At 37.4% G+C, this 72,089-nt stretch overlaps 2 protein-coding genes and 1 long non-coding RNA gene across 4 annotated transcripts; 2 read left to right on the top strand and 1 right to left on the bottom strand.

The window, feature by feature from the left end:
* Positions 1-37,170: 37,170 nt before the first annotated feature.
* On the top strand, positions 37,171-41,086 carry LOC104120933 (protein LIFEGUARD 4-like). Its single transcript, XM_009632804.4, has 5 exons — positions 37,171-37,312; positions 37,394-37,684; positions 38,319-38,432; positions 39,481-39,638; positions 40,667-41,086. Exons 2-5 carry the CDS (start codon positions 37,417-37,419, stop codon positions 40,862-40,864), a joined length of 738 nt encoding a protein of 245 aa, XP_009631099.1. The 5' UTR covers positions 37,171-37,312; positions 37,394-37,416; the 3' UTR covers positions 40,865-41,086.
* Positions 41,087-41,733: 647 nt separating this feature from the next.
* On the top strand, positions 41,734-44,783 carry LOC104120932 (uncharacterized). Its single transcript, XR_691764.3, has 2 exons — positions 41,734-42,014; positions 42,140-44,783. It is a non-coding gene; the product is annotated as an uncharacterized lncRNA (long non-coding RNA).
* A 13,830-nt stretch (positions 44,784-58,613) lies between these two features.
* Positions 58,614-62,924, bottom strand: LOC104101491 (VAN3-binding protein-like). 2 transcript variants are annotated; one of them, XM_009608945.4, is made up of 7 exons: positions 62,425-62,924; positions 61,567-61,677; positions 60,127-60,571; positions 59,721-59,936; positions 59,534-59,583; positions 59,264-59,321; positions 58,614-59,054 (listed from the first exon to the last, which is right to left on the bottom strand). In XM_009608945.4, the coding sequence occupies exons 1-7, from the start codon at positions 62,746-62,748 to the stop codon at positions 58,840-58,842; spliced, it is 1,419 nt and encodes a 472-aa protein (XP_009607240.1). In that variant the 5' UTR covers positions 62,749-62,924; the 3' UTR covers positions 58,614-58,839. The 2 variants fall into 2 exon arrangements, with proteins under 2 accessions (XP_009607240.1, XP_009607239.1); XM_009608944.4 differs by having other exon boundaries at positions 61,567-61,680; positions 62,425-62,884.
* Between the last annotated feature and the right edge of the window lie 9,165 nt (positions 62,925-72,089).

The following is a 72,089-nucleotide window of genomic DNA, read 5'->3' as shown; positions in this document are numbered from 1 at the left end:
CTTTCTACTCAAGGCTCTGCTACCACATTGGCCTTTTTCGGATGATACAAAATAGTGATATCATAATCGTTCAACAACCCAAACCATCCATGTTGCCTCAAATTTAAATCCTTATGTTTAAAGAAGTGCTTGTAACTCTGATGATCAGTGTAAACCTCACAAGACACGCCATATAAGTAATGCCTCCAAATCTTGAGTGCGTGCACAATAGCTGCCAACTCCAAATCATGGATCAAATTGTTCTTCTCACTTGGCTTCAACTAGCATGATGCATAGTAAATCACCCTACCATCCTGCATCAACACATAACCAAGACCAACACGTGAAACATCATAATAAACAATATACATCCTCGATCCTGAGGGCAATACCAAAACATGAGTCATAGTCAAAACAATCTGGAGCTTCTGAAAGTCCTCCTCACACTCGCCCAACCATCTGAATAAAGCACCCTTTTAATTCAATTTAGAAAACGGAGCTGGTATAGATGAAAATCCTCCTACAAAACCGATAATAGTAACCAACCAATCCTAAGAAATTCCTGATCTCCGTAGGGGTAGAAAGTCTGGGCCAACTCTGAACTGCCTCAATATTTTTTGGTTCCACCATGATTCCATCATTGGACACCATGTGGCCCAAAACAATGTCACTGAATACAACTAAAACTCACACTTGGAGAGTTTAGCATACAACTTCTTCGCCCTCAGTACTTAAAGTACCATCCTCAAATGCTGACCGTGCTCCTCCCTACTACAGGACTGTACCAAGATATCATCAATGAACACAATGACAAAAGAATGAAAATAAGGCTAGAACACACTGTTAATCAAATGCATGAAAGTCGTTGGGGTATTAGTCAAGTTAAAAGACATAAAAAAACTCATAATGCCGATAGCGAGTCCTGAAAGCCAGCTTAGGAATGTCTGAATCCCTTATCTTCAATTGATGATAACCCGATCTCAAGTCAATCTTTGAGAACACCCTATCACCCTGAAGTTGGTCAAACAAAATCATCAATGCAAGGCAGTGGATACTTGTTCTTGATGGTAACCTTATTCAACTACCTGTAGTCAATATACATTCTAATAGAACCATCCTTATGCTTTACAAATAATACAGGTGCGCCCAAGGTGACACACTCGTCCTAATGAAACCCTCAGCCAACAACTCCTACAACTATTCCTTCAATACCTTCAACTCCACTGGTGGCATGTGATATGGTGGAATAGCTATGGGTTGAGTGCCTCAGTCCAAATCAATGCCAAAATCAATATTCCTATTGGGTGGAATGCCCGGTAGGTCTATAGTAAATACATCTGAAAAATCTCTCACTACTGGAACTGACACACTAGTAGGAGTATTAACACTAACATCATTCAGGCCGGATATGACAAACACACATTCTCAATCATTTGTTGTGCCTTCAAGAAAAATCACTCTACCAGGAGTGTGACACATAGAAACCCTCCATTCTAACCTTGGCAACCCCGACATCGTCAACATCACAGTCTCAGCGTAATAATCAAGAATAACATGGTACAGAGATAGCCAATCCACACCCAAAATCACCTTACAATCGACCATATTGAGTAATAAAAGATCAACCCTAGTCTCATAACTCCCAATGGTAACCACACAAGACCGATACACACGATCTACTATAATAGAATCACCAACATGTATAGATACATGAACATGGTCTTGCCAGGAACAACCTTACATGTGGTCTTGCCAGGCACACTGAATTATTACATGTGATCATGACATCCAAAGGAACAAATTTTGGTCTTGCCAGGAATGCATAACAACGGGCACGTCCACCACCTAACTAATTTCCCCTTTTAAGATGAACAAGTTGAGTTCCACCCCTAGCTGGCTGTGCGAGTGGTGTAGCTGCTGGCGCTAGAACTATGAACTACGTGCCCTGATGTGGTACACTGCTCAAAAGCCTAGGGAAATCCCTCTTGAGATAGCTCAAGTCCCTACACTCAAAATAATCCCTCCTCTAGTGAGGCTGCTGACATAGTGACTGACCTTGAGAACCTGAATATCCGCCCGTAGAACTCTAAGCAGAAGGAGAATTATATGACCTCTATACTGGCAATGCATTGAAAGATAGCTGGCCAGGGTGGGCATTATATGAATTAGGGCTGACTGATGAATCGCGAGAAACGTGATGAGCTGCATGAGCGATCCTAAAAGGACAACCTCAAATGTGATGTGCCTGGCCTCCAGATGAGGCACCACTAAAACCAACCTAACCATGGGTCCTCTTAGCCTCCCGCTTCTCTCGCTCCTGTGTGTGAACACGCTCTATGTGCCAGGCAACCTTAACCGCTTGGTGAAAACTAGTATCAGTCTCTACCTCTCGGAATACCATATCGGATATCATATTTGAGGCCTCAATGAACCTTATGACTCTCTCTCTCTCTCTCTCTCTCTCTCTCTCTCTCTCTCTCTCTCTCTCTCTCTCAGTAGGGACCAAAAACACAGCATGACAAGTTAACTCGGTAAATCTCATCTCGTACTGGGTCATAGTCAAGCCCTCTTAGCATAGATGCGCAAACTCACTACGTAACTCATCTCCGTGAGATTATGGTATGAATTTCTCCAAGAAGAGAAGTGAAAACTGAGACCAAGTAAGTGGTTTTGCACCAGCTAACCTACTCAAACTCATAAGTCTGTCATCACTTGTATGCTGGTCCTGCCAACTGGAAAGTAGTAAAATGAACCCTATTTTAGTCCGCTAAACCTAATATGCATAGAATCCGATGGCATTGATCAAGAAAAACTTGTAAAGCCTCAGTAGGCTAGACACTGAAATGAGGAGCATGAAGTCTTTAGAATCGCTCTAGCCTTTTCTGCTCCTCAACAGTCAAGGATTATCTAATCTCGGGTTGAACTGCAATGACTAGCTACAAAGCCAAAACCCTCGGTGTCTGATAACCACGAGCCAGTTGCTCTGATGTATGTGCGGTGAAAAGTTCAATAAGAATATGAAACGTAATTAGAAAATGGATAAAGTATGATATAATCAATCAAGTCCATCGTAAAAATACAGTAAAACTGGAATTTAGATATGCTTTTCAGATAAAAAGATAGAATATAATATCAGTTTTCTAATTCTTTTCATAATCATGAAATGAGTCAGTCAACATTCATATATATTTAAGAATCGTTGCATAAGTCGAGGCTACCAACGCATGCTCATAATCTAATATCAAAACCTCACTGCAAAAAATCATATATCTGACACTAGCCAAGTGTCCCAACTAGCACCCATCTCGGTGTTTGCGCTCATAGGGCCTAACGTAATATGGATAATCACCCGACTCTGGAGGGACTGATCCATATCCAAGCACTGTTGCAACATGCAACCCGGTACACGAATAATAATATTGTTACAACGTGCAACGTGATCCACTCAAAATATCGTTGTCGCGTGCAACCCAATCTAACCACAATATTATGATAATAAATATCCGCTCATCATATCCTTGGTGAAAAACTCTTATCTTTCACAAGTCATATCAATTCATTAAGACTCGAACAATTTAACAATTGATCCTCCCGAGTCTGCACTTGTCCACATGTTGAAACAAATGTTTCATTCCACTAATGAACAACTGAAAGTTCCATTAACACATCCAAAACTTAAGATTGTATTGCACACCAAGGTGATAATCAACTATTTATATTCCCTTTGTATCTCAAGCAGCCCCCTCTCGTCATATTCGAACTCTCCAAATGTACGAAGTAATCACCGGAATGAAATGCACAGACTTAATCAAGTATCCACAGTGACCCAAATAGCATAAAACTTCTTCAAGGTCCGTGGAAACCCTACCACCATATCCCAAAATTATGTGCTCCCACTTCTACCACGGTATAGCCATCCTCCGAAGCAAACCACCTGGTCCCTATTGCTCATACCTGACTGGCTAATAATTCAAACACTGCGAGATATGTACAATGTCCTTCTTCATCCTTCACCCAATAATGCTACTTCAAATCACGATACATCTTCGTAACACCCGGACGAATAGAATTACACGAACTATGAGTCTCCTAAAATATCGGCTCTCTCAAACCGTCCACAATAGGAATACAAATACGACCCTGAAATCATAATACACCATCATCTCCATGACTGCCACCTTAGCACCACTCGCAAAACTATGTCCTTAAGGATAAGAAAATAAGGATATCATACTGACGAGCCCTAATGCTCTGAAATAAGGATGATCGTGCAACCACACAAGTAAGAACTCTACTAGGCTCATAAATATCAAATCTCACCACACCATTAGCAAGGCTCGAACATCCATAGACAAATGCCTCTCCTCCTCTAGAATAAATACCAAACTACCCATATTCTCTGCTACCTCAAATTCAAATCCTCCTACTTGAACAAATGTTAAAGACTTCGGCGATAAGTATAAACCTCTCATGACACACCATACGAATAATGCCTCCAAGTCTTAAGTACGTGCACGATAGCTACCAACTCCAAATCACGAACCAGATAATCCTTCTTATGAGGTGTCAAGAACCAAAATCCAGCTAGTCGTGATGGTACCTAACCCAACCCGTCATTTAAGCCAAATGATAGACAACACACCTCAAATAGGATAACCAGAATCAATAAATAAAATAACCAAGCTTTCTATACAAGATTCCAAGGATTGGTAGTACAAGTCATGATCTTCTAAGACTCAGAGTTTACAAAGTTGGTACGAAGTAAATACGTCATCGGTTCAAAATAAAGATAAATAGAAATCTAAAACTACCAAGAATAAGAGGCAGTTATAATCGAAATGCAAGTACATATTCAATGCTAGCTCCCTCCATACACAACAACATCAGCTCCAAAATCTACACGCAAGGTGCAAGAGTATAGTATGAGTACAACCGACCTCATGTACTGAATAAGTAACAAACCTAACCTTAGGTTGAAAGCAGTGACAAGCTCGAAAGAAGGTCAGTCTCCAAAAACAATAGCCAATATTAACTCACAATAATAAAATGGAGGCGGTAAAAGTATTAGCTCAAAAGATATTATGCTCAGCTTGTTCATAGTTACGGAAAAGTAGACATGCTTTTCAGGTATAACAGTCAAGTCCAGATATTACAACTGAAAATCAACTAAACATGAGTCTATCAATGGAACTGTATTCCAATTCACAACACCAGATAAGAATTTACGTTTAATAATTAGCATGAGGAAAATATCTCTATGCCTACATGTGAATGTACATGTCAAGTCGTCAAATACCATATACCGTCTAGCATGAGGAATATACATTTTTATGCCTACATGTCAAATCATGAATGTCACAGTACCATCTAGCATGAGGAAAAATGCATCTCCATGCCTACAAGCCAAAGATACATGTCAAATGAATGATGTCTCGGTAATATCCCCAGGTACTCTCACCCTCAACATACTCAAGTTGTTTGTCTCAAATGCCCACTTTGTCACACACACACAATCACTTAGCACTGTACGGGTGCTTGGCTCATAAGCCCCTCACCAAATCACGTGTATATATATACATATATATCAATATGCCTACGCTCACTGCTGATATCTCAGACTCCGGAGAGGCGGATCCTGCCCAAGTACTAATAAAAAGCCTATAAGTCCTGCTGTGGCATGCAGCCCAATCCACAATAATAAATAATAATAGTAAAGCCAATATGGCATGCTGCGGCGTGCAGCCCGATCCACAATAACACTCTCAACATGGCCCTTAGGCCCACCTCAATCATCAATTTCTCAAGTCTCAAGAGATCACGATCTCATATCACTCAGCCCAACAACTACACATAAGCAATAACAATGATAACATGTGATGTAACAATGAATGACAAACAGATACTGAGATATGATATGCAAATGAAGAACCATGACTGAGTGTAAAAATACAGTTAAAACAGGTAACTCAAAATAACAGAAATAGCCTTAATAGGTCTCAAACGAATAAGCACATAGCTTAAACACGATTTCTAGCATGAATCAATGCTCATTTACTCTAACAAGTAGGAATTACACATATATAAAAGATTAGCTAGCAGCACAGTACAAATATCAACCCGAATCATGATTACTACGGTGCACGCCCACACGCCCGTCACCTAGCATATGCGTCACCCCAACACAACACAAATAACATGTTTTTTGGGATAATTACACTCAATTCTAAGTTTAGAAATGTTACTTACCTCGAACAAGCCAAATCAGATACCGAGTAAACCAAACAATACTCTAGAAACACCATCCCATGAAAATCAACCTTCGAACAACTCAAAACTAGCCAAAAGCAACTCAAAAATATCAAATAATGCCAAAAGAAACAAACAAAATCGATAAAGGTTGAATCTTTAATCAAAGTCCAAAGTGAAACCCAGGCCCGCACTGCGGAACCCGACAAAATCAACAAATTCCGACAACCCATTTAATTATAAGTTTAACCATACTAATCTCACTCAAATTCGACTCCAAATCGATGTTCAAATCTCAAATATTCACTTATGAAAAATGTAGACCAACCCCGTCCCTCAATTTCTCTTCTAAAATCATCAATCACATGTTAAAATCGAAGATGAAATCATGGAATATAATCTAAACCGAGTAGAAAACACTTACCCCAATCCATGTGGTAAAAATCGCCCAAATCCGAGTTCCCCAACAAAATGTGATAAAATAACTCAAAGGTCCGAAATAGAGTACTTATAAGTCTGCTCGAGGGATACCCTTCGCGATCGCGGGAATTCGTTCACGGTCGCGAAGCACAAAAGTCATGGCTCTAAAAATTACCCTACGCGTTCGCGACATATACCACGCGAACTTGATGCACTGCTCATATAACACTACGCGAACGTGGCCTAGAACACGCGAACACGAAGAGAAAATCCTCCAGACCCATCTCTCAACTCAACTCTATGCGAACGCAATTTAACGGACACTAACGCGATGCTCATGCCTCACAAAGGTACGCAAATTGCACCTCAAATCAAACTTAATGAACCTTTTAACTTTCAACTTCCAACACTCGTGTCAAACCATATCAAATCAACTCGTAATGATCTCAAATTTTGCACACAAGTTCAAAATGACATAACGAACCTATTCCACCTCCTGGAAAAACAATCTGGACCTTATATCATTAAGATCAGCTCCTAGTCAAACTTATGAACTTTCCAAACCTTTAAATTTCCAACTTTCGCCAGATAGTGTTGAAACCTTCTAGAGACATCTAAATGCAAATCCGGGCATAGGCTCAAAGTCTAAAATCATCATCCGGGCCTAACAAAACCATCAAAACTCTTATTCGAGGTCAAATACACAAAATTCAAACTTGGTCAACTCTTCCAACTTAAGGCTTCTTAATTGAGAATCATTCTTCTAAATCAATCTCGAATCACCTGAAAACCAAAACCGACGATTAACATAAGACATACTACATCATATGAAGCTACTCAAGACTTCAAACAGCTGAATGGAACACAGATGCTCAAAATGACCAGTTGGGTCGTTACATTCTCCCCCACTTAAACATGTGTTCGTCCTCGAACGTGCCAAGAGTTATTCCAAAGCCATCAAATCATTGTGTAAACTCACCTTGCACATACCCTAGGGTGATACCACATCACCCCAATTCATATACGCCTGACAATGCAACATAACTGAAGATCCTCACATCAACCTTAGTCTATAAACCTTAGAACCCAATTTCCAACATCCGGAATTTATTACAAGACACAAATTTCGCATCTACACATTGTATAAGTCTGAACAAGTTGTATCAAGCCATAACCATAACCCAATATGTAATCACATGATATACCACAAAACGCGCATACTCGTAGCAATAATTTTGGATCACAGTGGCTGCTCAAAAACAAACCCAGTACCGGTAATAAACCTCATATCAAATAAAACCTCATTCAAAATCTTTGCACATTGCCGATGATGAAAGAAACACACAGAAACTCTTAACCACTCATCAGATCAACAAGTCATGGAGCTCCCTCTCGTCCGACAAGAGCCAAAGTAAAATTCTAAGCCGATTTCGGATATTATTCTTCCAAACATACCGTAATCAAATCTTGTAGCACCCATTCTAGGTCCAATTACCTCATCTCATCAAACACAGCTATTCTACTATAGTTCCGAACCAATACAACCTAAAGCCACAAATTGTGCAATCCGTGCACCAATAAGCAATAATTCAAATGTATTCAAACATGGAAAATGACTCAAACAAGAGAACCGTCCCGCAAGCTCAACAAGTACCACCACAAACGCAATGCTATGAACCCATCACACATAGTAGAACCAAGACACACGAATCTATCACAAAGGATCATATCCCAACATAACCCCGCTTCAATGCGTGACCCCATCTAAACACCGGTCCATATGAAATACTTCAATCCACAATGCTCAAAATTAGCAACCACACGCAATTCGACATCAAGTACACGAAGTGCATGACCATAACCATGGAGAAGCGAATAACACAATATACCACAACCCGAAAATACTATAACCAAGGCACAATTAATCATTCAACACCACAAGAGCCATCTCGCTCGAATTCCGCTACAAGGCCCAAACAGAACTATGCATATAACCAACAGATCACAACGCATCGTAGTATAGAAAAGTAACACATAGAACATATCATAATACAAACAAGCTCAACTCTAACCGAATAACACACCCCTCAACACTAGCACTGCTAAGTCAATAAATCCAACCCGGTGTAGAATACGCATCCGCATTGGGCATACCAATGAGCCTCCAAATCAACTTCAGTCATCCCCAAATGGGTAAATAACCCTCCAAAATGATGACTTAACTATAACACATAATACCATATGGCTAACGTTTGCCACATATTCACACTCCGCAACCACGAAACAATCTGCTTCTGAGAACTCCCATTTTCCATATCCATATAACACATGAATCACCATAGCTGATCCCAACTCCACCACCGAATGACTAACACAACTCTCATACGCAATCATCCCATGAGAAATACTTATATAATTCTCCCGTTCCACATAGAAAAATCTGAATATCAGTCGTCAATCAACCAGGTGGGTACCGCAATACCAATGAAGCATCCGAAGTGAGAGCATAGTGCGCCTTCTAAAATGCGCACCTCTCTCAGATAATACCAATTAGTAATAGCATTCATCTAAACATCTGAGATCATCCATATTGTCTAAAATTCATGGCATTCCGTCCAAAACTGAACCGCCACCTTGTACATGCAAATCTCAATCCCCCACAACGCACCGCATTTATCACGCCATCATATGAAAACATGAGACCCCCATTATTAACTCCAAGTCACAAGCAGAATACATACTCAATTAGCTAGAAACCTTCCACTTTATCCCATCCAGGAGAAAATCACAATATGCAACATACTCCTCATGCCGGTAGAAAATATCTATCTCAAGTCGTGGTAGGAATCATCGAGAACTCCTCGAAACCCATTAGCACAAGACCAACCCATCATACTGAATCCCTCTATCTCAACCAAGTCACACAAGTTTCCAAACCAAGAGTACCGCCACAAATCACCGGTAAAGTCTCACCACATCATAAGAACCCAAAGAACCGATAATTTCCATTACCATGTTGATCTGATCTACCACCAAGTTGTCCTATTTCTCCTAGTTCCTTCTGAATTGCCTTCAAGTTAATGTGTATCCTTTCCAGAACACCACGATCCTTACCCAAAGCTCACCACAAGAGATCCTAGCATGAAATCACGTCATCTTAAAGCACATAAGCCACTGTATTCTCTCTCGAGGACCCAAAATATTGCATTCGAGTTACCCACTCTGAAGAGACCTTATGTGAATCTAAAGTCATTTCCTTAATCTCTCTAATATTAAATATAGAATCCATAATGATTGAGAAATACTGCACGTATCGACACCATCTAATGCAAATCTCAAATCTTAGCCATATACAAATTCGGGAAATCCTCAAATGCCACATATGAATCTTGAATTCTTTAGAACCTTCTCCGGAGTTATCCACCCCATTCAAATCTCAAAAGCACCGCCGAAAATGAGCCGAACGACTTGTGCCCCATTAGCACACCAATGCCCAAGGAGTAATCCACATCTCTAAGCAACTGAGTGAATCCTTTTTCTTAGTATATTACATCCACAATGAACAGCAAACCTAAACCATTCCGAGACTTCCATATATCCATAAAGTGCAACACGTCATACATCCAGAAATTTCCTTGCTTAAGTCATCCTCAAAACCAACCTCTACAAGTCATAACCGGTCCACAAGTATGCCTTAGACCGAAACCAATATAACACCTAACCATGCAATTAAATCGCCGATAGCAGACTCTCCCACTTGGCTCAAATCCATAGAACAAAACATCCGATAACTCACAATACCCATACTCTATTAATGCCATAATCTCGCGCTGAAACTCAACTAAATTCTTCATAAGCTCATGCAAAACAACCCATAAAATACCTTAAATCATCTGCTAAGCTCGCATTCACCCTCGTGACAGTCAACTCAACTTTCTCAACTGATCCAACTCAATCACAACACATATAATCCACTGGTAGAAACATCTCTCCACACAACATCATGAGGATCACACATCCGTAGGCCACCCCGCAGGAGATAACCCATCTGCTTAGCCTCAAATTGGCATTTTGCTACGCCCTACCAAGGCCACGACCATCATGGAATCATTTAATCTTCTCGAGTCTAAACTCGTCAACAAGACATAAGAATCCACTTCATCCTATAACTAGACAACATGAAATATCCCTCAACATGATCATAACTCGAGATTATACAACACATCAAAACAGAAATCAAGCAACCAATAGTCATTTTTACATCCCAAGCAATCCTTCTCGTCACATCAAAGCCATTTGAACACATCCCATCATCACCTCATATTCATCATATAGCTATCCAACCACTAACCGAGCCATAAATCCCACTCTAGGGATACTACCAGACATATAAGCCTAAAAGCACATATTTGCACAACTAAAACCACCGAGCCCAAGCTACGGTCGAACCCTGACCTCAAGTCCTCCAGACTTGCCCATCACCAAAACACAAAAAATACATCTCGCACTCATTTATGGAATCGCAAGCCGACGATGCACAGATGATACCAAGTGCTCAGCATAACATATGAGTGAGTGGAAGGAATTCAAGAGATACGCTTCAAGCTGAATCAATGTCGCACGATAATAAAAGAAAGATGGGAAATTTAACCTAAATGCCATGTAGCCTCTCGAAGTTAGGTATGGACGTCATCATACCAATCCGCAAGACTCTCAACTTCCAACACCCGTTAGGTAAGCCAAATGATAGACAACATACATCAAATAGGACAACCGGAATCAATTAATAAAATAACTGAGCTTTTTAAACAAGATCCTAAGGATTGGTAGTACAAGTCATGAGCTTTTACGACTTAGAGTTTACAAAGCTAGTATAAAATAAATACATCATTGGTTCAAAATATACATAAACAGATTTATAAACCTAAAGCTACCAAGAATAAGATGCAATTATAACCGGAACGCAAATACATCTTCAATGCCATCTCCCTCCATACACAGCAACATCTACTCCAAAATCTGCACGCAACCGACCCATGTACTGAATAAGTAACAAACCTAACCTTAGGTTGAAAGCAATGACGAGATCAAAAAAAGGTCTGTCTCCAACACCAATAGCCAATATTAACTCATAATAATATAATGGAGGCAGTAAAAGTAATAGCTCAAAAGATATTATGCTTAGCTCGTTCATAGTTATGGAAAATTAGACATGCTTTCCAGGAATAACAGTCAAGTCGAGATATTACAACTGAAAATCAACTAAACATGAGTCTATAAATAGAACTATATTTCCAATTCACAACACCAGATAAGAATTTTTGCTTACCAATTAGCGTGAGGAAAATACGTCTCTATGCCTACATGTCAAGTCATCAATTACCATATACAGTCTAGCATGAGGAATATTCATCTATGTGCCTACATGTGAAATCATGAATGTCACAGTACCATCTAGAATGAGTAAAAATACATATCGATGCCTACAAGCCAAGTATACATGTCAAATGAATGATTTTACGGTGATATCCCCAAGTACTCTCACCCTCAATATACTCAAGATGTTTGTCTCAAATGCCCACTTCGTCTCACACACACCATCACTCAGCACTGTACGGGTGCCTGGATCATAAGCCTCTCACCAAAGCACATGTATATATATCAATGTTCATGCGCTCACTGCTGGTATGTCAGACTCCGGAGGGGCGGATCCTTCCCAAACGCTAATAAAAAGCCTATAAGGCTTGTTGCGGCATGCATCCCGATCTAAAATAATAAATAATAATAGTAAAGCCAATATGACCTGCTGCGGTATGCAACCAGATCCACAATAACACTCTAAAAACAGCCCTTAGGCCCACCTCAGTCATCAATTTCTCAAGTCTCAAGAGCTCACGATCTCATATCACTCAACCCAAAAACTACACATAAGGAACAACAATGAGACATGCGAGGTAACCATGAATGGCGATTAGAGACTGAGATATGATATGCAAATGAATAACCATGACTGGGTGTATAAATACAATTAAAACATGTAGCTCAAAACAACAGAAATAGCCTCAATAGGTCTCAATCGAATAAGCACATAGCCAAAACATGATTTCTATCATGAATCACAGCTCATTTACTCTAACAAGTAGGAATTGCACGGATAAAACAAGACTAGATAGTAGCACAGTACAAAAATCAACTCGAATCATGATTATCACGGTGCACGCCCACACGCTCGTCACCTAGCATGTGCGTCACCCCCATCACAACACAAATAACATGTTTTCCAAGGATAATTACCCTCAATTCTAAGTTTAGAAATGTTACTTACCTCGAACAAGCCAAATCAGATACCGAGCAAGCCAAACGACACTCTAGAAACGCCATCCCATGCAAATATATCTCTGAACGGCTCGAAACTAGCCAAAAGTAACTCACAAATATCAAATAATTCTAAAAAACAAACTCAATCGATAAAGGTTGAATCTTTAATCAAAGCCCAAGGTCAACTAAAAAGTCAAACATGGGCCCGCACCTCGGAACCCGAAAAAACTCACAAATTTGATAACCCATTCAATTACGAATCCAACCATATGAATTTCTATCAAATCTGACTTCGAATTGATGTTCAAATCTCAAATATTCACTTTAGAAAAATTTAGACAAAAATCCCTAATTTCTCTTCTAAAATTATCAATCAAATGCTAAAATTGAAGATGGAATCATGGAATATAATCAAAACCAAGTAGAAAACACTTACCCCAATCCATGTGGTGAAAATCGCCTCCAACATCGCCCAAATCCGAGCTCCCCAACTCAAAATGTGATAAAATAACTCAAGGGTCCGAAATGGGTACTTATACATCCGCTCCAGGAATATCCTTCGAGATCGCGGGAATTCCTTCGCAATCGCGAAGCACAAAAGTTACGGCTCCAAAACTTACCCTACACGCTCGTGACATATACCATGCGAACGCGATGCACCGCTCATATAACACTACGGAAACGTGAACTCGAACCATGCAAACGCGAAGAAAAACTCCTCCAACCCCAGCTCTCAGCTCAACTCTATGCGAACGCGATTTAACAGATGTGAAGCGATACTTAGGCCTCACAAAGGTACGTTAATGCGATTACACAATCGCGAACACGATGAAGGAAATACCCAGCTCCTATAATACACTATGCGATCGCGACCTAATTTTAGTGATCGCGATGAAGAACTGAAACACCAAAAATCAGCAGTGCCAAAGAACATGGAAATGATCCAAAACTCAACCGAGCCCCACGGAACTCGGTTCGAACATGCCAAAGAGTCTAAAAACATAACATGTACCTACTTGAGGCCGCAACTCTCACATCACAACATCAAATTTTTGAATCGCACCTCAAATCAAACTTTATGAACTTTTGAACTTTTAACTTCCAACACTCGTGCCGAACCATATCAAATCAACTCGGAATGACCTCAAATTTTGCACACAAGTTCTAAATGACATAACAAACCTATTCCAACTCTTGGAACAACAATATGAACCTGATATCATTAATATCAACTCTCAGTAAAACTTATGAACTTTCCAAACCTTCAAATTGCCAACTTTTGCCAAATAGTATCGAAACCTTCTAGAGACATCCAAATGCAAATCTGGGCATAAGCCCAAGTCCAAAATCACCATCCGGACCTAACGGAATCATCAAAACTCCGATCCGAGGTCAAATACATAATTGTCAAACTTCATCAACTCTTCCAACTTAAGCCTTCCTAGTTGAGAATCATTCTTCCAAATCAATCTCGAATCACCGCACCAAGACAAGTATTTGAAGCATCACAATACAATATGTATGGTCTTGAACATGTGGTAAAAACCAACACCGAGGCTACTATATATGGGATACCCCTCAACAAAGCGACAATAGTAGTATGCCCTCGTAACACAAGGGAAACTAATCCCACACCACATCTGCTACATCATTACCGCTCGCCAGTGCCCAACTGGTATCGAGTACTCAATATCACATACGAATGAATAGGAAGGAATTGAAGATATAGTCTTCAAGCTGAAATAAAGTCGTACCACAAGGAATCAATAAAGTGAAAAGTTCTTAAACCCCTATAACCTCTCGCCGATAGATATTGCCGTCTTTATATCGATCCACAAGAATTTACTAGGCCTGCTCATGACTTCTGAGACCTTAGAACCTAGAGCTCTTCTACCAACTTGTCATGACCCAAAATCCCATCACAGTTTGAGATGGCGCCTAACCCACTCGCTAGGCAAGCTATCACGACCCCAATTTCTCACCTTAGGATGTCGTGATGGCACCTAATCTCTAAGACTAGGTAAGCCTAACATTTAATAATAACTTAACATAAATAATTAACAAAAATAATCAATAAAAATACTAGATCAAAACTGATAAACTCATATAAACTTCCAAAATAGGATCTCAACAACACTTTTTCCAAAACTGGTGGAACTAAGTCATAAGCTCTACAGAATAATCTAGAATGTATACTACAACTCTCTGAATAAGAAAACAACAAAATGAAATGATATGGAAGGTGACTCTGAGGCTTGCAGACACCAAGCAGGTATACCTTGACATCTTCGGAAGGCAGCTAACAGTCAATCACTAATGTCCAGCACGGGCAGACGTACCTGGATCTGCACAAAAAGATATGCAGAAGCGTAGCATGACTACACCACAATGGTACGCAGTAAGTATCAAGCCTAACCTCGGTAGAGTAGTGACGAGGCCAGGTCAAGACACCAACTAGGACAAGATAAACGGAATAGAAATATAATAACTAGATGTAATGGAAAACGGAGAGATGAATAATAACGAGGAAGTCTAATAATGTATGGTAAATGACAAAATTGTAAGCATAAAGACAACGATAAAGAAGCAATGAATGAGAAACACAATTAATCAAATACGGAACAAACTGATAAAATAAGGAAGAATAAAAGAAACAAGAACAGTTCAACCAAAATCTCTTTCAACCATGAGATGCACAACAAGAATCACAACTGAGGTACCGCCTCATATTCATATTTCTCAAATTTCAATCACAGCCTTTTCTTAAACCGCCGCGTGAGCCTTACATTTAGATAGTTTTGAAAATATTTTTCCTGAAATAGCTACACGCACTTTAGCCCACCTTATGACGCTGCGTGGCTTCAAATAATTTCCTTACTAGAAACACGCACATAAATCCCACCTTATACCGCCGCATGCATATCAAACCTTATCCTTATATTGTCGCATGTGCATCAATATCACAACATAATAACAACTCGCACCACAAGTGCCCATATGCCAAAACTTGCCAAAATCAACAATATCAATGTTTCCACGATAATAGCACATGGCTCAACCACAATGTGTACAAGAATATCAACAATAACAATGAATGTGAATTGGTTCAATAAGAAAGATATCTCAATAATTAACAACTTCGCCTCAATGTGATAATGGCTTTCACAACTTCAATACCAATAACTCAACAAGAAGGTATTTCACGAAATAACAACTTCAATTACAAGTAATTCAACAATTAAAGATGTAACAAGCAAATAAGGAAGGCAATAACTTCAACTAGGCATATAAGAGCAAAACAACAAGTAAGAGGTAGAACAAGTGTTAACAAAGTCAAATAAGGCATGTAAGGATAGACTAACACATATAAGAATAGATTAACAATTAGAATTAAAACATGATATGAAAATTCAATTAAAGGCATGGAAAGAGTCTAAATAACCTAAACCGGTCAAATACCATATATAACCTGTGTACCCACTTGTCACCCTGTGTACACGACTTTCACATAACACAAATAGCATAATCAATCACAATTCATAAGCAGTTTTTCCCCCCACACAAAGTTACGCAAGATACTTACCTCAATTAGGCCAACTCAACCCTCAGAAATAGCTTTTCCCTTAAACTTTGCCTCCACACGGCTCAAATCTAACCAAAATTGACTTAATATCATCAAACAATGAAAGGAAAAACAATTACAATAGATAAAGCTATGATCTTTACACTTTTTTCAAAAAGTTAGCATAAGTTAACCCGGGACCCGCCCGGTCAAAATGCGAGTCCAAGGGTAGATTCTGACTACCCATAACCCAACGAGTCCATATATGTGATTATTTTCAAAATTCGAGTCCAAATCGACTCTCAAAACTCAAATTCTTATTTTTCAAAAATTTGACAAAATTTCCCAATTTTCCTCTTTGTTTCACATAAATTTGATGTTAAATCTAAGATAAAATCATGAAATATAGTTGGAAATTGATTAGAATCACTTACCCAATGTTTGTAGATGAAAAACCCCTCTCCAAATCATCTCCTACCGAGCCTAGGATTCTAAAATATGATAGAATGATATGAAATCCCGACTTTCTAACCTTTTGTTCAGTTGCATATGTCACAATTACGACACTGAGTTAGCAATTGCGAGCCCTCACAATTGCGAAGAAATTCTCGCAATTGCGGCACTGACAGGCTCAAGGGGAACATCGCAAATACGACATTGGGTTCTCAATTGCGAACCCTGTTCCCTTCGCAAATGTGACAGATACATCGCAAATAGGAAGTTTCCTACCCAGACCCATACCTCGTAAATGCGAACTAGGCATTGCGTTTGTGATATCTGACTCTCCCCAGCTTTGTTAGCAATTGCGAAGCTGGTGTTCGCAATTGCGATAATAGAGCACCAGCATACCAAATTTTCTGTTTCCAGTTCAAATCATTCTGAAACATGTCTAAAATTCATCCGAGCCCTCGGGGCTCCAAACCAAACATCCACACAAGCTTAAAAATATCATACAAAATCGCTCGCGTGATCAAAATACAAAAATAACATCTGGAACTACAAACCGGACACCAAAATGCATGAATTTCAAATTAAGTTTAAGAACTTCTAGAATTGCAACTAAGCGTCTGAATCCTATCAAATCAACTCCAAATAATGCCAAGTTTTGCTCACAAGTTCTAAATAACATAATGGACCTATTCAAAGTCCAAAAATCACATTCCAAACCCAATAGCCAAAAGTCAACCTATGGTCAAACTTCTAAACTTTAAATTGCCAATTTTCGGCAACACAACACAAATCAACCTACGGACTTTCGAATTCGATTCCTGGAATATGCCGAAGTCCAAAATCAGGATACGAAGCTATCAAAGCCATCAAAACACCGTTCCGGAATGAAACTTATCAGCCCCGTAAGTTAATAAACACACATGTGTGAAGCATAAAAAGGGGAAATGGGGCGCAATTACACAAAACGACCTATGGGGTCGTTACATTCTCTCCCTCTTAAAATAAATGTCCACCCTAGAACGTGCATAAGGACATACCTGAAGTGATGAAAAGGTGAGCATAACGACTCCGCATGTCGTGCTCGGTATCCCATGTCATCTCCTCAACCGGATGACCCCTTCATTGAACCTTCACTGAAGTAATGTTGTTTTATATCAACTTCTGGACCTGTCTGTCCAAGATAGCCCCCAGCTCCTCAATATAAGTCAAATCCTTGTCTAATTGGACTAAGCTGAAGTCTAAAACATTAGACGGATCACCATATTACTTCCGGAGCATAGAAAAATAGGACACTAGATGTACTGCAGATAAGTCAGGTCGCAATGCAAGCTTGTAGGCCACCTCACCAACCCTCTTAAGGATCTCAAAAGGTCCGATATACCTAGGGCTCAACTTTCCCTTCTTCCCGAACCTCATCACACCCTTCATGTATGAAACCTGGAGAACAACCCGCTCTCCAACCATGCATGCTACATCACGAACCTTCCGATCAGCATAACTCTTCTGTCTAGACTAGGTTGTATGAAGTCAATCCTGAATCGACTTGGCTTTCTCCAAAGCACCTCCCGGCTCGAACCAACCAACTGGAGAACGACATTGTATCCCATATAGGGCCTCATAAGGAGTCATCTGAATACTCGATTGGTAGTTGTTGTTGTAGACAAACTCCGCAAGTGGCAAGAACTGATCACAAGAACCTCTGAAATCCATAACACAGGCACAAAGCATATCGTCCAATATCTGAATAGTGCGCTCGGACTGCCCATCCGTCTGGGGTGGAATGTTGTGCTCAACTCAACTCGTGTGCTAGCTCACGCTGCACGGCTCTCTAGAAGTGCGATGTAAACTGCATGCCCCGGTCAAAGATAATGGATACCGGCACGCTATGAAGTCAGACAATCTTGCTGATATAGATCTGAGCTAGCTACTTAAAAGAATATGTAGTCACCACCAGAATGAAATGAGCCGACTTGGTCAACCTATCCATAATCACCCATACAACGTCAAATTTCTTCAAAGTCCGTGGGAGCCCAACAACAAAGTCTATGGTAACACGGTCCCACTTCCACTCGAGAATATCAAGTCTCTGAAGCAAGCCTCCTGGCCTCTGATGCTCATACTTTACTTGCTGACAATTTAGGCACCGAGCTACATACTCCACTATGTCTTTCTTCATTCTCCCCCACCAATATATTTTCCTCAAATCCTGATACATCTTACCGGCACCCGGATGAATGGAGTACTGCAAACTATGGGCCTCCTGAAGGATCAACTCACTCAACCCATCCATATTGGGCACACACAATCGGCCCTGCATCCGCAACACATAGTTTTCTCCAATAGAAACCTCCTTGGCATCGCCGTGCTGTATTGTGTCCTTTAGGACAAGCAAATGGTGGTCGTCATACTGATGCTCTCTGATGCGATCGTATAAACAAGACCGAGAAACCACGCAAGCTAAAACTCGACTGGGCTCTAAAACATCCAATCTAATAAAATGATTAGCCAATGCTTGAACATCTAGGTCTAGTGGCTTCTCTGTTGCCGGTAGATATGCCAAACTACCCATACTCTTTGCCTTTCGACTCAAGGCATCGGCCACCACATTGGCCTTCCCAGGATGATATAGAATAGTGATATCATAGTCTTTAAGAAACTCCAACCACCATCGCTGCCGCAAATTAAGATCCTTCTGCTTAAACAGATGCTGGAGACTCCGATGGTCAGTATAGACCTCACAAGGGATACCGTACAGATAATGCCTCCAAATCTTCAATGCGTGAATAACAGCTGCCAATTCCAAGTCGTGGACCGGATAATTCTTCTCTTGAACCTTCAACTGCCGAGACGCGTAGGCAATCACCATACCATCTTGCATAAACATCACGCCAATGCCAACACGTGATGCATCACAATATAGAGTGTAAGACCCCGAACCCATAGGCAACACCAACACTGGGCTATATTCAAAGCAATCTTGAGATTTTGAAAGCTCACCTTACACTCCTCGGACCATCTGGAAGGAGCACCTTTTTGGGTCAATCTAGTCGTAGGTGCCGCAATGGATAAGAAACCTTCTAAGAAACGGTGATAATATGAGGCCAAACCAAGGAAACTCCGGATCTCAGTAGCTGAAGACGATTTGGGCCAAATCTGAACTGCTTCAATCTTCTTCGGATTTACCATGATCCCCTCACTTGACACCACATAACCCAAAAACGCCACAGAATTTAGCCTGAATTCACATTTTGAGAATTTTGCATACAACTTTATCTCTCTCAAGGTCTAGAGTATGATCCTCAAATATTGTATCCTCCCGACTGCGGGAGTACACCAAGATGTCGTCATAAACACAATGACGAATGAGTCGAGATATGGCTGGAATACATTGTTCATCAGGTGCATAAATGTTGCTAGGGCATTGGTCAGCCCAAATGACATCACAAGGAACTCGTACTAACCATACCGAGTCCTAAAGGCACTCTTTGGAATATCTGAATCCTGAATCTTCAAGTGATGATACCCTAACCGCAAATCAATCTTTGAGAACACTTCGGCACCCTGTAGCTGGTCAAATAAATCATCAATGGGCGGCAATGGGTACCTGTTCTTCAGTGTAACCTTGTTCAACTGCCAATAATCAATACACATGCACATAGAACCATCTTTCTTCTTTAAAAACAACACCGGAGCACCCCAAGGCGACACACTAGGCCGAATAAAACCCTTATCCAGCAACTCTTGCAACTACTCATTTAACTCTTACCTATTCGCTGGGGCCATACGATAAGGTGGAACAAAAATTGGCTGAGTTCCCGACAACAAGTCAATACCAAAAACAATATCCCCACGGGCAGCATGCCTGGAAGACCCGCTGGAAATACATCTGGGAAGTCTCTCACTAACGGAACTGGATCAACGGTAGGAGTATCAACACTAACATCTCTCACAAAGGCTAGATAAGCATCACACCCCTTCTCAACCATCCACTGAGCCTTTAGAAATGACACAACCTTGCTAGGAACATAATCTATAGTACCCCTCCACTCCAACCATGGTAAACCTGGAGTAGTCTGTGGAGGTGCACCCCTCCTGAGTTTGGGGCGGTTCCTCACCATATGACGGGTATCACCACACTCAAAGAAAGCTCTCGGTGGGTGTGGCTGTTGGGATTGGCTCGGGCCTAGTCGGCTGGACTGACCGCTGAAGACACCCCGTATATGAGGTGCACTAGAAAATGGTTGAGCAAAGTGTGCAACCTGAGACCTCGGAATAGCTGTAGCACCAATAAAAGCTGAAAGTGTTGAATGAACTGGACGGCTGACATAGCCTCTACCATGATGGGATGTAGCTATAGCGTGGCCACAACTAAATCCTCCAGTACCTCTAGGCCTTTTAGCCTCCCTGTCCTCGCTCTCACGACCCCGCATATACTCCAATCTCCGTGCGATATCTACTACCTTCTTATATGGGATATCTGTCTCCAACTATTTAGCCATGCTGAATCTAATACCATAGTTGATCCTTTCGATGAATCGGCGGACTCGCTCTCTAACTTTAGAAACCATGACAGGTACATGTCTAAACAAATCACTGAATTGGGACGCATACTCTGACATTGTCATAGTACCCTGGCGCAGCTGCTTAAACTCCGCGCGCCATGATCCCGAAGGATCTGGGGAACAAACTCTCTCAAAAACATCTCTATAAACTGATTCCATGTAAGTGAAGCTACATCTATTGGGCTACCGCCACCACTAATATGCTGCTCTTGACAACAGGAATGTAGTAAAAGAAATTCCGTCCATCTTCATAATACCCATGGTATAGAGAATACTGTGGCACTTCTCTAGAAAACTTGGCGGATCCTCTGTGAAGCTAGGCCATTGTAAGTAGGAGGAGGATATTTCTTGAACTTCTCAAGTATAAGTTGTTCCTCTTCTGATGCCACTGCCCTAACCTCGGGCTGAACCAGAACAATAGGCTGCGCTGGTATAACCTCTAGGACCTAATCAACATGGACCCGCTGCTCTGGAGTACATGATGCAGGAGTCTGAGCTCCTCCCTCGTTTTGAGATGTGGCTGGTGCAATTGGAATCAACCCTGCTTGAGCTAGAGTACCGAACATGCTCAAGAACTGTGTTAGGCTCTCCTGAAGTGCAGGGGTGGCAACAGGCGCCTCGGGTGCCTGCCCCCCAACTGGAGCTACTGGTGGCTCCTTTGTCGCAGCTCAGGCAGGTGCTTTAGCTACACCATGTGCCCCTCCTCAGCCTCAGCCTCAGCCTCCGCCCCAGCCCCCACCCCAGCCTCTCGCTCCTCTAGTAGGGGGAGCGGGTGTCTGGTCACTGGATCCAGTAGTGCGTGTCCTCACCATCTGTGAGAGAATAGAAAGTCAAAGATTTAGATTTCAAAGTCAACCAATTCGTACGATAAGGAATCAAAGAAGTGGAAGTTTCCTAACAGTTCTGTAGCCTCTCGAAGATAAATATAGATGTCTCTGTACCGATCTGCAAGACTCTACTAAACCTGCTTATGACTCGTAACACCTACAAAGCTAGAGCTCCGATACCAACTTTTCACGACCCTAATTTCCCACCTTAGGATGTCGTGATGGCACCTAGTCCCTAAGACTAGGTAAGCCTAACATTTAATAATAACTTAACAAAAATACTAAAGCAAGACTGATAAACTCATATAAACTTCCAAAATAGGATCTCAACAACACTCTTCCCAAAACCGGTGGAACTGAGTCATAAGCTCTACAGAATAATCTAGAATGTCTACTACAACATTTCCTGAATAAGAAAACAACAAAATGAAATGATATGGAAGGTGACTACGAGGCTTGCGGACACCGAGAAGTTATACCTTGAAGTCTCTAGAGGCAGCTAACAGTCAATCACTACCGTCCAGCGCGGGCAGACATAACTGGATCTGCATAAAAAGATGTAAAGAAATATAGTATGAGTACACCACAACGGTACCCAGTAAGTATCAAGCCTAACCTCGGTAGAATAGTGACGGGGCTAGGTCAAGACAATTACTAGGACAAGATAAACGGAATCGAAATATAATAACTAGATGTAATGGAAAACTGAGAGATGAATAATAACGAAGCAGTCTAATAATGTAAGTGTCACGCCCCGACCATGAGGAGCACGATTGGCGCTAAACCGAGATACCCCGAACGAGCAAGCATGTACAATACCTTCTACCCAACTCGCCCATAAATAAAGAGAAGATACATTTATATCATTAATTAAACATTAAGAGGTCATGTCACGAGTTCATTTTCGTTAGTTACGTCATTAACAAGTTCCCAAAACAATGCACTATACATTCGTAGTTAAAGTGGGACAGATGATACAGTAACAACAAGTTTAGTTCAACCTTCCCAAAACAAGATACAACCCACACTATGTCTATGGAACCTTTAACAGAAATAAAAGAGTGCTACAACAGTGCCAGCAACAAGACCCCGGCTATACCTAAAACATTATGGACAAAGGACAAGATATACAGGACTCCGAAACGAAGTGGTGCTCACCAAGTCAGCGGAGGAGAGGGTGTGCTGCTATAACTGATCAATACCACCTGCTATGGAACCACCTGCATCAATTAAAGATGTGGCGCCCCTGGTAAAAGGGACGTTAGTACATATGGAGTAGTACTAGTATGTAAATCTAAACACCCTCTCAATAGAACGAGTAACAACAAACGGAGAAAGAAACAGGAAATCAATAAGAGAATCAAATAGTAACAAGGTCTCAAGTTAGGGGAAATGCAAATTTCAAGTAAGTTCCAGTCTTTTTAAGTTACGAGATCTTTAGCACCGATACACCACCGTATTTTAGCACGGAGTCCGATCTCAGCCCGACCTGGCTAAGCCGTCTCACCCGGAGACATCCACTCACAATACCACCATGTGCGCGGCATGGTGTCCAAATCTCTGCCCGATCGGCTAAGTTGTCTTTCCACAATGTCGTGTAGGTCGACATCACATCTCGCTAGCAATAATCTCATCCCATATAAAGGGGAAACAGCTCAACACATCAATCTCATCTCATATAAGGGGAAACAATCTCATCACATTAAAACGGGGATTTACCCCTCAATCACTCCTACACCGGTACGTGTAGTTTAAGGGTTAGTTTATTTCGACCTACCCTTCCTCGGTGGCTAATCGATACTCCTAAAGCATTTATAAAGGTTTACCACTTATTTCATAATCTTTTGCATATCATTCATTTCATTGGCACCAATGGCCAAGACGCAATATCATTCTTGGCACGTTGGTCGCACATCATATTTCTTGTTCTCTTCTTTCACTTTCAAATATCATCATGGATAATCAACAAGAATGCCTTTCAAATTAAAACTTTAAACACATATTTGAGCAATTTAGGGTCTTAGGAATATGTGATTTCTTACATAATTTGATATTGACACAAGGCTTATTTGGAATAATCAATTTATAATGAGCATCACGGGACTTACAAGGCCATTGTGGGGTTCAATTCTAAAAGAGGAGTATAGCCAACATACCTCTATTTGAGCTTTCCTTAATTCACTGCACAGTTCCGGAATCCTAGCAACTTTGATCTATTTAGAGACACAACAACATTGAACACGAATTAGAAAGGAGTTCATGATTCTAGCACATTTGAGCATTTTATCAAACATTAGGTGGCCATTATAATCTCAAGGTCCTCCTATGGTGGATTCCTCTATATCACTACCCAAAATCTACCCAATTGAGCTCAACATCTCCCCACAACCCTAGATAGTACATGCATGCATAATGAACAACTCCCACACCCAAGAACTGCTTGGCTTATTACCTATTTTCAGTCAAATTTCGAAATTGAAGGCTAGGGCTAGAACCTTACCTTTTGGTTGAAGACCTTGTGAGTTACCCTAGAGAATTCTTCAAGGCTTGAGCAAAGAGTGATGAACAAGTGACTTAGAAATTTCTTTTTCTCACTCTAGACCACATTTCTCTCTCTAAAATATAAGTTTGAACCTTCTAAAATGATCCCTAAGACTGTTTTATAAGAATGGGGTCGGGTTCAAAAAAAAAATAAAAAATGAAGCTCTAATGCAGATCTGTGGTCGCATATGCGACCGCATAACGCTTCTACGGTCCACAAAATAGATAGCATAATGGCCTTGCAGTACTGGACACTTCTTCCTCACTCTGTGACCGGTCTACGGTCCGCAGACCTATTCTGCGGTCGTATAATGCGCCGCAGAACTTCCCTCCGGAAATGTTTGTGCTGGGTCTGCGATGGGTTATGCGTCCGCATAATGGACCGCATAATGGTCCAAAAATTTGTCCAAGTTTCTGCTTCAATCTGCAGCAGATTTGTTCTGCGACCACAGAATGGACCATAGAAATGCCTTGCACTTCTAAAAATTTTCTTCAACTCTCCAACGCACTGTTCAACCCAAAAAATCCAAATCGCGGCGAGCAACCTCGCCGCGAAGAATCTCTACAATCATCAACACATAAGTCTACTTCGGCACCACGAAACCCCAGGGTTTAGGTAAACATTTATGGGGCCTTATAGTAAGGTAAATGAAAGAATTGTAAGCATAAAGACAACGATAAGGAAGCAATGAATGAGAACCACAATTAGTCAAATACGGAACAAACTTATAAAACAAGGAAGAATAAAAGCAACAAGAATAGCTCAACCAAAATCTCTTTCCAACATGAGATGCATATCAAGAATACTGAGGTACCGCCTCGTAATAACATTTCTCAAATCTCAATCACAATCTTTCCTTATACTGCCGCGTGAACCTTACATTTAGATAGTTTTGAAAATATATTTTTCCGAAATAGCTACACCCACTTTAGTCTACCTTATGACGCCACGTGGCTTCAAGTAATTTCCTTACTAGCAACACGCACATAAATCACACCTTATGCCGCCACATGCACATCAACCCCTATCCTTATAACATCACATGCGCATCAATATCACAATACAATAATAACTCGCACCACAAGTGCCCATATGCCATAACTTGCCAAAAATCAACAATATTAATGTTTCCTTAAACAATAGCCCATGGCTCAACCACAATGTGTACAAGAATATCAACAATAGTAATGCATGTGAATTGCTCAATAAAGAAGATATTTCAACAATTAACAACTTCGTGCCTCAATGTGGTAATGACTTTCACAACTTCAACACCAATAACTCAACAAGAAGGTATTTCACGAAATAACAACTTCAATTAGAAGTAATTCAACAATTAAAGATGTAACAAGCAACTAAGGAAGGCAATAACTTCAACTAGGCATATAAGAGCAAAACAACAAGTAAGAGGTAGAACAAGTGTTAACAAAGTCAAATAAGGCATGTAAGGATAGACTAACACATGTAAGAATAGATTAACAATGAGAATTAAAACATGATATGACAATTCAATTAAAGGCATGGAAAGAGTCTAAATAACCTAAATCGGTCAAATACCATATATAACTCGTGTACCCACTCATCACCTTGCGTACACGGCTCACATAACACAAATAGCATAATCAATCCCAATTCCTAAGGGGTAGTTCCCTCACACAAAGTTAGGTAAGATATTTACCTCAACTAGGCCAACTCAACCCTCGAAAATAGCTTTTTCCCTAAAATTCGCCTCCACACGGCTCAAATCTAACCAAAATTGACTTAATATTATCAAACAATGCAAGGAAAAATAATTACAATAGATAAAGCTATGATCTTTACACTTTTTCTAAAATGTCAACAAAAGTCAACTCGGGGCTTGCCCGATCAAGACCCGGGTCCAAGGGTAGATTCCGACTACTCATAACCCCACGAGTCCATATATGTGATTAGTTTCATAATCCGAGTCCAAATCGATTCTCAAAACACAAATTCTTTTTTTTTTCAAAAACTTGACAAAACTTCTCAATTTTTCACTTTGATTCACATAAATTTGATGTTAGAAATTGATTAGAATCACTTATCCAATGTTTGTCAAATCGCCTCCTACCGAGCCTAGGGTCCTAAAATATGAAAGAATGATATGAAATCCCAACTTTCAAACCTTTTGTTCAGTTGTAGATATCGCAATTGCGAAACTCGGTTTGCAATTGCAAACCCTCACAATTACGAAGAAATTCTCGCAATTGCGGCACTAACAGACTCAAGGAGAACTTCGCAAATGCGACATTGGGTTCGCAAACGCGACAAATACATCGCAAATGCAAAGTTTCCTGCCCAGACCCATACCTCGCAAATGCGAACTAGGCATCGCATTTGTAATTCCTGAACCTCCCCTGCCTTGTTCTCAATTGTGAAGCTGGTGCTCACAATTGCGATATCAGAGCACCAGCACACCACATTTTCTATTTTCAGTTCAAATCATTCTGAAACGTGTCAGAAACTCATCCGAGCCCTCGGAGCTCCAAACTAAAGATCCACATAAGTTGAAAAATATCATAGGAACTCACTCGCGTGATCAAAATACAAAATTAATATCTAGAACTAGGAATTGGACACCAAAATACATGAATTTCAAAGTAAAGTTCAAAAACTTCTAGAATTGCAACTAAGCGTCTGAATCAAATCAAATCAACTCCAAATTATACGAAATTTGCAGACAAGTTCTAAATAACATAATGGACCTATTCCAAGTCCCAAAATCATATTCCAAACCCGATAGCCAAAAGTCAACCTACGGTCAAACTTCTAAACGTCAAATTGCCAATTTTCGGCAAAACAACACAAATCAACCTATGGACTTTCGAATTTGATTCCGGACATACATCCAAATCCAAAATCACGATACGAAGCTATCGTAGTCATCAAAACACCATTACGGGGTCATTTTCATAAAAGTCAACCATTTGTCAACATAAATAACTTAGGCTTCTAAGCCAAGAATCAAAGGGTCTAAGTCAACTCGGAATCTTCCCGGAACGAAACTAATCAACCTCGTAAGTCATAAAATCATAAACACATATGTGTGAAGTATCAAAAAGGTAAATAGGGTGCAATTACACAAATTGACTGGTCGGATCATTACACAAGCCAACACCCAACAACAACAGTATCCAATTTTTAAGCCATTAATTGATTCACGATATAAATAGTAGCATGGAATAAGTATCAAATAAATATCATAAGTTCATAATCAATGACATGGTCTAAACACGATCACAATTGTCTAACAATGCCCAAAACCCAATGTCACTGAGTCTCAACAGAAAAATAAGATGCCCGAAAAGAAATTACATAGACAAAGATTGAAAAGTAGGGAAGGGAACTCCATGTACTGCAGACCAGATCAAGTAAAGCAGCTCACCACGAAGTCTTCAACAAAATACTACTACTCAACCCAATGGGTACTACTGATACCAGTCTCAGAACCTGCATAAAAATGTGCAAAAGTGTAGTATGAGAATAAAATTACAGTATGTAGCAAGTATCAAGTCTAGCCTCGAAGAAGTAGTGTCGAAGGTCGACGCTGACACTTACTAACAGTTCAATAAGCATATGAAACATAATTAGAACATGGATAAAGCATGATATCATCAATCAAGTCCATCTAGTAAATATACAGTAAATCTGGAATTTAGATATGCTTTTCAGATAAAGAGATAGAATATAATATCAGTTTTCCAATTCTTTTCATAATCATGATATGAGTCAATCAACATTCATATATATTTAAGAGTCATTGCATGAGTCGAGGCTACCAACACATGCTCAAAATCCATTACATAAACCTCACTACAAAAATTCATATATCTGACACTAGCCAAGTGTCCCAACTAGCACCCATCTGGGTGCTTGCGCTCACAGGGCCCACAGTAATATGGGTAATTACTTAACTTTGGAGAGACCGATCCATATCCAAGCACAGTTGCAGCATGCAACCTAATCTATGAATAATAATACCGTTACAACGTGCAACGTGATTCACTCAAAACACTAGTGTGACGTGCAGCCCAATCTTACCACAATATTATGATAATAAATATCCTCTCACCATGTCGTTGGTGCCAAAATTCTCATCTTTCAAAATATCCAACTCTCCAACTCATGCACATGTGTATAAAATAATATAATAAGAAAGCATCAGACATAACAATAAAGATGCGGATTAAAGCCCATATGGCTAAAGATGTCTATATTTAATCATGCAGTTCAATTCATCTCAATAATTCAATAAGCAATTTTAGCATTTAAAAGTCCTTTTCATAATATTCACATGAATAGATTAAGCCATGTAACTACCAAATCATGAATCAATAATACAAGTAAATGACTACGGCTTAACAAGAAAGTTCAACATGGCAAAATAATATTTATGCCCAATTCAACAAGTCATAACCTTAAGCATGCTTTGAAGCCACAATTACGAGTCATCATGTAGTCATAAAATCAATAAAACATGGATAAGAAGTTCACATAATCCAAACAAGGCAAACTTTATCAGATATGGTCATAACCTAGTTACGCATATATGCTCATCATCTTGCATATACGTGGCTCCTAAATCAAGAAACAAGTAGCAAATAAATCATCAATAGGGGGAATTTCCTCTTACAAGGATAGACAAGAGAGTTACCTCCACTTGGTAAGCTTCAATCAATCAACAATCGCCTTTCCTTTCAAATTGAACTCCAAACGACTTGAATCTAGTAAAAAACAACTCAATAACGTCAAACAAAGTTATAGGAATCAATTCCAAACAATAAATCTTCAATCTTTAATCAAATTCAAGAAGTCAACAAACGTCAACCTGGAGTCACATGGTCAAAACCCGAGTCAAGTGGTAGATCCTGACTACCCATAATCCAACGAGTTCAAATATGTGATTAGATTCCAAAACTAAGTTCAAATCAATCCTCAAATCCCCAAAATACACTCTCTTAAATTGTAGAGAAAATATCCCAAATTTCTTTTCAAACTTCCCTGATTTAAGTGTAGAATCCATGAGAAAATAATATACATAATCAAAATCAAGTAGAAATCACTTACCCTCAAAATAGTAGTGAAATTCCCTTCAAATATTGCCCCTTACCGAGCTCCTAAACCCAAAATAGTGAAAGAATAATAAAAACCCTCGAAATATTTAGTCTGTTAGGGCCTTCGCATCTGCGCCCAAAATGCTCGCATCTACGAAAATCACTTCTGTTGTCAACAACTTGCTTCTGTGAGCTCTCAGTATTTAATAATACCTCGCAGGTACGAAGAACCCATCGCAAAAACGCACTTGCGTCTGCGCAACATTATCGCATAAGCGATTGCTGTATCTGCACAGTAATATCGTAGGTGCAGACCTTCTGGTCCATCTTATTCATCGCTTTTGTGACCCCAAACCTCGCAAATGCGACTCCGCAGGTGCACGCACTTGGTCGCGGGTGTAATTGCACCAGAACCAGGCATGCCAACAACCCCCATATAGTTTGAAACCATCTCGAATCACACCCGATCCCCCGTACAATCATACCAACAAGTCCTAACATCTAATCCAAACTTACCCAAAGACTCAAAATAACACAGAAAATAGCAAAATCGAGAATTAGATATCAAATCCATGTCTTAGGTTTCAAACATTCTAACTTCACCGAACGCGTCCGAATCACACTTAGACTTTCCGGATTACAACTAAACTTTTCAAATAATTCATATTGAGCATTAGGAGTTATCCAAGGTCTTAAAACTGCAATCGGAATGCGATAACACCAAAATCAACTCTGGTCAAACTTAAGAACTCTCAAATTCTTCAAATCGCCAACTTTCGGGCAAATATAGCCAAATCCTTCTAGGAACTTCCAGTTCCAAATCCACGCATATGCCCAATTTTAAAATCACCATACAAATTTATTGAAATCATCAAATCCCGATTTCAATATGATTTACTCAAAAGTCAAACATTGGTCAACTCTTCTAACTTAAAGCTTCCATAATGAGAATTACTCTTCCAAACCAATCTTGAACTGTTGAACATCTCGAAAGTCAAAACCAACCATACATGCAAACCATAATGCATCATATAAAGATACTCAAGGTCTTAAACCATCGAATGAAATGCTAAAGTTTAATTGGAGAATAGAAATGGATTGTTCTACTGAAGAAGACTAGATTTTAGGATAAAAGCTATTTTAGTCTAATAAGTTTCTCATTTAACTTTTAAAAATGCAATTTTCTCACAAGTTCTTCAAACGGGAATTTATTCAAATTTAAATACCAACACAAAACTATCTTATTTGTGAAAATGACCCCTCTTCTAGGCCCTATTTGTCGGCCTATCCAGATAAGTGGGCTTCAATGCTTTTAGGCCTAATGGACTTACCCATGGCATCAGCCTATTTTTACATTTTACAACTATTTCATTCCAAAAAACTCGAACCAGTTTATATTGTAAAAACTGATAATCGCTAAATTATCGGTTTAGAAAAAGTTTAAGATTATATTTCGAAATGTGAACTGTGAACCAATTGCAATGATTTCACTTTGCGATATAGATAACACATTAAGTAAATTTATATTAATTTAAAATTCTAGAAGCTTTCTAGAGTAGAAAATGCATGGGACAAGACTCAAAAGGTTTCAACTTCTCCATTTCAATTTATGTGGAGGTGTTTGACTCGGAACAGAATTTAAAAAAAGAAATAAAAACTTTTAAAATTTATGATTTAAAACATCTCATTAAGTATCACGTCCCAATTTCATCAGATCATGATGACACCTAATCAAACTCGCTAGGCGAACCACCCAACACAAGTGTAACACACAACATGAGATAATCATATAGAAGTGAAAATGCGAAATTAAATAAAAATTATCCCAAGAACTATTGTCACAAGCCATAAGCAACTAAGAATAGGGATACAATGTGATATGAGAAATTATATCATCTGTTTGAATATATATATAACCAGAAACACAAGTTCCTAGGCTACCATGAATAAATGGAAGTTAATAAGTAGAATACTGCTATGTCTTTAATGCTTTCTCTCGAACTCCACAATCGCTCAGCTTCAAAATCTGCACACAAGGTGCAGAAGTGTAATGTGAATACAATCAACTCTATGAGCTCAATCACTATCAAGACTAACCTCAACGAAGTAGTGACGAGATTTTAGTAAAAAGACACTCACTTTATAAAATCTGTGCAGTTCATACGCATTTACAATAATAAAGAAATAACCAAGAAACTATACATATTAATAATAAGGTGCACAATCAAAGAGATGGATAATAAGCGTGCTCTTTAAGATAACAAGTTCAAAAGCTTGTACAGATGCATCAAATTCGCATATAAAAAAATATGTAACTAGTAAAGATTCAAACTTTCATCAATCTAACACCCTGCAAGTGACCAACAATCTGCTATTAAGTCCCATACCAGTGTAAAATGCATGAATATGCATATGTAGATGATACGCCTGAATATTTTTACTTGAATCTAGAATGCCTATACATGATAAAGACTCCAACTTTGGTACTAAAATCGATAAAAAATCATGTGTCCGATAAAAATTCATGTGTCCATTGTGTGCACACTACCAGTTAGATTCCGGTATTCACTGACTCTAGAAGGACGGATCCATATCCACACATAGCCAGTACGTAAATCCATACACCCGAATAAATATCTCAATACAGGAACGTGAATGCACATGCCCAATAAATGTCTCAATCAGAAGAGTGAATCCATACGCCTAAAATAGATACCTCAATACAGGAACATAAATCCACATAGCCAAACAGTCTAAGATGAATGATGAGAACTAGATCTATATGCTAACATGATGCATAAAAGGAGACAATATATGACTATGCAATTCTACCATGTAACACAAGTACATAAAATTTATAATGTTAAATAGCATGTGAACGAAACCTATAATATTATTCTAGCATGAATAGGATGCTCAAGTAGTCATACAATAACATGTCATGACATAAAATATCCTATCATGTTATACTAGTATAAGAGAGATGCCTATAACATGATACTAGCATGTGAAGATGTTCAGAAAGTCATGATACAAGCAAATCAAGTAAAGCATATGAAGTGAAGCATATATCAAATAAGGATAAACAACCTAACTCTATCCAAAGCATGGTACAACCTCGACATCCACATATACGCTCGTCACCTTGTGTATACTTCATCCCCGAATACATAGAATGTAGCACATAAGTCTATTTTAGGAGACATTCCCTCAAGTTGGGGTTTAAGCAAGATACTTACTTTCAGCCCGAGCTAGCTTTATTCTTTTAAATCTGCCTTTTCTAGCTTCAAATCCATGAAGTGAGCACAATCTAGCTCAAATAATGCTCAAAAAAGTCAAATAAAGCTATAGAAGTCAATTTCACATAATAAAACTTTGATCTTCAACATAATCTCAAAAGTCAACATAAAGTCAATTCATGCCCACATGGTCAAATTCTGAAATAAATGTTAGATTCCATTGATCCATAACCTTACAAGTCCAAATATATGATTAGTTTTCAAATCCGAATCCAAATCAGTGTTCAAAATCTTAAAATATATTTTCTTAACTTTCAAATCAAATACCTTCTTTTCCTCTTTTGAATCATTAATGCTAAGATAAAGATAATGATACATTCATGAGGTAATGATAGATTTGAGTGAGAAGCACTTATATCATTGTCTTAGGTGAAAATTTTCTCAATGCAAGCTTCCTATCTCCCAAAATAGCGAAATAAACTCTAAGTATGAAATTGAGCTATTTATACAAGTGATGAATGTGGTTGATGCTGCAAATTTTTTCTTTATTGTAGATTTTTGTTGGGTTTTGCCTTAAAACCTTCTCCGAACACCCTAAAACTCACTCAATCCCTCTAGAATCCTTCCAAACTATCCCGACAAATCCAAATATCTTATATGGACTTGTCCAAGGGTTCAAAACACATAAAAATATCACAACTAAGAATCAAGGAGCAAATCAAACTTAAGAACTTTAAAAAATCTTGAAGCTCTAACTTTCTCATAATAGTGCTAAATCACACTCGAGCCCCTCGAGTGCTAAACCGAACATAAATACAAGTCCAAAATTATCATACAAACATATAGGAACTTTTAAATCATGATTCTAAGTCCGTTTACCCAAAATATTGACTTTGGTCAACTCTCTTAACTTAAAGACTCTAGTTAGGAACTAAGGGGTCATTTGATATGTGGGATAAGAAATAATAATTTCGGGATTAGAAGTTATTTTCTCCTGTGTTTGGTTGAATTTTGAATCTGAATTAGCAACCGGGATTAATTAATCCCATAATTGAATAGTATTTTATCCCGCATTGAGGGTAGGATAATAATCTCAAGACTCTTTCCTCAAAGTCTTATGATCAATCTAAAGTTAAAATTAGAAATAAAAATTTATCTCAACTTATCTAGTATATACCAAACACATATTTATATTATACCCTATATATCAACAAATCAAATATTTTTCAATAAAAATATGTTCACTAAATAATTTCGTCATTATTTAATTCTCATATTATAATCCCATCATTATTATTCAATCGTTATAGTTCCGGGATAACTTGTTCACATACCAAACGTTCCCTAAGTGTTCTAAATCACTCTCGAATCTCTCGGGACCCGAACCACCTATACCGGCAAGTCATAAAATATCAAATGAAACTATGAGAAGTCTCAAATCACATAAGGGGTGCTAAAACTCAAAATGACCGGTTCGATCGTTACATTCAGGGTAAAGTAGAAAGTTTAAAGTTAAATTATTTTTAAATAAGAAAGTGTGATATTCTTTTAAACATAATAAAAAGAAAAGTATGACACGTAAATTGGACAGGTGGAGTATGATATTTCCAAGGTTCTAAAATATCTATAGTTGAATGAACTCTACTCGCTTTTTCATATATTCTGATGTATTAAGCTTCGTTACAAATATTAATAAAGTAATCATTTACTAAGACACCAAACAACCATTCAAAAACTCATCATTTATTCAATTTCGTAAGTAAGTCTTCAATTTCATTGCTGAGAAAATTCCTTTAATCGTAGCTGTAGCAACTGGGCAAAAGTAAAATAAATTTCACTAGTGTGAACACAGGAGGATAAGTTCCATGCTTCTATATGTCTTTATTAGAGGGAAGAAAGAAAGAAAATGGAGGGAACTTACTGTGAAAATAGCAATTGTTTCAAATTACTCGTTGTCAGTTTCACTTCTAAATAGATTATAGCTCAATTGGTTTTGCTGCTCTTTGTTGGATTATAAGGTTGAAGGTTCATTCCTAGCTCGCATCTTGTATTTTAAAGGATAAAAGTCTCAAAAAATTATTAAGCAGGTTGCATCAGCAACAATCGAACTCTGGACCTTTAAAAGAAAGCTGAAGTTTTTCACGAGCAGACGAGCTGAGGACTTCTGATTCAAGTAATGTCATTTTTGTTATTTGATCACGCCCAATATACTTCTGGTCCTAAAAAATATAAGTGGTCGCTGCAAATATAACTTTATAAGTTCAGGGTTCAATTCCACAAAGAATTAAGGTTTAGCTATAACTATATAATATCACTAAAAAAATAAGTTCAAACAATTTTCGAGTTATAAAGAATAAGATTTTTGTTTTAAACTACGTAACTAGAAAATACTAAAGCAATAAATTTATCAACTAAAGAGAAATATGTGAATTCAAGAGAAAAAAGCCTAGAATTGTGATTTTCACAATTATTGGGATGAAGGCTTAACGTGTTCACTGTAATCTCGCTGAATTATTCTCCACTGATCGTGAGTTCTCCTGTTACCGCAATTATATCTCGAACAAAATTAGTAATTTTCTAGAATTATTCTCTTGAACTAACCCTAGTTGGCAATTCAAACGACTTACAGAGATCGGGCCAAAACTTCGTTATCTCTAATCCCACTTTTAAATCCAAGTAATTAATCTCTTAACTTACTCAAAAGTGACAATGTTCAACAACAACCTAATCAAGTATTCTTTCTCAAGCGACACAAGATTTAATAGGCATAGTTAATTGATGGTCATTCAATTAACAACAAGCAAAACGTAATTGAACAATAGATTATAAAAATGGCTCAATTATAGATAAGCATGGTCAATAATTCACCCAATAAATGATTCCATCAAAATTCTAGAAGAAAGGTTTAGCTACTCATACTAATACTCAAAAACACATAAACTATTGTCAAACCAATATTCATAGCAACAAAGATAGAAAAATAGAGAAAAACTCTTTGATTCGTCGTGTATAAAAGACTTGAGGATCTTCCGAGCTCAAATCTGCTTCAACAATTACTCGCCTTCTAAGGTCAAGTATACGGCTGAAATAAGGGTTGAAAGTTTTTATATTACGTTCCTGAGCCACATGATAAAGTTGCCCCTCAAAATAAAACGCAGGCAAATTTGTATTGGCGCTATAACTGTGCTTCGCACATGATTTGGTGCAAATTCCATATTTTCCTTTGCTTTTCCTGTGCTATGCGAGGTTACTTCACAGCCTGTGCTTTTCCTGTGCTGTATATGGGCAGTTACTTCACCGCATGGTCACAATTTTCCTTTCATTTCTCTAGAATTTTTCTTTTAGCTTTATTATTGCTCAAATCTATTTTTCATTCTTGGCTTCCTACATAATAAATTTCGACCATTAAGCTTAATTGGTCATATTTCAACCTTCAAAACACCTAAAAACATACCCAAGTCGGAGTAAAACACATCAGATTACATGTAAATCTAGCATATTATCATTATTCGTATCTAATATTTCAATTTTCCTTTATATGATAAATAATTAGTAAAAAATGTCTAATGAAGCGGTGTCACACCCATTGTCTCAAGTTAAATCCTCTCGTGTGTATGACTAATATTAGACAACCTGTGTAAGAATTTCGGTAGACAACCTGTTTATAGACGACCTGTTTAGACAACCTTTTTATAGAGTACTACTAGATAATAAATTTCGGTATTTTAACAGGTACACAAAAAGTAAGAATTTGAACGTACTAGCTAGCTTTCATGCTACCGCAAACCGCAGAATGATCTCATGCATGCATGCCAAATTAATTCTCAACCTCTCATTTTCACTTATTGCCACAACTCGAGAAAAAAAAGAAGCCAAGAGTAATTTTCCTCCAACCAACTCATTCTTATTTCTCTTCTTCCTCCATATTCATCTAAACCAATCTCTTCATCACATTCAAATCCATTTGTTATCTGCGGCAAAACAATTCCAATTTCCCCATATCATTTCATCCCCTTTAATTTCCGGGGTTGATTTGATACCTGATAAAACACACTTCCCAAATAATTCCAGAGGCTAATTCATCATTCAAAGACGGTAAGTGCACATCATAATATATGTACGCATATTAAAAATCATTATCTACCTATGTTTAATTCAAGATTCGACTTTCATCAGATCATTCAGGAACACTTAACAAAATGTTCAAGAAGGGAGGAGTCGGTGGTGTGGACATTGAGTCCGGCTGCAATGGCGGAGCCGGCGGTGCCCAAATATACCCCGGAATGACAGAAGATCCAAAGATGAGATGGGCATTTATCAGAAAAGTTTACGCGATTGTGTGCACGCAGCTTCTCGTCACCGCCGTGATTGCCACCGCCATGTTTTTCACTCCGGCCGTCAAAGATTACATGCGCACCCCTTTTGGCTTCGCCACCTTGATTGTCCTTATTGTCATCGCTTTTATACGTAAAACCAATTCTTCTTACAAGTTTTCTTATTACGTTTTTTTTTTTTTTTGTTCTTTATGTAGTACTTCTAAGTAATTTATTTTTGGGGAGCCTTAAAAAATTAAAAAGATGCTTCATTCGTCACAATTCATTTGGCATTCTATTCTTTTTTGTTCGTTTAAAAGGTATTGGCACCCACAATGTTTAATTTACCATACTTTTATAGAAATAGACATGATTCATGATAAACCTTATTAGGATATATACTTTTGGTAGTATATTCTATGCATATTTAGCTTGTTTTTAAAAAAGATTCTTTCTTTGTTTTTTATTTTATGTTCAGTTAAATAGTGCCAAATAAATTGAGACAAATGCAGTTCAAAGTTTGTTGAGAACTTAATTATTCTTAATTTTTTTGGTTCTCAATTTAAGATTATTTTCCATTCTTTCTCCATCACTACAACAACAACAATATACTCAGTAATATCTCACACCGTGGTTCTTTCTCCATCACTGGGATATCTAATATGTATGTTATTCTTTTTCTTTTTCAGGGGTGGCTATTATATTGTTTAATGTCAATTCACAATTTTCATGAATTAATGAAAAGTGTGCTAATTGTTTTCTTTTTATCTTTGGTGTAAAATTGGCAGTTTGCTTCTTCATGGGTCGCTACGGAAGAAAACATCCATGGAACTATGTTCTTATGACAGTATTTACCCTGTGTCTGGCATTTGTTGTTGGAGCGGCCTGCGCATTTAAAAGAGGTAACCTTTCTTGAATTTAAGTTTTATGTACTAATGATATAAAAATTATTACATAATTAAATCAGAATAAATTAATTACAAAATTACATTCTATGATGAGCAGCAATCCGTAACACGATAATATAACAATTAACCTGCAAAGAACTAAATCGATATTCAGAAGCGAAAAAAAAAAAAAAAAGATAGTCAGAAGCAGATATAGAGTGCAAAAATTTCTTTTTTGTTAATTGATTATGGTAATCCAGTAGCTTTTTGTGCATATATATATAATTAACTAAATATTTATAATATTTGATTGTGAAGCCAACTATTATTGTATATTAATTTTAGGTTTTTATAGAAACCCAAGAATTTTAAAGCTTGAATCTGCATCTACCAATAGTCTAAAAGTCTTTATACTTTGTATGTAACTTAAAGCATTTCTTTGAGTATTGCACAGCATTGTTAATTGATTGTCGGTCGAAATGCAAAATGAGAGTTCCCCAATGAAACTACCCAGTATATCTCCTTTTGTTTTCAGAAAAAATAGACGTACACAAATTATTTCATTTAAAAATTTAAGGAGATTATACTTTGATCAAACAAGTCAAAAATAGAATCAAATTTGTACCCATTTGAGTTCATTATGTATGACATAATTTTGAAAATTCAAGTTTTTTCTTAGATCAAAAAGAAAAAAGATTGAATATTTTCTATTATCATAAGCTATATACGATCAATAGTACTCCTTATTTAATTTCTAAATAGGTAAATTTACAAAATAACAGTATAATTAAGATTAGATAATTTAATCTTGTATTCTGAACCCATCATTTATTTTGAAACGATCTATTGTATTTAAAGAAATTGAAAAATTAACCTAAATAGCTGCCCACCAACAGCTTAAACTAAAAATAGATGGAAAATGTATAGCATATGTATAATCAATATATAATGTGTATAACTATGTAAAATCAATGTATAGTTAGAAAAAATAAATAGTGAATTTGACCGGCTATTTGTGCGAATATCCCAAAAGTTCTAAATTTGATGTAACGTTTGTTTCCAGGGCCAACTATCTTGACGGCTGCTGGGCTGACAGTTCTTATAACTGTTAGCCTTACCCTCTACACATTTTGGGCTGCAAGAAGAGGCATGGACTTCAGCTTTCTTGGTCCTTTCTTGTTCTGTGCCTCCATAGTCCTCATTTTCTTTCTTCTAGCCCAGGTACGTGTATATTACCTTAATTATATACATATATCTATATATTTCTTCTTAGAATTCGAAAATATGTACATTTTCTTAGGGGTGTACAAACAAAACCGATAAACTGTACCAAACCGGTAATCCGAGTCAAACCGAGGAAAAAACCCAATTTTGGTTTGATTTGGTTTGGTATTGGAAAACTAACCCGACCATAATTGGTTTTGTTTGGTTTTAACTAAAAAAAATCAAACCGAAACCAAACCAACCCGATAGTACGTTTATATAATTTTTAAATATATTTTATACATATAAATATTTATTATAATTTAATTTATTAATATTTCTAAAACTCTTTTATAGTTTTATCTTTTAACGTATTATTTTCAAGTTTGGACTTAACATTCTTGAATGGTAAATAAAGTTTATAACCCAAAAATGTAGTAACTTAAATAAAGTTCAAATCAATACTAATGCTAACAAAAAATAAAATCATGAATTCAACATTAGGAATGATGATAGTGTTGGATATCTATTTTTTAGTTTTACATTGGTTTATAATGAAAATGCATAACTTAGTTTATCTTTTTCTGTAGTGCTTAATTATGTAATTAATACTAGTACTTATTAGCTATACTTATTTTAGCATGAACTATATATAGTATTTTTAGAATATGTTAATTTTTATTATAGCTTATTAATTAGCAATATTTGATTTATGCAATTTTATTATCGTTGTTATTGAATATTTTAGTATAATGCTATGACTTATCTCATATTATTGTGTTATTTTCTTGAAAAATACATTATATAGTTGTATCTTACTAGGACTAAAGAAATATTTAGAGGACAAGTTGCATATTTTTTGCTATGAAAATTTTACCGTAAAAAAAAACCGAAAACCCGAAAAAAACCGAAAAACCCAAGAAAAAACGAGATTGAAAAATGCGACTTTGTTGGTTTTGTTTGTTATTGAAAAATTCGAACCAACCCGACTTACGTACACCCTTACATTTTCTTTTCTCTAACGAGATGGTTTCACTGTGCAACAGTATATTCTTCATCTAGGACGTGAAGGACGGATGGTATATAGCTGTCTCGCGGCACTCCTATTCTCAGCTTATATCATATACGACACAAATAACTTAATCAGGAATTTCACCTACGATGAATATGTCATTGCAGCAATTTGCCTTTTTGGAGACATCGTCAACCTCTTCTTAGCTCTTCTTGGCGTCACTGGTGAATGATTCATAAAGAAACTCCACTTTGAGAGATGTATGTAATAATTTTGGTTGAATAGTTTTCATGTTTGTTAATTAGCAAGATGGAAATTTCCTATGCTCAGAGATTTATTATCTCATTCCTAGTCTTGAGAATATCATACATTAGTACTGCCCTTCATGTATGGTTTGTTTAATGTACAGTTGGGCGAAGAAATATATATTACACTGAGTCTTCACTTGGCTTGATTATCATTTTGTAGGATAATCACACTACTTAAAATATGTATGTAACTTTTTATTCTTAGTTGGATCGACCCTTTTCTTTTTCGTTCATTTAATTATCATTTTGTACAACTATTGTATTAATAATTTAGTCTTCGCAACAAAACAAGGAACACCAAGGGTAACTTGGAGGTAGGGAGGGATGTACATGGATCAGGTTGGTTCGGTTTTTATCAAAATCAAATCAAACCAACTATTTTGGTTTAGATTGGTTTGATTTTGTCAGGTTTTTGGATTTTTTGCTACATGAATATTATTTCAATTTTACTTTGTTAAAGTTATAGATAAAGTTTTGATAAGTGAATATATGTTTAGTAAAAATTAAAAAAATTACGAACATATGATATATTAAAATATTCTTATAGGAGAATTATTTTAGTAACACATGATAATTATTTTCTTAATTATATAACAATAATTTTTCGTTGATATACGTTTTTAAGATTAATCGAATTTAATAATTAAACATAAAAATTAATATGCACTTAAAAAAAAAAAAAACAAAGGTTTAACTTGTGACAGTTGTACTGCGGAGGTTACTCGAACCTTTACAAATTGCATCAAATTACGGATCTTAGTCAAACCCACACAGTAAAACCCCTACTATAACACCCACTAGCTAGTTCCATCCGCTAAAAGCGTATAACCCCGCCCAAAATATTTTATTTTCACAATTCTGTCGCGGGTCCTTTTCCCTCTTTACTTTTGCAGCCAAACCCTACTCTACAGTATCCTCAACCCAACCGTTCCCCCAATTCCTCAGTCGTAGCTTGTTGATTAATTCTCTTAGAGTTTTCTTGCGGACGGTGGTTCCTGAAATCAATGTCAGCCGTTGGTGTCGACGACATTGACGATTTCCTGAAGACTATCACCGTTTCTCGGTGCTCGGAAGGTTTGGACTCAACCGTTTCTCACCACCTCCATGGTTATCCATTGTTATTTTAATTTTAGTTTCTACTCATAATTTTATACTCAAAATGGTTAGAATATCGGATTCTGATATGAACTCAATTTTAGTGTCTCCACATACTTTTTGCAATGCGGCTTTCACAGAGGACAATACCCTGAAGGCTCCTGCACTAATTACGATTAGGTTTGTCCCATCATTATCTTTTTATTTCAATCCCTTTTTTTCATGTTTTCTCTTTAGCTTTAATCTCTCCAAATTTCATGGGGAAAAGCTAGGGATGTACATTTTCTCATTGTTCTGTTTGCTTACAACATAGATATTAAAATCTAGGGTATGGAATTTTCGTCTGAATAAAGTGTCTTGATTTATTAAATTCATCCTAGCCCCAATGATATCTGGCAGAAGGACAATTCTGGCTTGATAATTACTTGGCAATGGAAGCTTTGTACTTAAAAACTGTTCCCTAGTATCTCTTGAAGTGAACTAATAATCAGCCACTGCAACACTCTAATTAGTCTAGTTCATAGTATTTCCCATTCATTTGAACTATGATGAATATATCAGTTTCCCACATACTTAGATACTATTCAAGTTGTTGTTTAGTGTAGTAAACCTATGTGGAGATTCTTTCAACTTTTGTTACCTATCTTAACTAGTAGTTATCTACCCGGTCTTGCAGGGGATTTGCTATGCTAAACTTGCATATTTTTATCTTCAATATGGGCTATGTAAAGTTACTCCCCCCTCACTTGCATATTTTTATCTTCAATATGGGCTATGTAAAGTTACTCCCCCCTCTCTTGCATATTTTTATCTTCAATATGGGCTATGTAAAGTTACTCCCCCCTCACGGAGTCATACCTTGTGTCTGCTTTATTTCATCCTTCTAATATATGGTTTCATGATTATCTGAACCTAAGAGAAATGTATATTTCTTTTTCTTTACAATAGATAATAGCTTTGTATGACTCTTAGTTTATGCTTTAGTGGGCAGTTCATGAGATATTGCGTGGTTAGTGGTTATCTTGTCTCTCTTTCTTGGAAGCATGCTTTAGGATCCTGTCCAATAGAAGCTGGAGCATCAGCCCCTTGTATCTCTTGCTACATTCTTAACAGTCATTACACATTTTGTTCTTGTATGTTTTGAGTTATTTCTACATCCTTTAATATGCAATATGTAGTTTTATATATCACATTGCATGCTTTAACATGTATGTTTCTAATGCCAACTCTTTCATATAACATTTTGGATTTCTGAGTAGTTACTGCAGCTTGCACTAGAATAAGCTGGCATGATTCTTCTTTTTAGGTGCAGTTTCTTGATTGAATTTCTTCCTCATGCATCCATAATTGGCTTCATAACTGGAGGATGGAGCAACCATGCATATTAACGTTCAACAACTGAAGGGTTTACTTCTCTTGAATTGTTAATAAGAGCTAACTATCTTTCTCTTTGAACTCTAGTGGAATTAGACCTATGTGATAGGACTTTTTATCTTCACTTTCGTTCCGAGTGCAATGTGGAATGTATGAGTCAAATTACTTTCTTCTTCACTAAGTCTTTGTGGCCACTCGATTTGAAAATAGCAGTTGTATCATTGAGGAGAGGGTACAGAAAGGCCTTTTTTACCCTTTGTCTGAAGTATGTCTAGGCTTGATTTTATTACTCCAACTTTGTTGATTTTCTAGTTACCTGAACTTAACCATCCTTCAAGAATGGATAATATTGAGGAGAAGGGGGAGTCTTCCAAGATAAACAGGTAAAATTACTAACGATACATTGTTGTTCCACTTTAAATTATAACAGGATTGTAGAATATGGACAAAGACAATATGACTTCTACTGTTACTGCTGCGGATAAGGTTGGTCTTATTCATGGCTTCTGTATCTTTGACAAGGATAATTCAAATATTTTTGAGTTTCTCTATTCAAAAAAAAAAAAGATTCTTCTCAACATTCATTGTGCATAACATTTAGGGTAATTGAAAATTTAAAGCACTCTAATCAAGGATTAACTAGGACATGTAATTGTTACGGTTCACCGTCATGGTAGTGGATATCTTAGTTTGTTCTATATACTCATTTTATTTCATGTACTAAAAACTAACTCTTTGATCTGCTTACAGGGGGAGCAACCCATGTAGATATAGCTTGTGACTCTGAGCTGGTTAAGCTTGCCTTAGGCTTGACTAACCTTCCAGTAAATAATTTCTGTCGGAATTTGTTTGGTCTTTCCTTTAGCCTTGCATTATGCAGAATAACTTGAATGGACTCTTAACTTTAACATAAACAATTGATCTACTGTTTCAACCTTTATTTTGTGAAATTGTTCTTAGGCAACATTAAAATGATAGTACTACTTCTCACGTCCAAATTTTTGTGCAGGTTAAAATTGAAAACTATGACTCATTCTATGAGATGACATAGATCTTCTCTCTTGAGTAGGTATTCGCCTTCAACTATTACAGTATTTCGCGAAAAGTAGTTCTTTGCTCAGGAATTAGTACTTCGAAACATGTTATAACCAGATTCTAAACCTAACAAAGGAGACAGAGAGGATACTTCCACAGAGTTGAATGGCAAACTTGCTCTTCCCATATTTGCCAAATAATTCCTGTGAAACAGCTTGTAGCTTTCATTTTGTTTAACAATGCAGTAGCAACATTCTCTTATATTTCAATTATTTGTAATGTACCCCTTTGTATGAGCAGAATTGGTGTTTTGCATAATAAATTTTGAGTACCTTGCAAGAGTTAGTATTAATTAGTTTGATGAATTTTTGATGTTGCTATTATGGGTTATTTGTAGTGGAATAATGCTACAATCCACTATTTTTTTCTAAAAAAAATGAGATCATATTACGGGGGTTACAAGCCCCCCAAATATATATATATTTTTAAATCAGTAGGATCATATTGTGGGGGTTATAAACTGTCACTAGTTATCTTTGAAAATCGTCACAAATTTAAAATTTAATTTGTGGGGGTTGTCGTGGGGGTTTCAAAAAACTGTCACAATATTGCTCGTGGCAATCGTAACTGTGGCGTTTTTAAAAACTGCCATAATTCATTTTGTGGTGGTCAAAAATCGCCACAAATTATCAAAATAACCCCCACAAAATGAGCATTTTCTTGTAGTATGATACCAAAATAATGATATGTTCTATTTAAATTTAATAATATTATTTCAAATTTGCAAAAGATATATAAGAAATCTTGACATATGAATATAGAACAACAAATAGATGATCGATGCATTTCAATAATACTTGATAAGAAAGTGATACAACCCATTATTTAAAGTAAGTAAAAATGAATGCACTTCATAGTTATATTAAGTATTTTATTTCATGAGAAAATTCCAAATATTTCTAGATATTTTTTCTAAAGAAAATACTATATAAAATTTTAAAAGTATACATAAAAATTATATATTTATATGTCGGTTTGATTCGAGATTTTTTATTCAATATCAAATCAAATCAAACCAAACTTAATCGAATTTAATAATCGGATTAGTTTGATTTTTCAGTTTGGTGTGGTTTTCCATTTCGGTTTGAACACCCTACTTGAAGGTCTATTCTTGTTCAATAAAAGAAACCCGCGTTTGATCAATTCGAACTTGATTTTTTTATTTTTTATTTTCCTTTTTTTTCTTTTTCCTTTTTTCAATTCGAACTTGAATTCTATCAATTAATTTATGACACATTCTTCAACTCATTTTAATCCGACACATTGTTCTAACTCATTTTAATGTGAACAAACTTATGACGAATTTGAGCCATATGACTCATTGCATCAACCTATTTGACACTCAAGAGTGTTAATTGACTCGTAATAGTATAACGCTCCATCCACCTCAATTTGAGAGCTGGATTTATTTAATACATCATGCGAATCATTTTAATCCAAATAAACTTTGAACATAATGTTATTCCCGCCAATATTGTTGTATTTGTAAATAATAATTCTACAAAATATAAGTTAACGTAATGAAACAGTAATAAATTCGAGCCCACTGAATTCACAGTGTTTCCTTAAGGAATTTAATCCCTTCCTAGTACCCAAGGTAATTGATTATTTCCTCCCAGGATAGAACGAATAACACACTGGTGTAGCGGTACTCCAAACCCCAGTGTTTCAGCGAACACAAAGTTCGGTAGCAAATCACACTTACAGTTGCTTTGTTTGAAGTTAAAAACAATGCAGAACGAAAGAGTATAAACTCAGAAAATCATATGGAAATGCTGAGAGGAAGGAGTGCAATGTATAGCCAATTTGTTGAGCGAATTATGTGTTGTGTGTTGAGTGTCTTTCTTCAACATCTGCTGCACATATATATAGCAGCCAGTGTTGAAGAAGACCAAACGTCCACCCTCCATGGTGGAGCAAGCATTAGCTTGTTTGTGGAGCAAGCACATTCATGGTGGGAAGAGCATTATCCGTCTGCCAAATGGTCAATACACAGATTGAAAAATATCCGTTACAAATACGGATAATCTTACGTTAATATTTACTATTAACAAATAAATTTGGTCCAAAAAATTAATCAATCAATCGATCATTTGACCAAATCCAAATCCAAATCCGAAGCCGAAGCCGAAGCCGAAGCCATAGCCGTGCCGAGCGAGCGACGACGACGACGGCGCGAGGCTTGCTTTCTTCTTAACTCTTTAAGAGCTACAAGAAGAGCAATTATATATATACCCACCAAAAATCTTTTCCTCTTCCAATATGGGACAATGTCTCATTGTCAAGAGGGAAAAACTTAAAATTTTACTCAAAATTTTATTTTCCCTCCATTTTCCATTCACCCTCATTTTAAGACTATTTCATCTTAAAAAATAAAAAAAACTCAACAATCCCCCACATGAATGGGGAATGGCTATATCACGAAAGTATGCATGAAAAAACTGTGTGATTTACAAGCAAGGATTAATCGCATCTGGATAAGTAGGTTTCCCTTTGAACTTTCCGTAGTAAACTTATGTCGGATATACTCGGTCAATCGGTAGATTTGATATCTTTGAAACGTCGATCTTTGGTGTATACCTAGACAACCATAAGTCACACAATCAACCCTTAACCGTCTTTGGTTCTCATTGTTGTGTTCGTTTCATCCATGAACACCTCCTGGTTTCATAAGTGCGTAGAGAACTGGCCTTACAAAGTTCTCCTTGAAGTGGCTAACACTTCACACTTACATAGGTGATTCCTAAACGTGTCATCCTGTAGATACACTATTTGATATACCCCGTATCAAATTTAGAAATCATTAAAAAGCCTTAATGCTTTATCCTTGGTACTGAACATTGTCTCATCACGAGAACGGACTAAAATTTTATTTGACAATGTTGAACCGTCATTAATGACTTTGTTTGATCTCCTTGAACCTAGATCTTGGGATCTCCAGTCTTCTAGGTAGAGTTACCGCCACAATGACTTGTTCTCGGCCATAGCCCCATTCCACTTGATGATTTCTCAGCTGCCTCTCTAGTTAGGCCTTTTGTAAGTGGATCCGACACATTATCACTTGAATTTACATAGTCAATCGTGATAATTCCTCTAGAGAGTAATTGCCTAACGGTTTTATGTCTTCGTCGTATATGACGAGATTTACCGTTATACATAACGCTCCCAGCCCTTCCAATTGCCGCTTGACTATCACAATGTATGCATATTGGTGCCAACGGTTTGGGCCAAAATGGAATGTCTTCCAAGAAATTCCGGAGCCATTCAGCTTCTTCACCGGCTTTATCTAAGGCTATGAATTCAGCCTCCATTGTAGAGCGGGCAATACATGTTTGTTTGGACGACTTTCAAGATACCGCTCCTCCACCAATAGTGAATACATATCCACTCGTGGACTTAGAATTAGTTGAACCGGTGATCCAATTTCCATCACATTATCCCTCAATCACCGCAGGAAAATTACTGTAGTGCAATTCAAAGTTTTGGGTATGTTCTAAATATCCCAAAACTCGTTTTATTGCCATCCAATGAGATTGGCCTGGATAGCTCGAATATCGACTCAATTTACTTATAGCACAAGCTATATCTGGTCGTGTACAATTCATGATATACATTAAGCATCCCAAGACACGAGCATAATCCAATTGTGATATGCTTTAGCCTTTGTTCTTTGCTAATTCAAGATTCACGTCAATTGGAGTCTTTACAACTTTAAAGCCCAAGTGCTTGAATTTTTCAAGTATTGTCTTAATATAATGAGATTGTGACAATGCCAGACCTTGAGGAGTCTTATGGATCTTAATTCCCAAAATTAAATCAGCAACTCCCAAGTCTTTCATATCAAACTTGCTATTGAGCATACGCTTAGTAGCATTTATGTTGGCAATTTCATTACTCATTATTAACATATCATCCACATATAGGCAAACAATGACTATGTGATTTGGAACATTTTTAATGTACACACATTTATCACATTCATTTATCTTAAAACCATTTGACAACATTGTTTGGTCAAATTTCGCATGCCATTGTTTGGGTGCTTGTTTTAGTCCGTAAAGAGACTTAACAAGTCTACATACCTTCTTTTCTTTACCTGGAACCACAAACCCTTCAGGTTGTTCCATGTAAATTTCTTCCTCCAACTCTCCATTTAAGAAGGCCGTCTTAACATCCATTTGATGAATTTCAAGACCATACACTGCAGCTAATGCTACTAACATCCGTATGGACGTAATTCTTGTAACTGGAGAGTATGTATCAAAGTAGTCTAGACCTTCTCGTTGTCTATACCCTTTGACTACGAGCCTTGCCTTGAATTTATCAATAGTGCCATCATCTTTGATTTTTCTCTTAAAAATCCATTTAGAACCCAAAGGTTTATTTCCAGGAGGAAGATCAACCAATTCCCATGCATGGTTGTTCAATATGGATTCTATTTTACTATTGACTGCCTCTTTCCAAAACAATGATTCCGAAGAAGTCATAGCTTCTTTAAATGTTTGAGGCTCATTTTCCAATAAGAAAGTCACAAAATCTAGTCCAAATGAAGTAGACGTTCTTTAAAGTTTACTACGTCTTGGATTCTCCTGATTACATGTACTTTCTTTTGTTTCTTCCCGAGGTCGTTTAGATCCTTCACCAAATGACTCACATTCCTTTTTATACGGATATATATTTTCAAAGAACTCAGCATTATCTGATTCTATAACCGTATTATTATGAATGTCGGGATTTTCTGATTTATGAACCAGAAATTGATATGCTTTACTATTTGTCGCATATCCTATGAAAACACAATCAACGGTTTTCGGTCCTATCTTTACCCTTTTGGGTTTAGGAACTTGCACTTTTGCCAAACACCCCCACACTTTAAAGTAATTCAAGTTGGGCTTCCTTCCTTTCCATTTTTCATATGGAATGGATTGTGTTTTGCTATGGGGCACTCGATTTAATATTCGATTAGCCGTAAGAATGGCTTCCCCCTACAAGTTCTGTGGCAAACCAGAACTTATCAACAACGCATTCATCATCTCCTTTAATGTGCGATTCTTTCTTTCCGCAATCCCATTAGATTGGGGCGTGTAAGGGCTGTTGTTTGATGAATAATTCCATATTCTAAACATATTTCTTCAAAAGGAGATTCATATTCACCACCCCTATCACTTCTTATCATTTTTACTTTCTTGTTAAGTTGAGTTTCAACTTCATTTTTGTATTGCCTGAATGCGTCTATTGCTTCATCTTTACTATTCAGTAAGTAAACATAGCAATATCGAGTACCATCGTCAGTAAAAGTTATGAAATACTTCTTTCCACCGCGAGACGGTATTGACTTCATGTCACAAATATCTGTGTGAATTAAGTCTAAAGGATTTGAATTCCTTTCAACTGACTTATAAGGATGTTTAACATACTTAGATTCCACACATGTTTGACATTTTGATTTTTCGCATTCAAACTTGGGCAGTAATTCCAAGTTAATCATTTTCCGCAAGGTTTTATAATTGACATGACCCAAACGTACATGCCATAAATTATTTGACTCAAGTAAGTAAGAAGAAGCTGAAATATTATTATTGTTTTCCACAACCATTACATTCAGATTGAAAAGGCCCTCGGTGAGGTAACATTTTCCTACAAATATTTCATTCTTACTAATGACAACCTTGTTGGACACAAAAACGCACTTAAAATCGTGCTTAACAAGAAGTCCAGTAGAGACTAAATTCTTTCTCATTTCGGGAACATGAAGGACATTGTTCAAAGTCATGACCTTGCCAGAAGTCATTTTCAGAAATATCTTCCCATATCCTTCAACTTTTGTTGTTGAAGCATTTCCCATATAAACTGTCTCTCCGGGTTCAGCAAGAGCATAAGTAGCAAAAGCCTCTCTAACTGCACAAACATGGCGAGTGGCTCCTGAATCAAACCACCACAGTTTAGGATTTCCCACCAAGTTACATTTAGAAAGTATGGCACACAAGTTATTAATATCATCATGGTTTACTACCATGTTTGCTTGACCCATTTTCTTGTCTTTCTTCGGAGCACGATACTCCATAGATTTGTGTCCGGTTTTTCCACAGTTGTAGCAGTTTCCACTGAACTGCTTCTTGCTTGGGTTGTATTTCGAACCAGAAGCCTTCTTCCTCTTTTTGTTAGCTTCAACAATATTTGCTCCCATTATTGTTGAATTTACACGGCCTCTCCTTTCAGCAGCTTTATTTTCCTCTTCGATTCTCAACCGAACAATGAGATCTTCAAGGGACATTTTCTTTCGTTTGTGTTTCAAATAATTTTTGAATTCCTTCCACAACGGAGGCAACTTTTCAATCATTGCTGCTACTTGGAATGCTTCGTTGATGACAAGACCTTCAGCAAGTAGATCATGAATAATCACTTGCAATTCCTGGACTTGGGTAATAACAGACTTGCTATCTACTATTTTGTAGTCCAAAAATTTTACGGCAACGAATTTCTTCATCCCGGCATCTTCAGTTTTATATTTCTTTTCAAGCGCAATCCACAATTCTTTTGACGTCTCCATGCTGCTGTATACATTATACAGATTATCATCCAGTCCGCTAAGTATATAATTCTTGCATAAAAAATCAGAATGCTTCCACACTTCAATCACGAGAAAGCGTTCATTCTCTGGAGTTTTATCTGGCAAATCAGGAACATCTTCCTTGATGAACTTCTGTAGACATAACGTAGTTAAGTAGAAGAATATCTTCTGTTTCAGCGCTTGAAATCAATCCCGGAAAATTTTCCGGGTTTTTCTGTCGGTGCCAACGCCGGTGTTCGGCTTGTCGATGCGTTGGCAGTCACCGTCAGAACAGCTTGGTTTTCGCTATCAGTCATCATTTTTTCTTAAAAAAAAATGACACAAACAAACGTTTAATACACGTTTTCAAACTGGAGTAAAAAAAAATCACGTAGATTTTAATCTCCAACAAAACACCACGAAGGCTTTACTATCCAAAACGGGAGTACACAAAATCACAAAGGTTTTAGTTTACAGAATAATAAGAATAACACAAATACATAAATAAATATTAAATTCCTTAAGATTGTTATTCTCGCCAATATTACTGTATTTGTAAATAATAATTCTGCAAAATATAAGTTAACGTAATGAAACAGTAATAAATTTGAGCCTACTGAATTCACAGTATTTCCTTAAGAAATTTAATCCCCTCCTAGTACCCAAGGTAATGGATTATTTTCTCCCACGATAGAACGAATAACACACTGGTGTAGCGGTACTTCAAACCCCGGTGTTTCAGCGAACACAAAGTTCGGTAGCAAATCACACTTATAGTTACTTTGTTTGATGTTAAAAACAATGCAGAACGAATGAGTATAAACTCAGAAAATCATATGGAAATGCTGAGAGGAAGGAGTGCAATGTATAGCCAATTTGTTGAGCGAATTATGTGTTGTGTGTTGAGTGTCTTTCTTCAACATCTGCTGCACATATATATAGCAGCCTGTGTTGAAGAAGACCAAACGTCCACCCTCCATGGTGGAGCAAGCATTAGCTTGTTTGTGGAGCAAGCACATTCATGTTTGTAGAGCAAGCACATTCATGGTGGGAAGAGCATTATCCGGCTGCCAAATGGTCAATACACGGATTGAAAAATATCCGTTACAAATACGGATAATCTTACGTTAATATTTACTATTAACAAATAAATTTGGTCCAAAATATTAATCAATCAATCGATCATTTGACCAAATCCAAATCCAAATCCAAATCTGAATCTGAATCCGAAGCCGTAGCCGTGCCGAGCGAGCGACGACGACGACGACGCGAGGCTTGCTTTCTTCTTAACTCTTTAAGAGTTATAAGAAGAGCAATTATATATATACCCACCAAAAAAAATTTCCGCTTCCAATATGGGACAATGTCTCATTGTCAAGAGGGAAAAACTTAAAATTTTACTCAAAATTTTATTTTTTTCCCTCCATTTCCCATTCACCCTCATTTTAAGACTATTTCATATTAAAAAACAAAAAAAACTCAACAATCCCCCACATGAATGGGGAATGGCTATATCACACAAGTATGCATGAAAAAACTGTGTGATTTACAAGCAAGGATTAATCGCATCTGGATAAGTAGGTTTCCCTTTGAACTTTCCGTAGTAAACTTATGTCGGATATACTCGGTCAATCGGTAGATTTGATATCTTTGAAACGTCGATCTTTGGTGTATACCTAGACAACCATAAGTCACACAATCAACCCTTAACCGTCTTTGGTTCTCATTGTTGTGTTCGTTTCATCCATGAACACCTCCTGGTTTCATAAGTGCGTAGAGAACTGGCCTTACAAAGTTCTCCTTGAAGCGGCTAACACTTCACACTTACATAGGTGATTCCTAAACGTGTCATCCTGTAGATACACTATTTGATATACCCCGTATCAAATTTAGAAATCATTAAAAAGCCTTAATGCTTTATCCTTGGTACTGAACATTGTCTCATCACGAGAACGGACTAAAATTTTATTTGACAATGTTGAACCGTCATTAATGACTTTGTTTGATCTCCTTGAACCTAGATCTTAGGATCTCCAGTCTTCTAGGTAGAGTTACCGCCACAATGACTTGTTCTCGGCCATAGCCCCATTCCCCTTGATGATTTCTCAACTGCCTCTCTAGTTAGGCCTTTTGTAAGTGGATCCGACACATTATCACTTGACTTTACATAGTCAATCGTGATAATTCCTCTAGAGAGTAATTGCCTAACGGTTTTATGTCTTCGTCGTATATGACGAGATTTACCGTTATACATAACGCTCCCAGCCCTTCCAATTGCCGCTTGACTATCACAATGTATGCATATTGGTGCCAACGGTTTGGGCCAAAATGGAATGTCTTCCAAGAAATTCCGGAGCCATTCAGCTTCTTCACCGGCTTTATCTAAGGCTATGAATTCAGCCTCCATTGTAGAGCGGGCAATACATGTTTGTTTGGACGACTTCTAAGATACCACTCCTCCACCAATAGTGAATACATATCCACTCCTGGACTTAGAATTAGTTGAACCGGTGATCCAATTTGCATCACATTATCCCTCAATCACCGTAGGAAAATTACTGTAGTGCAATTCAAAGTTTTGGGTATGTTCTAAATATCCGAAAACTCGTTTGATTGCCATCCAATGAGATTGGCCTGGATTGCTCGTATATCGACTCAGTTTACTTATAACACAAGCTATATCTGGTCGTGTACAATTCATGATATACATTAAGCATCCCAACACACGAGCATAATCCAATTGTGATATGCTTTAGCCTTTGTTCTTTGCTAATGCAAGATTCACGTCAATTGGAGTCTTTGCAACTTTAAAGCCCAAGTGCTTGAATTTTTCAAGTACTGTCTTAATATAATGAGATTGTGACAATGCCAGACCTTGAGGAGTCTTATGGATCTTAATTCCCAGAATTAAATCAGCAACTCCCAAGTCTTTCATATCAAACTTGCTATTGAGCATACGCTTAGTAGCATTTATGTTGGCAATGTCATTACTCATTATCAGCATATCATCCATATATAGGCAAACAATGACTATGTGATTTGGAACATTTTTAATGTACACACATTTATCACATTCATTTATCTTAAAACCATTTGACAACATTGTTTGGTCAAATTTCGCATGCCATTGTTTGGGTGCTTGTTTTAGTCCGTAAAGAGATTTAACAAGTCTACATACCTTCTTTTCTTTACCTGGAACCACAAACCCTTCTGGTTGTTCCATGTAAATTTCTTCCTGCAACTCTCCATTTAAGAAGGCCGTCTTAACATCCATTTGATGAATTTCAAGACCATACACTGCAGCTAATACTACTAACATTCATATGGACGTAATTCTTGTAACTGGAGAGCATGTATCAAAGTAGTCTAGACCTTCTCGTTGTCTATACCCTTTTACTACGAGCCTTGCCTTGAATTTATCAATAGTGCCATCATCTTTGATTTTTCTCTTAAAAATCCATTTAGAACCCAAAGGTTTATTTCCAGGAGGAAGATCAACCAATTCCCATGTATGGTTGTTCAATATGGATTCTATTTCACTATTGACTGCCTCTTTCCAAAACAATGATTCCGAAGAAGTCATAGCTTCTTTAAATGTTTGAGGCTCATTCTCCAATAAGAAAGTCACAAAATCTGGTCCAAATGAAGTAGACGTTCTTTGACGTTTACTACGTCTTGGATTCTCCTGATTATATGTACTTTCTTTTGTTTCTTCCCGAGGTCGTTTAGATCCTTCACCAAACGACTCACATTCCTTTTTATACGGATATATATTTTCAAAGAACTTAGCATTATCTGATTCTATAACCGTATTATTATGAATGTCGGGATTTTCTGATTTATGAACCAGAAATTGATATGCTTTACTATTTGTCGCATATCCTATGAAAACACAATCAACGGTTTTCGGTCCTATCTTTACCCTTTTGGGTTTAGGAACTTGCACTTTTGCCAAACACCCCCACACTTTAAAGCAATTCAAGTTGGGCTTCCTTCCTTTCCATTTTTCATATGGAATGGATTGTGTTTTGCTATGGGGCACTCGATTTAATATCCGATTAGCCGTAAGAATGGCTTCCCCCTACAAGTTCTGTGGCAAACCAGAACTTATCAACAACGCATTCATCATCTCCTTTAATGTGCGATTCTTTATTTCCGCAATCCCATTAGATTGGGGCGTGTAAGGGGCTGTTGTTTGATGAATAATTCCATATTCTAAACATATTTCTTCAAAAGAAGATTCATATTCACCACCACTATCACTTCTTATCATTTTTACTTTCTTGTTAAGTTGCATTTCAACTTCATTTTTGTATTGCCTGAATGTGTTTATTGCTTCATCTTTACTATTCAGTAAGTAAACATATCAATATCGTCAATAAAAGTTATGAAATACTTCTTTCCATCGCGAGATGGTATTGACTTCATGTCACTAATATCTGTGTGAATTAAGTCTAAAGGATTTGATTTCCTTTCAACTGACTTATAAGGATGTTTAACATACTTAGATTCCACATATGTTTGACATTTTGATTTTTCGCATTCAAACTTGGGCAGTAATTCCAAGTTAATCATTTTCCGTAAGGTTTTATAATTGACATGACCCAAACGTACATGCCATAAATTATTTGACTCAAGTAAGTAAGAAGAAGCTGAAATATTATTATTGTTTTCCACAACCATTACATTCAGATTGAAAAGGCCCTCGGTGAGGTAACCTTTTCCTACAAATATTTCATTCTTACTAATGACAACCTTGTTGGACACAAAAACACACTTAAAACCGTGCTTAACAAGAAGTCCAGTAGAGACTAAATTCTTTCTCATTTCGGGAACATGAAGGACATTGTTCAAAGTCATGACCTTGCCAGAAGTCATTTTCAGAAATATCTTCCCATATCCTTCAACTTTTGCTGTTGAAGCATTTCCCATATAAACTGTCTCTCCGGGTTCAGCAAGAGCATAAGTAGCAAAAGCCTCTCTAACTGCACAAACATGGCGAGTGGCTCCTGAATCAAACCACCACAGTTTAGGATTTCCCACCAAGTTATATTCAGAAAGCATGGCACACAAGTTATCAACATCATCATGGTTTACTACCATGTTTGCTTGACCCCTTTTCTTGTCTTTCTTCGGAGCACGACACTCCGTAGATTTGTGTCCGATTTTTCCACAGTTATAGCAGTTTCCACTGAACCGCTTCTTGCTTGGGTTGTATTTCGTACCAGAAGCCTTCTTCCTCTTTTTGTTAGCTTCAACAATATTTGCTCCCATTATTGTTGAATTTACACGGCCTCTCCTTTCAGCAGCTTTATTGTCCTCTTCGATTCTCAACCGAACAATGAGATCTTCAAGGGACATTTCCTATCGTTTGTGTTTCAAATAATTTTTGAAGTCCTTCCACAACGGAGGTAACTTCTCAATCATTGCTGCTACTTGGAATGCTTCGTTGATGACAAGACCTTCAGCAAGTAGATCATGAATAATCACTTGCAATTCCTAGACTTGGGTAATAACAGACTTGCTATCTACTATTTTGTAGTCCAAAAATTTTGCGGCAACGAATTTCTTCATTCCGGCATCTTCAGTTTTATATTTCTTTTCAAGCGCATTCCACAATTCTTTTGACGTCTCCATGCTACTGTATACATTATACAAATTATCATCCAGTCCGCTAAGTATATAATTCTTGCATAAAAAATCAGAATGCTTCCACACTTCAATCACGAGAAAGCGTTCATTCTCTGGAGTTTTATCTGGCAGATCAGGAACATCTTCCTTGATGAACTTCTGTAGACATAACCTAGTTAAGTAGAAGAATATCTTCTGCTGTCAGCGCTTGAAATCAATCCCGGAAAATTTTCCGGGTTTTTCTGCCGGTGCCAACGCTGGTGTTCGGCTTGTCGATGCGTTGGCAGTCACCATCGGAACAGCTTGGTTTTCGCTATCAGTCATCATTTTTTCTGGAAAAAAAAATGACACAAACAAATGTTTAATACTAGTTTTCAAACTGGAGAAAAAAAAAATCACGTAAATTTTAATCTCCAACAAAACGCCACGAAGGCTTTACTCTCCAAAACGGGAGTACACAAAACCACAAAGGTTTTAGTTTGTAGAATAATAAGAATAACACAAATACATAAATAAATATTAAATTCCTTAAGATTGTTATTCCCGCCAATATTGCTGTATTTGTAAATAATAATTCTGCAAAATATAAGTTAACGTAATGAAACAGTAATAAATTCGAGCCCACTGAATTCACAGTGTTTCCTTAAGGAATTTAATCCTCTCCTAGTACCCAAGGTAATGGATTATTTCCTCCCAGGATAGAACGAATAATACACTGGTGTAGCGGTACTTCAAACCCCAGTGTTTCAGCGAACACAAAGTTCGGTAGCAAATCACACTTGCAGTTGCTTTGTTTGAAGTTAAAAACAATGCAGAACGAAGGAGTATAAACTCATAAAATCATATGGAAATGCTGAGAGGAAGGAGTGCAATGTATAGCCAATTTGTTGAGCGAATTATGTGTTGTGTGTTGAGTGTCTTTCTTCAACATCTGCTGCACATATATATAGCAGTGTTGAAAAAGACCAAATGTCCACCCTCCATGGTGGAGCAAGCATTAGCTTGTTTGTGGAGCAAGCACATTTATGGTGGGAAGAGCATTATCCGGCTGCCAAATGATCAATACACGGATTGGAAAATATCCGTTACAAATGCGGATAATCTTACGTTAATATTTACTATTAACAAATAAATTTGGTCCAAAAAATTAATCATCCGAAGCCAAAGCCGAGGCCGTAGCCGTTTCGAGCGAGCGACGACGGCGCGAGGCTTGTTTTCTTCTTAACTCTTTAAGAGCTACAAGAAGAGCAATTATATATATACCCACCAAAAATCTTTGCTCTTCCAATATGGAACAATGTCTCATTGTCAAGAGGGGGAAACTTAAAATTTTACTCAAAATTTCATTTTCCCTCCATTTCCCATTCACCCTCATTTTAAGACTATTTCATCTTAAAAAAACAAAAAACTCAAACACATAAATGATCATTACTTGTTTAATGATTTACATTGATAAAATCCAATGTGTGAATATTGGTAGAGTTGTCTAAGACACAACGGTTGGATTTTTCCCCTTGGCATGATAATCCAAAAATAGAATAGAAAAGGAGAATAAAATATTCCTACTAAGATGGGCCTTCAAATGGAAATAGGAGAAACTAAGGTTAGATCAAAGACAAAATTAAAGTGTATCCATCTAAAAAGAAACCTTGATGTGAGCTCCAGTTGCAAACAAAAGTAGTAAAGCTTAACTCCAAATGTTTGATTAAGTGCATAAAATCAAAGACAAGTCTTTATCGTCCCCTATATTATACTCAAAAATTGGATCTTTCTTCTCTTTTTGACTGCCTCAGTCCAAGATACAACTTTCCTTTTCCACAAAATAAAAGAATAAAGGACATGGATCACATGGTTTCCTATCTTTTCTTGGGTTCACCTTACTTTTTATTAACAAAGGAAACAACAAAGAGCAAAACAAAATCCCAATATAACATTCCCAAAAGTAAAAAGTAGGGACCCCATTTGGATAACTTATACTTCAATTTCATTTTTACAATAGAAACACTTCCACAAATAAAAAGCAAACAACCCGCCCAATATTATCATAACATTTGGTTAGTCTAGAAACCATCCAAAAGGGCAAAAACATAACCCTACTTAATCAAACTTAATCATTATGCAGTTTCTACCACCCCTTGGACTGAAAAAAGAAGTTCAAAATCTATGTCTACTATTTCTTTCTGCAGCAATAGTTAGCAGCCTGGAAACACCTTGAGTCCATAGATCATACTCTCTCTGGTCTCTGCACTCAAATTCCACGACCCCTCGTAGAACAGTCTTCAATGCGAAATACCGGAAGTTGTCACTGCCAGGCAGCAAGTGGCGCCCCGGCCAAGCCGGAATATCTTTCATGACTTCCAGCACCACATCTGCAGAAATTTTCAAAAGAAAAAGCTAAAGAACACTAGTACTACTAAAGATGACAACTTTATCCATCTTTTTCCCCGATCAAAGTTGTGAATTTCTTGCTTTCTCAAATCCCCAAATAGAAGGAAAGACCCACAATCCAATTGTGTTCACATCATGAGAGAGAGAGAGAGAGAGAAAGAGAGCCAAAAAGCAAAGTAACACAACTTACTCTTTTTCTTTTTTGTGATGGTCCCAGCAACGTGCCTGCTCTTCATTTTCAGCATCACCTACAAAGAAGAGTTAAAACTCCGCTGTAAGAAATAAGATTCTATTGTGCACTAACTTTAACTTTTCATCATCAAGAAGTTTCTATTTTATCCCAGAAAATCAAATTCAAAAAGAAGAATCTGGTAAATTGTGATCATGGAATCATAGTCCAAAGAAGAATATTTCAACTCAAGACTACTGATCATGCAATTATTGAAAAAGGAAGCCTTACCTGACCCATCCTATTTATGTACACAGACACTATCTTCCAGTGAAGGTCACCTGATATAAGCACAACAGTAAGAACTCCAATTTCATGAAACCAAACATAATATAGTACTATGACTAAATTCAAATCTTGAAATATTAATCATAATTTTGGATCTTAAATCTACCAATCAAACGGATTGAATTTGTACCTTTGCGTGTACGCTTTAGGAGCTCACCGCCTCTTGCAAGCAATTCCCTACTGCAAATTCCAAGAAAATTCTCTTCGGGGATGAGCTCGCCACTTGAACTACCATTGCTACCACCACCGTTGCCACTTGCCATCCCTTTCTCAACAGGAATTACTGCTGCTATGTTCCATACTTCCTTCAATGTTCTAGCTTTTAGCGTAGCCGCACCACGTAGAGCTACAAAACAATACTCATTAATTAAAGAAAATTTATATAACACAAATCAAATACACAAGGAGCTATACTAACAGCACAAAATTGTTAAAATCAAATTCCAATTATATTGGATTTCCTCAAATGGACAGTAAATTAGTAACAGTTCTATGAGATGGTACTCTGACATAATTGAAACAATTTAGCAGTGTACCAGTTGCTGCAGCTGCAGTTAAAGTCATAATATCCCCAGCTGATCGAACATTCACAGCAGAACTAACCACTGATGCAAGATGTTCACGCTCAGCTCCCATAGCCTCAGCAGCTTCAACACACTGTGCTGCCACCAATGTTGCAGCAGAGGCCACAGCCATATCAGTTTTTGCCATCTGCTCATCCTTTCTTCTACCGGACGAGGCTGCAGTGGCAGCAGCAATAGCAGCAACAGCAGCAGCAACTCCTGCAACTGAAACAGCAGCATGGAGCTGCGCATTATGTGCCCTCGCGTCCTCTTTCTTCTTCTCTCTCCTATCCTTCAACCACCTACCAACAGTTTTCCCACCGCCACCGCCACCGCCGGCACCGGTCAAGGATGTGCCTGCAGCAGTAGCGCTGCTCCGGTACTGATTATTGACTGGTATGTTGTTCAAACGGCAGTACTGCAAGATAACAAAACTATGTGTCAGCATCCATTGAAACAGTACATTCAGTTAGACAGAGTGTACATAGCAAAATCCAAATGTTCTCACTATACTATTCAGCGGCAAATAATGCCAGTAAAAATTACCAACATTCTTGAAAAGAACCTAATAGCAAAAATTTATGAACCAAACCACCTCCTGACGGCAATAAATCTTAAATTGATTGATACCCCCACAAGAAAATTGGACCATTTTTACTTGGTTCTCAAACAAGTGTCCCTAGAACCTCCCCAAAATACCACACAGAGCACACCGAAGGTCCGAAACCCCCCACAAGAATGAAATCCTGATTTTACCTAATCTGACATACAACGCAAGGGACAATCTGGTCATTTAAACATCCAGTGATAACACTATAATTCTAGAGATGCCAATATCTTCCTGTACTATGCAGAGGAGATCACTGCCCTTTGCCCACTACTTATCTGAAGGCCCATATGTACAGAGAATTTTTCATCCCAGTTAAATTTTTACTTCTTTCACAATCAATTAAACATACACTATCATAAAAAAATAAAATAAAAAAAGTTAACTTCCAATAAAAATAAAAGTGGAGGAAGCTGGACCACAAATGATGAATTCTTAAATTAAAAACAAAGGGAATATCAAAAGGAAAAAAGAAATGAAAGATTACTGAACAAATGATTCAAGACTTTTATGTTGTATATCGACTAAAGAAAAGCATCAATTTGGTGCTCTTTTCTTACACAACCTTAGGCACGGGGGAGCTGGGCGAAAGGGGGGGGGGGGTTATTGGTTAAAGATAAAGCTGAGATATTGTCTCTCCAAGTCTCAGCTTCAGTCTGCTGTTTCAGAACTCGTGCTTTGTATCAGAAAAAAGAAAATTACCCAACACTCGGAAAAAAATAAACCATTTGGGTCATATGTACACATGTTATAAAACAAACATTAGTAGAGAGAGAGAGAGAGAGAGAAAACATAAAAGCACAAACCTTAGAATCATCCATTTCAGAAGGAGAAACAGGGGGACTGTCTGTAAGAGAACCACCATTTAAAGGTCCACTGCTGTGAGATAGTCGCCCTGATGTCCGTGGTGAAACATCCTGCTGTACACCACAATATTAAATAATCATTCTATTTATTTGTTCAAATCAGTAAATAAAATAATAAAATGGGATCATTGAAGATTTGTATAACAGAACCCCATAAAGAAAGAGAAAAAAATAATTAATTTTTCTTTTGACAGAGGAAATGGAGAGAATGATTGTTGGTGGATTTTGATTATTAAAATAATGAAAGCTCTAAGAACCCAGAGAGAGTAAAAACAACGCTCTGTAAAAAGCAAAATTTTCAATCAATACACTTGTTGTTGATGTTTTCAAGAAATTCACAAAGCAACAGTTGTGTCACATAAATGTCCCCGAAACTCAGCACTTCCACTACTCCTATCAAGAAACTATTGGTTTTCCCATAAATACAAAACAACAAATTCACAAACAACATCCCCAAAAGAAAAGGTAAAACCAACATTAAAGTTCCAAAAATCTGAAGAAAAATCCAAAAAACAAATTGGGCAAAAGATAGATGCAAACAAAAGCCAAGTGTGCTAAGGTGACACTAATTGATGAAATGAAAACTCTTCAGAAGTCAAGCATTTTTTTTTCCTTCCATTAGAGATAGTCTATTTTTCAAGAAAAATTTATAAAAAAGTTTAAATTATAGTAATATATTATCAGCACAAGAAATTTTGAAGAAAACTTACTGTAGATATTCTTTGAATGATAAAAAGAAAAACATTTCACACTAATAGTGTATGTAACTTAGAAGCCAAATGGAAAAGGGGTACTTACGGAAACAGACATAATGCGTTCCATAACAAGCTGAGAAGTTTCAGAAGAAGCAAAAGAAAAAGGGTTGCCAGAAACAGTAGTTGATTCATCCAACTCGCCAGCAATATCTTCTGGTATAGTCCCACTACCACTACTCCCATTAAAAAGAGGGCCATAAGAAGAAGGGGTAGTACCAGTGATTAAGGACTTTGTTAAAACTTGAGAAGGAGCTAAAGCTTTTGAGACTTCAAAAGCAGAGACACTCCAAGAACGAGACAGAAATTCCATGGGTTCTTTGGGTGTCTCCGGTGGTGGTGGCCGGTACATTGGCTGAACTTGGTCCATTTTTAATGTTAAAAGTGAGTAATTAGAGAATTGTTTTGTGGGGGATTGAAGTAGAAGAAGTAGAGTTGTTTTAAGAGTGTAGTTAAGGAGAGAGTATTTGATGCTTTATAGATCAAAGGAATGAGAAAGTGAATGTGGAACAGTGACACTGTGTGTGAGAGAGAGAAAGACAAAAGACACAGCTGAAATGTCAGTTGTCAGTGATATATTTACATTTTTCCGTTAATTAGGATATGGAAATAAAAATTAGAGTTGTCGTTTGGTTCATTTATAAAGTTGTGCAGAAATTTTAATATTGGTATTATAAATTAATAATCACTAAATTATTTAATAAGTCTTGTAATTTGTTTGATTCTTTGAGGTAAAAATAAATTATATGGTGTATTTCAAAAACATATATACTAGTATTTATTGATTTAGTTTGAAGCTGAGTAACTTTTCAGCGATGACGATGTGACATTTGAGAGGGTAATTTTCAGAATTACGTCAAGAGTGTTCAAACTTTATACAAGTCAATAAATTTTTTTGTTGATAAATGGTGTACCAAAATTTTTAGATCAAACTACGCAACATTTAGCTAAACAATAAATAAATTTTAAAAAGAAATATAATTTATAAATTAAAATTAAAATAATAAAAAGATAATATTAGAAATTTTACTAATAAAAATATAAAACCAAAGGAAAGAGAAAGTCAAGAGGATTTGTAGTTTGTAGAGAGTTCTTTTTTGAAGAAATTTTTGTAGAGCTTAACATTTAAATTATAAATATTTTTAAAAATAACTTTAATTAAAAAATTACTTATAAGATTAGTTGTTTATTTCTACATAAATTTTAAGTTTTAAGAGTTTTTATTAGAAAATATTTTAGATTGAAAAAGAATCAGATAGAGCACGGTTTCCGTTTAGTTTTAGAAAATAAAATGGGCATAACTTTGAACCCATAAACAACACATCACTTTGAACCATCGAACCACTAAACTGCCTCACTTAACTTATATAATGATGTAAACTAAGAGTCTACCAAACTGGATAGAGAACCTGGTTCTCTATCAGTTCCCACAGAACACAATAGTAAGGAAATAACACAACGATATTTTCGTGAAAAACTCCCATCTCACGGGATTAAAAAATACGACATACACTCGTAGGATTTCAGCTTCACCAACTGAGCAACTTTAGATTACAACCTATTGTAACCTAGGAATTAAACTCTTAATCCCTCACCTACTTACAATAACTATATTGCAAGCCTCTTTGTAATAACTCTATTACAAAGCTAACCACTTGACTAAATCTAGTCAACACAACCACACAGTTTATGATTTACAAAGTGTCCTACGAGAACAACAATACTAAGGACACACGATGTAATCACTGTTGGGATTTGGTCATTCGTTATGTTGTTGTTTTGTTCTTGAATGCCTTTGAGAGAATGAAGACGGCTGCATACTTGAGAATAAATGATATTTAGGCTTTGCAGGTGTGTGTAATCGCTTGCCTCATGTTGGTAATATATAATTGAGGTCATCAAGGATGATGCAAGGGAGTGTCCAACACACAACATGTTTCAACAGTGATGTTGTATTGTTGTGTGTGCTATGCAGTAGCTTGAGTTGACTTGTCTTGTGACCGGAAGAACTAATATCTATCTGTTCCCTATGTTGTTCCCTTAACTGATTTTATTAAAATGCCAGATATTTGACTTGTCATTCGGAACGAAGAGAGGCTAGTTGTATCAGGTTGCCTATCTGGTTCTCATATGAAATTTGTTAAATCATCAAAATAAAAGACACATAATTTATTAATTTCCCCCTTTTTGATGATGATAAACTTAGAATTCCCCCTGAGAACAAGATTTCCATATTTTTTCCCCTGCAGAAAAGCCATATTCCCCCCTGAGAACATGTTTCTCCCCTTCAATTTTCTTCTCCCTTTTGGCACCATAAAAAGAACAGACAAGTAAAACCAAAAAGAAGTCCAACAAAGTTAACGCATGCCATTTCTGTGCACACAACATAACTAAAAACATAACTCAAAAGTATAACATGCATTCAAAGGGACTAAGATGCTCATTAATTTAAGAAAAAGAACCATTATAGCAGTACCATCATTACAAAATCATACACAAGTTAAACATAATTAGAGTACTACAACCATAGGGGACAAATAACAAAAAAGAGATTGTAAGATTTGGCAGGGACTGATAAAAGAGACACTGACAAAGGGACAATTTAAGGGGCACTGGATGAGGAAGGGAAGGACGAGGGAGTAAGATCCTTGAGGAGACCATCCACACGAGCATTAGTAGCTCTCTGCTCATTGATTAGCTGCTCTTTCAGGTTCTCCACCTGTTTCCTCAACTCTGTATTCTCAACCGTCAAGCAGGTAACTTCTGCACCCTGAACACTACTAGAACTAAGTTCTGTGCTGGCTTGATTTAGCTTACCCTCAAGAATGGCATTATAGGCCTTCAACCGCATGATTTCCTCATTAGCAGTACTCTGAGCATCGATAAGTTGAGAGATTGTAGAACTGCTGCCTATCCACTCTCATTTTTGTCTATACACTCGCATTTCTCCAAGGTGTTTATTTAGAATATTTGCTTATGAGTTCTAACAACTGCTCTCCCCAAGGGGACCTCAAATCGTTCAAAGACTTTTGTGAGCATGAACCCATACTGAATCCCATGATTTTCATCCTTGAAGTCTGCCATATTCTTCATTTGTTCAATCAAAATCCCAGGCAGATTGATGGGAGTGTAGCCATCCAATGTCTCCAAAAGGACTAGGTCCGCTATAGAGGCAATGCATTACCTTTCAGCTCTTGGTAGCAAGACCTTGTTCACCAACTCGAACATGAGTTGGCATTCTGAAAGCAGTGCCTTCTTATGCACTCGTTCCCCCTGTTGAACAACTTGAGGTTTGAGAATAAACTTCCTACAGCTTGGGGAACAGGTCCCATCCATAGTTGAGAGCCCTTCAACAGGCACCTCAAGAATATCCTCGAGCACAGCCTCATCAGTCACAAAGTCTACCCCATTGACCTTCAAACATATGGCGTCACCTTCCACTATGAATAGATCAGCATAGAAACTGTGAACTTCCTTCTCATAAACCTTTGGGCTCGGAATAGTAAAGAGATGAGTCCACTTTTGGAAGTCATAGATTTCAACCAACTGCCTTATTCCAGACTTATCAAGAATATCAATATCAAAAACTCTGCCTTATAGAACTTTTTTCTTTTTCAATTTTTCTTTCCTTTCAATCTTAGACACATCAACTCTGGTCTTCTTTGAGGAACCAGGTTCCTCACTGCCGCTTGGCTTCCTTTTGAGAGACTTATTTTTCCTGACATTTTTCTCCTTCTAAATAGACTTCTCCTTCTCACTTCTCTTTCTCAACACTTTCTTTACCACCAGTTTTAGCAACCTTTGCAGATGATACCTTCTTCTATTTCACTAATACAACTTTCTTAGATGTTTAATGGAAAAGAGGAGCAGGTTCCTCATGCAACTCCTCATCCTCAACTTCCACAACATTTGCCGGAGGCACATCCTCCTTATCAACCAGTCTATTTTTAACAAGTCTTCTTCTTTTCGTTTTCTCATTATTCTCCTTTAGATCATTGTCAAGAGCAACCTTTTTCTGCTGCCTAGTGGTGGGTCGTTTAGAAATAAACCTTTGTGTAATAGTTCCACCACTCCTAGCAGCGATAAACTGAGCGACAAATAAATTGTCATAGTACTCCTCACTTTCATCTCCTTCTCCCTCTGACATTGACTTCATTGCAGGGTATATAATCTCTAAAGGAGTTGCATTAAGGTGAGGGGAAAAGGTAGGGTCAGTATTGTTTAGGGTTTGTTTAGTAGAGCATGTAGTTTCATCCCAACTAGGAGCAGGGAATTCCTCATAGGTAGAGTGACCATGTCCCTCTCTAAGCTCCCCTGTATTACTACCCGGTGCCTTGTCACCTTGACGCACCCGGTCCCCATTCCCCTCGTTCTTCCTCCTGAACCATATTATTCACACACCAGACACAGAATCCCCAACTGGACTTCCCTCAGCAACAATAGTCAAAATATTTTCATTTTTCTTACCCTTATTATTCAACAATGCAGTACCAGTAGAAGAGGGTGGAGCATTACCTGATGATGACAGAACATTCAGATCAAACCCTTGAACAATTAGGGTTTCAGCGACACCAGGTGCTGACTCATCACCACCCGGACCAATGACATCCATTTTGTCCACCAGTTCTTTCTCAACCCATTGACTAGAAACCCTTTGTACCTTCATCTCCTCACACTAGTTCTTCTATGGTTTGGATAAAGCGGGAGGTGGACGAAAGTCCTTCTAATTCCATTTTCTCTGTGGTAGCAGACGGTGAGGGAGAAGCAACAAACTTTTTAGGACTTTGATTTTTTCGATTGCGATGGGAACCAGAACTGGATGGAGTTGGGGAGGAGACTATAAATGGTGGTTGGTTGGAAATTGGAGTTTCAGTGGGTGAAGGTTGGGGCTCCGACCCTGATGGTTGTGCTTCATGAGACGAAGACACATCAGGGATTTCAGTGGTAGCTTTTGGAGACTTTGATTATGGTGAAGACATGGTCGATTTTGGAGAGTGAAGACACAAGAAGAGGATTTTTAGAGAGAGAGAGTGTTTGATGTAGACAGTTATGAGAAAGATTGGCCTTTTGGGGGGTATTTAGAGGGAAAAGAGGGTCCGGTTACAAATGGGCGCGATTTAATGAATGGGTACATGGGTCAGTTTATAACGAGTGTGTCATTTGGGTTTAAGAGATATAGGAAAGGGCAAAAATAATTAATGATGTGGCACACTAGCAGTTCAAAAAATGCGTATAAGTGTAAGATGAACTACTAACCTGAGTCATGAGAACCAGGTTCCATGGCAGATTTTTGAAAATATAAGCATCATCCTTTCAAAAATTACAATGTCATTAGCTGCTAGTTTGTCATGTAGTTGCCATGCGTGTTTACCTGTAACGGTATAGATTTGAGTTAGAAGTTGTCAGAAAACACTTTTTAGCAATTCACCTTACCATCCTTTCATAGCCAATCATCGGGGGACAGGGTTCTTAGTTCAGCTTGATCAAACCCAATTCCAATCGATTCTTTTCAAAGTGCTATGTGCTCAGTGTTGTGGTGAAGATATCGGCTACCTGGTCCTCTATCTTGCAGAACTTCATACAGATGAGTCCCTTTTCAACATTGTCCCTCAGGAAATAATGATGCACATCAATGTGCTTTATCCTCTTATGCTGAACCAGGTTCTTTGCCATATTGAGGGCACTTGTGTTGTCACACATCAATGACACATAATCAAAAAATACACCAAAGTCTTCCAATTGTTGCTTGATCCATAACATTGGGCACAACAAGAGGCAGCTACCACATATTCATCTTTTGCGGTAGAGAGAGCCATAGAATTTTGTTTCTTTGTACCCATGAAATCAAGCATGAACCTAGAAAATGAACCATGCCAGATGCGCTTTTTCTATCCACCAGATAACCAGCATAATTAGCATCAGCATACCCAATTAAGTCAAAATTATCTCCTGAGGGATAATATAGGACCAGGTCATGCGTTCCTATGAGATACCTCAGAATTCTTTTGGCAGATCTCAAATGAGCATCTTTAGGACTTGATTGGAATCTAGCACACAACCCAATACTAAACACAATGTCAGGTCTGGTGGCTGTTAGGTACAAGAGAGATCCAATGATACCCAGATACATAGTTTCATTTACAGGGGAACTAGGTTCGTCCATGTCTAGACGAGTGGCAGTAGCAATGGGGGTATCAATGGTATTTGAGCTTTCCATTTCAAACCTCTTCAGAAGCTCCTTAATGTACTTCTGTTGACTTATCATCATTCCCTTAGAGGTCTTCTTAACATGTAGTCCTAGGAAGAAGTTCAGTTCCCCCATCATATTCATCTCAAACTCGCTTCCCATAGGCTTTTCAAACTCCTCACACAGAGAATCATTTGTTGCACCAAAATTGATGTCATCAACATAGACATGCACAATTAGCGGGTTCCTCCCTCTTTTATTTAGAAAAAGAATGTTGTCATTTTTTTCTCTAGTGAAGTTATTCTCCAGAAGGAACCTGGATAACATTTCATACCATGCACAAGGAGCCTGCTTCAATCCAAATAAGGCCTTGTCAAGCTTGAAGACATGTTCAGGATGTTCATGACATTCAAAACTAGGTGGTTGTTTTACAAAAATTTCTTCCTTCAAATATCCATTCAGAAATGCACAATTAACTTCCAATTGGAACAATTTAAATTCCATATGAGATGCAAAAGTAATGAGAATTCTGATGGCTTCCATTCTTGCAACTGGAACAAAAGTTTCATCATTATCAATTAATTATTCTTGATTATAGCCTTGGACCACCAACCTAGCTTTATTTCTTGTTGTATTGACAAACTCATCAAGCTTGTTTTTGAACACCCACCTAGTTCCAATGACTGTTCTATCTGAAGGTTGGGGAACCAGGTGCCACACGTTGTTCCTCTCAAATTGATGGAGATCTTCTTGTATAGAAACAATCCAATCAACATCTTTTAATGCTTCCTTGATATATTTTGGCTCAATTTGAGACAGGAAAGCTGAGAAAGCAAACATGTTTCTTGTCTTTGATCTAGTTTGAATCACCTGAATCCAAATGAGTGATTACGTTTTTGAGAGGATGTGAGCTTTTGTGCTTCCATTTAGACACCTAAGTCTCAAGATGTGAGGGACCATGTTCCACCATGTGAGACCCATCATTAGCATCGATGGAAGTGTGAGTACCACTTCTTTGCTCTGTATCAGGGGTGCCTAGTACAATATCAACAACTCTATTTTCAGCTTCAGTTACTGTGATGGAGGGACCAGGTTCCTCCGAATCAGCTGGAGGTTTTGCTATATTTTCTTCACTAGACTCCTTGACTTGACTCATTAGATCTTCCTCCCCGTTCGCCATATCAATAACACATTAATCTCCATCTTGATCATTCTTACAATGTGAATCTTTCCCACTTGAGTGGTGTGATTCATCAAAGATTACATGTATGATTTTCTATATACATTGAGTCCTTTTGTTGTAGACCTTGTATGCTTTAATTTGTCAAGAATAGATAAGAAAGATTCCTTCATCACTTTTAGCATCAAATTTTCCAAGGCTTCCTTACCATTATTGAGAACAAAACATTTGTATCCAAATGCTCACAAGTAAGTCACCTTTGGTTTTCTCCCACTGAGCAATTCATACGGGGTCTTGTTGAGGAGGGACCTGATCATGCACCTGTTAATCAGATAACATGAAGTGTTTACAGCTTCATCCCAAAAACTCTTTGGCACACAACTATCAATTAGCATCATCCTTGCCATATCTTCAAGAGTCCTATTTTTGCTCTCTACAACACCATTTTGTTAGGGGTGTTCTGGGAGCAAAAATATTATGACTTATACCATTTTCAACACAAAATCAAATTTTGCATTTCCAAATTCGGTGTCATGATCAAATCTAATGCTCACAACATTATGGCTCATCTTCACTTGAATCTGCTTCATCCTTGGTTCTGAAAAATAAGGTCCATGTGAATCTGGAATAGTCATCAACAATAACGAAGATGTACTTTTTCCCTCCTCTGCTTGGCATCCTCATAGGTCCATATATATATATATCCATATGAAGAAGATTTAGAGGCCTTGAGGTGCTCACTTTCTTCTTTGGCTTCAATGTGGACCTAGCTTGCTTCCTTTCTACACATGTATCACACACCTTGTAGTCTTTGAACTTTGACTTTGGCAGTCCACGAACCAGGTCCTTCTTGACAAGCTTGTTCAACAGAGTAAAGCTTGCATGTCTCAATCTTCTGTGCCATAATCCAGCATCATCATTAATGGAAATCAGACATGTAAGATCACCATTGTTCAGAGACTCAAAGTCTGTAACATAGATATTTTTAAATCTTTTTGCAACAAGAACCACTTGACCAGTTATAAGATTGGTGATAGTGCAAGACTTTGACAAGAAATCCACTTTATTTCCTTTGTTGTGGATTTGAGAGACACTCCGCAAGCTGTATTTCAAGCCATTCACATAATACATATTCTCAATTCAGTGAGTGTGTGTTTTCCTAATTTTTTCAACTTCTAGAATGTATTCCTTTTTGCCATTTACAAAGGATACACTCCCACCTTGCAAGGATTTAAGTGACATAAAATCATTCGTACTTCCAATCATGTGTTTAGAGCAGCCACTATCCATGTACCATTTTTGACTGCTTTCTTTCACTACTGCCTGCACAAGGGAATCTGAGATTAGACTTATGAACCCAAACAAGTTTGGATCCATTGTAATGAGAGAAGGGACGAATCAGACTTCTTTTTGTCCATACAGGTATCACACATTTCTTTTTTAGAGAATCATGTTCCTTAGTAGTAGATACTTTTTCAACAAAAACTTTATTTTTATATTAGGACTGAAACTTTGCTTTACATGAATCTTTGTAATGACCAGTATTACCACAGTGAGTGTAAAGCCAGTTATCATGCACAATAATATACTTTCTATGTGTGTTATAGGGAGCCTTTTCTATTTGGAATCTGATTCCTTGCATGTTCCCCTCATTACTTTTATACATGGAAATGATTGTGTTAGAGGACTAGGTCCACTTAAGAGATTTATCTGGATCATTTTTAATCTTGCCTAAATCTTCTTGAAGTTGTCTATTTCTTTCAAGTCCACCACAAAGACTCAATTTTACCATTTTGAGTTCATTTTCAAGCTTAAGGTGTGCGTCACTTGCCATTTCCTTTCCTTTTAAGGAGTTCGTGCATTTATCTATTGAAGTTTTTAAGAGAACATTATATTTCCTTAACTCCTCTACTAGTTCCTTCAAATTTACCACTACTACTAGAAAATCATCTCTCTCGTGTTCTATCTCTCCGATTCTCTTAGTTAAAGCATTTTTATCTTTCTTTAACTCATCTACTGTTTCCTTCAAATCAACAACTACGACCAGCAAATCATCTCTCTCATGCTCTATATCTCTTATTTCCTCAGTTAAAGCATTTTTATCATTAATGAGATTATGATAAGCATCAATTAATACACTAGCTAAGGATACCAGTTTCTTCTGAGAATAAGACTTCAAATTTCTTTGAACATATAGAAAGTTTACCTCATCGTCATCATCATCTTCATCCTCATCAGATTTTTCCATTAAGACAAATATGGAGTCATATTCTGTAGCTTCACTTTCAATGGCCGTCATGGAGGTGTCTCCTTGTTTATCATCACCCTCAAATTCACTAGAAAA

Source organism: Nicotiana tomentosiformis, chromosome 9 (assembly GCF_000390325.3).
Source record: "Nicotiana tomentosiformis chromosome 9, ASM39032v3, whole genome shotgun sequence".
NCBI lineage: Eukaryota > Viridiplantae > Streptophyta > Magnoliopsida > Solanales > Solanaceae > Nicotiana > Nicotiana tomentosiformis.
Note: the sequence above shows the minus strand (reverse complement) of the source record. Positions and strands in the feature narration are given on the sequence as shown.

Coding starts and splice junctions, on each gene's coding strand:
- LOC104120933 (XM_009632804.4), top strand. CDS start 37,417: ATGTTCAAGAAGGGAGGAGTCGGTGGTGTGGACATTGAGTCCGGCTGC. Junction 38,433..39,480: donor GGCCTGCGCATTTAAAAGAG/GTAACCTTTCTT, acceptor GTTTGTTTCCAG/GGCCAACTATCTTGACGGCT. Junction 39,639..40,666: donor TTTTCTTTCTTCTAGCCCAG/GTACGTGTATAT, acceptor ACTGTGCAACAG/TATATTCTTCATCTAGGACG.
- LOC104101491 (XM_009608944.4), bottom strand. CDS start 62,748: ATGGACCAAGTTCAGCCAATGTACCGGCCACCACCACCGGAGACACCC. Junction 61,681..62,424: donor AACGCATTATGTCTGTTTCC/GTAAGTACCCCT, acceptor TGTGGTGTACAG/CAGGATGTTTCACCACGGAC. Junction 59,584..59,720: donor CCTAAAGCGTACACGCAAAG/GTACAAATTCAA, acceptor TGCTTATATCAG/GTGACCTTCACTGGAAGATA.